We start from the raw sequence: 72,089 nt of genomic DNA on the forward strand, positions 1-72,089 counted from the left end.
AAGTTACTTGTAAAACGGTACCATTTAAATTTTCAAGGTAGGGTTGAAAAAACTGTACTATTTAAATTGCTAAAGCGAAGTGGTTCTTTTTAAGAGTTTAAAAAAAGACCATTTTGTTCGTTTCCAATCTTCTACGTCGTTAATATCAAACGTTGTTAATTTTCCTTAAATTTTAATAACAATGCTAGGTTCGTATTTCCTATTCATGTACATTCCGAAATTTGTAGCTTGATTGCATTTGATAAAAATATAAGAATCAGTAGTTGTAGTAAAATTAGAAACGATGTTATTAAAACTACTTATTTGCATTAAAGTACATCTTAAAAAAGCAATTTTTTTCTTTTTTGATTTAAAATCTTGATACATGACGCTAGTCATGTTTCGATCTACTTCCATAGTAAATAGATTTATTTCGTTGGTCAAACTGTATTGATCTCTTTGTAAAAGTAAAGTATAAGATACTGGACTGTTTCCAATTGGTTGATACATTTTTAAAATAATGTTTTTTTAATGGAAAACTGTCACTCCAACTTCTTATTACGGTCCCGTTGCTATTTTTTTGATAAATAAATTCACCGTTAAGCGAAGTGCAATAAAATATCAACTCTGTTGCATTTTTTTCTTGAAATATAGCTTTGGCACCGTTCAACCACGTTTTATTACTAGGTATAGTGACTCTTTCAAGAAAGGCCGTAGTAACAAGAGGTACTTTGATAGTAAGGAAATAAATAGGTTTGGTTTGTTCTCAATATAATAAAACTTCGATGAATGTTTCTGCGTTATATTTTGCAATTAAAGTTAAATCGTCTGTAATTATTTTATAAATGTCTTCAGGCAAGTTTTAGGGTAAAACCTGAAACGGTTTGTCAGAAAGATCTGAAGTGCTTATTGGTCCTATTGGTCCGATTTGATAATCGATATGATAAGGTGAATAGAAATTGGCTTTCATTTCGAAGTAAGTTTTTTGAATAAGCGGCAAACTAACTTATATTGGCGATAATAATCGTCTTTTAATGAGGGAAAACACCTAAAGGTATAATAATTGTTTGAATTATTGATAGGAATAGAAGATGGAATAGCATAACTTTGACTTGTAATTAACTTATTGTAAGTATAGCGATTACTTCCTTCGTAAACAAAATTGTTAAAATTTGTATTATTTGAATTTAAATTGAGTAAATTGTTTGATAATTGATAATTTATACTTTCGGTAAAAATATCCAACATTTTTAATTCTCTTTCTGGCCATATGATTTGGTCAACATTAAAAAAGGTATAGGTAAATAAGACAAGGGCATGTTTTTCAAAGTAAATCGATAATATTTTCTTTCGCTTGTCTTTGGAAATAAAGTTTGACAAAAACTTGTTAAGATTTCTGTTGGTTCTACGCCTATAAAAGTTCTGCCAATGTAAAAATATTTTGTTTGTATACTTACAATAGTAAGTCTATATAACTCCATAAAACCTCTCAACGTCAATTTTTCTTCTGTATAGTTCCCGTTGGCGTCTCTAACGTTAACGTGATTGTTCCAATGATTCCATAGAGCGTTAATTTTGATTGGAATATTGACTAGTTCAGTTTCTATATTAAATACGTCACCTTCAGCTTTTATTGTGTTTGAGTTGGTCATAATTTTTAATAAAAAAAAGTCAATTTGCCAAGGTACAGCGTGTTTCATTTTAGTCGTTTTTATGCTTTCTGTGCTAGGTAAAAGGTTATTAACATAAACATCTAAATTGACGCTTAAAATTATAGCGTCGCGAGTGTCTGAAACAAAGTTGTCTTTTGGGTGTGAGATTTGCTACATCGCTTGGAGCTACTTATGGATGTTTTACATAAATTAAATTTTTTTTGCTAGTTCGAGTCAATAATGAAAAATTGTATAAATTATCATATCTAGATTTTGGCGAAAGGTAACGCATTGTAACAATAATGTAAAATCTTCGAGCGCACATTGTGATGCGCTAGTTCGGTTTGAAAAAAAAATCGAAATAAAATAATCCTTATTCATTCAACTTAGTTCCAATATTTGATCTTATAGGATAAAGATTGGAAGGATTATTGACGCCCTTATTTGTCTTTTTCTTAAAATATCATAAGAAATTATGATTAGGTGCGTTAATGTAAGATCGACATTGTATATATGTCTGGCGTCGTTGTTATTTATACTTAATTTTGAAATAATAGTATTTTCGTTTTTAATTATCTATCGGAGGTTAGTGTTAGAGTCGAACAAATATTTTAAATTTAAATATTTTTGATTAGAAATATTGCTATCTTTATTTTGACAATTTGAAAAAAAGTTTACAAAAGTAAGTTTTCTGTTTAAAGAGGTATTAAAAAGATCTAGCCGTCTGATCATAAAATTGTCTTGATAAGGACTCGGACTAGTTATCCCAAATAGTTTAGACAAGTTATCTACCTTGCTACGATTCACGATCGTTAAGGCCCAAATTAACATTGCCTGAACATTATCCGTCAAAAGTAATAAGGGCAAAACAAAGTGAACTTTTTGATTTTTATATAAAAAAAAAATTTATTTTATGAGAAATTTTTTTACAAAAAATTTTTTTAATTACAATTTACAAATTTTTAAAATCATTTTTATACATTGTTTATTTTTTTTTTCAGTCAAACTAAAATTAATTAAGGTTCAGTCAAACTAAAATTAACAAGGTTTCATGCTTATCAAAATTATTTTGATTTCAAAGTAGACATTTGGTGTGACAATGAAAGATATAAAGAGAATACTGGCTAAAAAAAGACTAAAAAAAGAAATATCAAAATTAAGATCGAAAACTTTTTTACTCGGATTTACTCGGTTATGGCTATCCAAACGCAATTAATAATTGTTTCCAAAATATGCATTATGATATAAATCATTTACAACAAATACGAACAGATTTACATTTTTTTTTACACCCAAACTGAAATATTAAACTACATCTTTAATCTTTTTAAAACTATTTATTTTTTATAATTTCCCAATGAGAGAAGACACTAAAATTGATAAATTTTTTCTTATAATTGGACAACCGAACAATACAATTTTGTTATATACAAAAATTTATTAAATTAAAAGATGTAAATAACTATTTTTAACTTTTTCTAATGTTTATATTTTTTTTTTAGTCGAACTAAAAATTTTTAAAAATGGACAGAGATTGGTCAGAGTACAAAAATTTTTTCTTACCAAGATTATTTTTATTTCAAAATAGAGGTTTGGAACAGTCAAAATTATTATAACAGAATGCTAGAAATTAAAAATCATGAAAAAGGGCTTATCGAATTGTCATTAAAAGACTTGTGCCAGAGAACACTGGCTAAAAAAAGACTAATTGAAGAATACCAAAATTAAAAGTAAAAGTAAAAGATTTAGTTGGTTATTGCTCAAAATATACTCTCAAAATTCGAAAAAGCTTTTAATATATGCGTTATCACGTGTTTTGTGAATGTAATAGTGTAAGTTTAGAATTTAGGACAGATTTATTACATCCAAAAAAAAAATATTAGAAGATATATTTGAACTTTTTCAAATTATTTATTATTGTAGATACCCATTAATAAGCGACAATATCATTGACGAATTTTTTAATACAGTTATAAAGTTTATTGATTGGACAATTGAACAATATTATTTTGTTATATATATAATAAAATTTATAAAATTAAAAGATGCAAATAATTATCTTTAACTTTTTCTAATGTATAGTTTCTTTCAGTTAAACTAAAATGACGAAATTTATAAGAACGACGAGAAAATATATATAACGATAAGAAATTAATTTATAAAAACGATGAGAGAAAATAGCTATTACCATTATCAAGACAATTTTTTATTTCAGAACAAAAATTTGGTATGACAGTCAAATTTATCATAACAGAATGCAAGAAATTAAAAATCATCAAAAAGGACACGAATCGAATTGACATTGAAAGAGTTGTGCAAAAGATTACTCGCTAAAAAAAGCAAAAAGAAGGAATTTTGAAATTAAAAGCACAAACGTTTGGTTTGATTGGTTATTGGGATCCGATCAAAATCGAAAATTGTTTTAAGCAAATGTATCATGATATATTTTACGAATGTAATACCGCATATTTGCAACAACGAACAGATTTACATTGTTTTTACACCCAACATGAGATATTAAACAATATATTTCAACTTTTTGGACATCTTTATTTTAGTAATTTCAATTTTATTGATGACGATATAGTTGACGAATTTTATATTATAATCATAAATTATATAGATTGGGCAATTGAACAACACTATTTTGTAATATATGCAAAAATTTTAAAATTTAATGATATAAATAGTTATCTTTAGCTTTTATAATGAAATCAATTAAAAAAATATACAAAAAAAGATACGGATATGGAACAAAAAAAGCAGAAAAAAATGGTTAAAAAAAAACCGAAAAGTTTTAGAAGGTATAAAATAATTTTTTAATTAAAAATATTTTTAATTAAAAATTTTTTCTTTTTTTATTAAAAAAGTAGTTTATTTCTTACAGAAATGTTCCATTGCTTCTACGAAATAAACAAAAAGTCGATAGAAGACACCAAAAGAAACAAATACAAGAGATACTATTGTAAAGGCTGCTGTGCCTGTGAATACAGGGATCACAGGCACTGTTGTTGGGCAAGGTGTTCCTTTATTTTAGAGTTAAATAATTTTTGCAGGGGCTGTTGCTCCTGCATATAATTATATAAATGATTTTTTTGTATATATTTATTGTATTTTTTATTGTATATATTTTTTACTCTTTATAATGTAAATATTTCTAAATATATATTTTTTGTCTTAATTTCTTTCTTTTTTTTAAACATAATCCAATTTTTTATTCCATTTATAAAAAAAAAAACATTTTTTTTAACCATTTATATTATATATTTTTAATATTTTTTAGGTAACTAAAAAATGTCTTATTCAAAAATGGGGAATTATTCAAGTTCTTGTTCTTCAAATTGTTTATGTACAAACACTATTCACCTTGCTGGAGAAGAAATGTTATTTTTATTAGATCGAGCTAAAATAAACAACATGCCTATTGTCGAACAATTAAACTTATATCATCATTTTGTAACAATGCGAAGATTAATTAAAGGGTTTCGACCTTCACAATCAAACAAGAATATAGCGATTTCGTATAATATGCTCAAAATCATCCTGTGTATTTTAAATGATATTTTTTCTATTTTATATAATAAAAGTTGTATAAAAAATTTAACTTGTAACAACTTCAAGAAATATTTTCAATAAAACTTTTTATACTATATTTTTTTTACTTTATTTTTTTACTATATTTTTGTAGTTTATTATAAAAGTTTTATTAACATATTTTAGATTTTGAAAAATTGTCTTCAAATGATTACATATATAAAGGATATTCGTACTCTAGCAAAGAAACAATATTTTTATCAGATTTATCCATAAAAAATAGAACTACTATTCATCACGCGTTAAGATGGCAGCTTAAAAATGGCGACATAATTAACAACGTTGAGAAATTATTTTGTTTTTGAATCCATTCTTATCGTAGTAATAATTGCAAAGTATCGAATTGTACTTCAACAGAAAGTGTCTAATATATTTATATTGTATTATTAAAATCGCACCTTGTTAAAAAAGTCGAAAAGATTATTATGGCAGTAACAAAATCAGAACATAAAGAAAATGTTGACAGAAATTTTTTTTATTTATTTATTTAACTTTTATTTCGCTGATTAAACAATATTGCAATTTTTCATATAAAATAAATAACATCGTAAACATAAAAAAACCTTTATAAAAAACGTTTTTAATCTTTTTAATTTATAATATATATATATATATATATATATATATATATATATATATATATATATATATATATATATATATATATATATATATATATATATATATATATATATATATATATATATATATATACTGTTATAATCAGTCAGGGACTCAAAGAAGGTAAGGATGATGCGTTTATCATTACAATCTTTTGAATCTTTTCATTCTTACAATCTTTTCATAGAGCCCCTTTAGTCACTATTGAAATAAAAATAAAAAAACGCTTTAATTTTTAAAGAAAAATAAAAAATTTAATAAAATTAAAACACATAAAAAGAAAAAAAGAAAAAATAAATAAAAAGAAAAAATACAAAAAAATCTGAAAACAAATACTGTAAACTATAATATACATGTCAGGAATTAAGGAGATGCATTTTAGTTTGTTGTTTAAACGATGAAATGCTTTTTAGGTCTTTAATATTTTTATTTTGGAAACGATTCCATATTGATGGACCTCGGTTTGTAATTAGAAAACTTGACTGCTGTGATTTAATTTTTTCTAGTTGATAGTCGTTCCTGGTATTTGAACGCAGATTATATTTTTCAGAAAATGATATAAGAAAGTTATCTGAAAAAATGCTTGGTAGAAGATTGTTTTTATATTTATACATAAAAATTAATATCTGTAAAGTTTCTCAATATCTAGAACCATCATGCTTTTCATCACTGGGGCCGGGTTTATTAACCTATTTTAATAATTAATTGCTTTGCATGCATGGTTTTGAAGACTTTGCAATTTTAGCAATTTGGTTTTATGGGTGCTGGCCCATACAATATTTGCGTACAAAAGCTGACTATGTACAAGACTAAAGTAAAGCATATTACGTGATTTACTATTGAGAAAAGGTCTTGACTTATACAAAACACCTATTACAGAGGACACCTTTGTTTCAAGAAGACCAATATGGTTTCTCCATGACAAATTTTCATCAAAAAGTACTCCCAAAAATTTTGTGCATTTGTCAAGTTTAATTTGATTTTTATTAATAAACAGTTTAGGCAGCTTTAACGGAAGATTAATTGATTGTTTTTTTTTATGAAATAGAGTAAAGCTAGTTTTTTTACAATTTAGGGATAATTTATTTGATATGAACCAGAGGTTGAAATTTTCGAGTTCAATATTCATAGTTTTAAATACATAATAGTAGATATTTTTTGGGAGGCTTTATGCATATCATTAATATATATTAAAAACAATAATGGACCTAGGATTGAACCCTGAGGAACTCCATACGTAATATCAAGGGCTCCTGACTTTTCTAGTAGTACAAATTGCTTTCTGTTAGACAAGTAGCTCTGAATCCACTTAAATGTTGAGCCTGTTATGCCGTAATATTTTAGTTTGGAAAGTAAAGTAAAAAATGTTCAGCGAAAATGTTCAGTAGAGTAAAAAATGTTCAGCGAATACAAAAAAGAAACTGAAATAATGCTGAAGCAACAAGAAAAAAACTTTGTTGAGATTTTAAGCTCCAATTTAAAAATAATAAATGATCGATTAAGCCAAATTGAAAACAAATCGGCGGAAAGTATAAACAAAATAAACAAATTAGAAAAAGAATTTGATGAATTAAAAGATAAAAAGATCTTTTAAAATTACTTAAAAAGATCTTTTAAAATTAAATTAAAAGATCTAAACTTTCACGAACATTTAATCGACCAAAAAATTAAAACGGCATGTAATAACTTAGAGATCGAAAGCCCAATAAAAAATATTAGCGAGAGAAAAATAGGATTTTAGAAGATCGATCAAGGCGAAATAATCTTAGAATAGAAGGTATTACCGAAAGTATAAACAAAACCTGGGATGAGACCGAAGAGAAATTTTAAAACTATTCTCTAATACTTTAAGAGTCAACAAAGTTAAAATTGATAGAGCTCACCGCACAGGTTACAAAAAAGAAGGACGACCGAGAACTATAAAATGAAACTACTTAGATATAAAGATAAAGTTAAAATTCTAAAAGAAGCTCATCGCCTAAAAAGACTAAACGTCTACATCAATGAAGATTATTCTCGAGAGACAGCAATTATAAGGAAGAAATTGTTTATTGAGGCAAAACAAAGAAGAGAAAAGGGAGAAAATGTCGGAGGAAGGTACGATAAAATTATTAAACTAAAAAAAACGTATCTTCAAAGAAAGATATAGTTAAGTAAAAATATTAATTTTTTCCATCATAAAAGAGATATAGAAATTTAATAACAAAAATGACTGATAAAATAACTAAAACAAAATTTTTTGAAATTTTTAATAAGAAAAATACACTACATTTGAATAAAAATAATGATTCAGATATAAATCTTTTTGAGAATATTGATATTGAGTCTTGTTACTGTAATGTTGAGGAAGCTTCTTGTTATATAGGTTCAACGCAACCATCATTTACTTCATTAACTTTAAACATTAGAAGTCTGAAAAAAAAATTTGAAAATTTTAAATCGATGTTACATATCATAAACTGTGAATTTAAGGTAACATGCCTTATAGAAACTTAGTGTCAAGATGAAGATTCCAATAATTCGAATCTTCAATTGACAGGGACAAATCAATTCATCAAGCCAGAGGTAAAGGTATGGGCGGCGGTATACGTTTTTTTATCCACAATACACTCCAATTTAAAAAAGCAGAAAATCTAAGCCATTGTAGTGAAGAATGTGAGTCATTAACCTTAGAACTGATTAATAATAAGAAAAAAGTACAAAACGTTTTTTTAACTGCAATATATAGACCACCTAGTGGTAATATGAAATTGTTTGAAAAATATTTAGAACAGTATTTCGAAACGGTAAGAAATAAACAACTATACTTAATGGAACTTCAATATAAACCTTTTAGACATCAAAACTGATAATAAAGTTAAACGCTTTATAAATATTCTTTATCAACATAGTATATTACCATTAATTAACAAACCAACTCGTGTTACTCATCAAACTAAAACACTCATAGGTAATATCTTTACTAATAATTTTTCAAAATATAACACTCAAAGTGGGATCATAAAAACCGATGTAAGTGATCATTTTCCAATCTCTTTTACTTCTAATTCAATATGCAAAAAAAATCTGATGGGATACCAAACAAAATAATATATATGTAAAAAAAAGGGAAAAAAATAAAAATAGTATTAAAACTTACGTGGATTTCATAAGTCCTCATCAAATCTTCCAAGAAAAAACAGAAACCCTTACGAAAAATATTTTAAAAAACCCGACAAAAATGAAAAAAAATATAAAAGTTATAAAAACATTTTTGAAAAACTTAAGAAACAAAAAAAATTATTATTATTCAAATCTTTTACAAAATAATATTGGTAATAATAAAAAAACATCGGGTGTTATAAAAGAAGTAATAGGAAAGGAAAAGACTGATCCAGGTAATATCCTGCCAAACCATTTAAATATCGATAACAAAAACATTGTTATTAATGATCAAAAAAAGATTGCTGAAAATTTTAACAATTATTTTACAAACATCGGAAACACACAAGCTAATCAAATAACTCAAAGTAAAAAAATATTTAAATCATATTTAAAAGAAGTGGACTTTGTAATGGACGAGTTTGACTTATCTTCTGATAAGCTTCGAAACGCATTTAAAACAATGCAATCAAAAAAAAGTCCAGGTCTTGATGGCATAAGCTCTCATGTGGTTAAAGAAGCTTATGATGTTATTGAATATCCCCTATTATATATATCTTTAACCTCTCATTAAAAAGTAGAGTTTTTCCTGAACACCTAAAATTAGCACGCGTAGTTCCGATATATAAAAGCGGAGGTAACTCTACTTTATCAAACTATAGGCCTATCTCCATACTTTCATGCTTTTCGAAAGTACTGTTACGTATAATGTACAACAGACTTTTTTCATACCTCCAAAATCAGAATATCCTTTTTAATAACCAATACGGATTTTAAAATGACCATTCAACTGAACATGCTGTAATAAAGTTAGCTAACAAAATTTTGAATGGGTTTGACAAAAATCAATATACACTTGGAGTATTTATTGATTTGTCAAAGGCGTTCGATACAGTGGATCACGAGATCCTTCTATACAAACTTAGTAATTATGGTATAAAAAAAAAAATCTAAAATGGTTTAGATGCTATCTAAACAATCGTAAACAAGCTTCATATTACAATAAAACTTACACTTCCCTTGAAACCATTACTTGTGGCGTGTTCCCAGGGATCTATTCTAGGTCCTATGCTTTTTCTTGTCTATATTAACGACATATTTTTAACTTCTCGTATACTGAATTTTATTCTTTTTGCAGATGACACCCATGCTTTCTACACCCACTCAAATATTAAAACTATTTTTAACACAGTAAATCAGGAGCTTGAAGAGCTAAGCGATTGGTTGAAGGCTATTAAACTTTCCTTCCTTGAACATTGAAAAAAGCAAATACATTCTTTTCACAAAACCATCAAAGTCAGACACTTTACCATTAAAACTTCCAGAAATTTTAGTTGACAAAACAAAATTAAAAAGAGCATTTTCTGTGAAGTTTCTAGGAGTCATTCTAGATCAACATATTAGCTGGAAAGAGTATATCAAGTTGTTAGAAAATAAAATATCTAAAAGCATTGGGATTATGCATAAAACTAAGTATATTTTAATAAAGTATGTCTAAAAAGTTTATACTTTGCATTTGTTCATAGCCTGTTTGTTGCCTGGGCAAGTACTTACCAATCAAAACTAGTCTTAGTCTTTAAAAAACAAAACCAAGTATGCCGCATATTCACAAATGGATATGTTAGTGCTAAACAAATAATGAAAGAACGGAGAGTTTTTAATATTTATGAACGAAACATCTATAGCATCCTTCAGGTTATGTTCAAAGTAAAAAATAATTTGGTCCCAAAAATATTCCATAATTACTTCCAACTTATTGATCATAAATACGAAACAAAACATTTTAAGCAGAACCACTATATTCCAAAAATGTCTTTGAGTCAATCTCAATTCTCAATATCTAGAAGAGGACCACAATTGTGGAACTCATTTCTCACAAATGAGATTAAAACGATAAACACTTTTCAACATTTTAAATGCGTTGTTAAACAACAGTTACTTGACCTCAACATTACTGTAACAATATCTTATTTTAAAAAAAACTTTTTGAAATTTTTTTTTTTCCATTTACACAATAGCTGGAAATGTTTATGGTAAAGACCATCGTATTCTGCTTGCTCCAGTCAATTTGTTACGTTAACAATTTTGTAAAAATATTTTATATTGACGAAAGATTGTATTTCTATCTATCTATCTATCTATCTATTCAAGAAGAAATCGCCTTGTATCGAGATTTTATATCATATCGTAATTCGTTTCAAGAAACAATACCTTCAGAAATTTAAAAAAATCTTCTTGAAAAGAGAAAGAAATAAAAAAAGAATATCTAGATTATAGACACTTAGTTACACTTAGTTACACTTAGTTACACTTAGTTACACTTAGTTACAAACGCATAGTATTATTTTTGTTGTTGAATTTTTGTAATTTATTTGTAATTTTTTTTACAAAAAAATTAAAAGATTTTATTTTTGATTTTTATATCTTTATTTACGCTTCATTGAACATGCTGAATCAGCTAAAAAATCATTCTATGTTTAGAAAAATGACATTTTCAAAAAATTTTGTAACTTATATTTTTTTTAGAAGAATTTCATTTAAAAAAAAAAAAATTTTCGCAGGGTTTTTTTGAGCAAGCAAACGAACGCAAGTACACTCGGGTTAAATAATTTTGGTTTTATAAATAAAATAAAAAAATTTTAAAAAAGTTTCCATACTTTTGGCCACCACTGTATATATATATATATATATATATATATATATATATATATATATATATATATATATATATATATATATATATATATATATATATATATATATATATATATATATATATATATATATATATAAAATATATATCAACTTTTAAAATTTAAATGAAATAGCAAAAAAAAAAAATTTCATATATGATGAGCCCATTTGCAAAACTTACTAACACCGAGTAACCTTATTATGAAAAATTGATGAAAAACTGAACTATTAATAGTTGCGCATCAACAGAAATCGGTATTTCCTTTGCATTTTTATATAATTAAAAAACTTTCAATTATTCTAAGATTTAAATCGATAATAGATATTAGTATATAGAATATGGGAAAAACTCAATATTTTGCAGATCCTTAAATATTATCCTTAAATGATAAGGTTGAATATGATCTTTAAATGTTAAGGTTAGATTTTTTTAATTTTAAAAATCTGACTATAAAATTTATTGATTTATTGGTTTCACTGCTTAGGTAAAACTATTATATTATGCATGATAATAATTGTCTTTTTTGTTAAAATATTTATTACTTATTACATAATTAACATAATTATATAATTAACATAATTATAATAGTTCAGTTAGTATTCACATTTGTATAAATTAACTTGAGTCTTTATTATATTCTTTATTTTATATTCTATAAATCTTATTTATATGTTTTTTTTGTATTTTGCAGAGACCATGCCCAAGTATGCCGGGAATGAACCAGAAAACTGCGTTGGAGATATTTTGCCGTTTAGAAAAGGCGTCGGTGACAGTGAAAAACTAAACCACGGCAACAGTTTTTGTGATACCTTTTAGATGTAATTTAAAATATGTTTTAATCTTGTGTATACTTTTAATTTTGTGTTTTATTTGTTTCAAATATTAAAGCACACTGATCGCCGTTTTTGTTATGTTTTCTGAATGTTAAATTTTTGTCCCCAAAACCCTGCAAATTCTGTGATTGCTAAAATATGTTAATTGCATAACAAATGTCTATTGAACTTTCAAAAGAATGTCTTTTGAACGTTTAAAAGACGTATTTTCTTGACCAATTTTGTATAACTACTCTTAAACAGAAAGTCTTATTTATGTCTTTTTACGTCGTCTTTAGAACGTCCTGAAAGGATGTCTTTTAGCGTCTAATCTAGAATCAGTTCAGAGCGCGTCCAAGACGTTCCGTCTGAACGTTCATTGTACGTTTTTTGTAGTCCCCGTGTTTGCTGGGTTAGATTCCAAACCCAACATAATTAAAGTATTCAAAAGTTTTACTTACGTTGTCAAGGCTTTAGAATTATTCTTCAGCTGGATTTTGCTGAAATACTTGAAGCTTTTAAAAGGAATTACTTGATGATAATTGGTTCAAACGTATCACCCAAAATTTACTACTTTTGCTACTACATCAAGGATTTCATAAGTCACAAATACTCCTTCTGGGACCCTATAGCAAACAGTTTGTTGAAAATGCTCATCAAGATTTTTGTTAACTTGGTCAAAGCACTAAACTTGGTCAAAGCACTAAACTTGGTCAAAGCACTAAACTTGGTCAAAGCACTTAACTTGGTATAAGCAAAATTTATAATCATCCAGAGTATAAGGTTTAATAATTGAAACAAGATTATTGAGTTGCATAACCGATCTAAACAGTGAACATCTGAGTTATTAGAGATTAGGAAGCAAAAAACATAGGTTACGGTTTATAATAAATATTATAAAATGTTCTCAGAGAAATTTGATGTAAAACAAAATGTAAAAAATATGTTTAAAGTAGTCATTATTTAACTGAATTTTAAAAATAAATATATTTAAATAGATTCAAGAGTCAATAGAAAATTATTTTTTTGCTATTCAACAATTAGTACTTTGACCATATTTTTTTAATATTTTTTGTGTTTTATACAGGTTTTAAACATTTATTTTAAACATTTACGCATTTTAAAAATAGTTTATTATGAAATCCTATGGTTTTCCAGATATTTTTCCAGATATATTAAGAGAAAACTAGAACCGCAATTTAAACAGCAGTTTAATATTTTGGTCTATAGAGTAAAAATGATACAAGTAGTAATATAAAAATTTCCATAAAAAAATGTTGATATTACATAGTGGAACACTTATGTAACCTTTATTTTAAAAATAGTGACGAAATATAAAAGCAATTGGAAACGTTTTGTGGTCAAAGTAAATTGGATGTGGAAAAGAGAGCCAAAATTAATGTTTTAATTTTTACACTTTCTATAGGATAATTGTAACACGCATTGCATATTTTTTTGCTTAACACACGCTGAAAATTGTCCTGTGACATAAAGTTTTTAGGTGTGATACTGGATAAAAATTTAACCTAAAGGGACCACATAGACTTAATTAAAAATAAAATATCAAAAAAATGGGTATTTTGTACAAAGCCTAGCAATTTTAAAATCTATCTTGTTTGATAAGCTTATACTTTTCTTTAACTCCTTGCTACTTATATTATGCAAACCTTGCATACCTAAATTATGTAAATCTTGCTTGGTACAGCATTAACGCAACGAAAGTAAAAAAATTATTTAGTAAACAAAAACAGGCTAATCTCAAACGCAGCTCAAACGTAAGGATAATCTTTAACGTAGATCGCTTCTCTCGCACTCAAACATTATTTAATGTATATTTCTTCTCGCTTCTCTCGCATTCAAACATTATTCTAAATGTATATAAACTAAACCTTTATCATATTCTTATTTATTCTATACTATTCATATCATATTCTTATCTTCATGTTCAAACTTGATAATAAAATATCAGCATTTAAAAAGATATCATCTTATTTAGTTCGCTTTTTGAAAAAATAAATCACATATACCCTACCAAACTTTCAAAAAACGATTGTATTCAACCCAAAGCATATTATTCAACTACTAAATTCTCAACTGATTACCTAACTATGGAACATAACATAACTGTGGCTAATAACTAACTGACTACCTAGACTGTGAAACACTCTATAAAATAATGAATTAGTTTACTAAATAAGAACTAGTTTTCAATTTCTTCTCTAAAGTAATTTAAAATAAAAGTTAAGCTCTTACTGATGGCAAATGAAAATGAAACAAAGTTTTTCTGCATTTGCCATCAGTAAGATTTTTTTAAATTCAGAATCTTTTTCATCAGAAAATTTTTTTAAATTAGTAAGTAATAATAATGAGTAATAAACCTATTAATTACTAATTTATTTAATAATATACTTATTCTTTTATTTTAAACAATAGTCTCATTGTAAAATTCTAATAATTGATGTATTTCTTTAGTTTATATTTTCTTGCTTATTTGTAAAATTTCTAAATAAGAAAATAATTTTTCTTTTCATTTGTAAAGAAATATTGAGTTTTATTTATATAATACTAAATATTTTGAACCCTAATGTAAAATTTTCTAATTATATTTTAAGTAATATTAAAAACTTATTGTAATATTTTAAACGTTATTAGTATATGTATATATGTATGTATATATGTGTTTATGTATGTACAATTTTATTTTACTAACCAATTCTTAAATATAACTTATTGTATTATTTATTGATTTAAAAAATGTGTGCTATAATTTTTGTATATTATTATATGATTGTTTGTCTAAGGATGCTTCTTTTGGCGCTTGGTGATGTAAATATCTGTTTTTATAAATTACAATTGTAAATTATTTTCTTATTAGCAAATAAATAAATACACAATACACCTTCTTAGTTCTTTATTTTCTTTTTTGAGTTCTTACATCTAATTGAAGAATTTACTTTTAATTAAAGTGATAACTAATTTTTAATTATTAGACTAAACTTTGACTGGACTAACTTCCTCAGTTTGGCTGAATTGACTTCCTCAGTTTGGCTGGACTGACTTCCTCAGGCAATTTAAAAGAAAGAAAACAAAAAAAGATACACTGAAGGAAAATAACATCATAGTGTAAACCAATTTTATAAAGACATCGTCTAGCCAAATTTTGTTGCCAAACAAACAAATAATAATTTTTTTTCAAATTCAAACAGTTTGAAAAATTATGAGCAACACTTTACTTTTCTTTAAAAATTAATAAAAAGTCCTTAAATTAATATTCAAAAAAAAAATTATTTTTCTACTGTAATATCAATCAATCAATCGATATATTTCCACCTTAATAACTGTAAATAAAAATACACAAGTGAGGGACATTTACTAAAAGTTACAAACTGATGATGCGTAAAGACCTACGATGGCATAAAAAACAATTTTTGTAAACATTAAAAATAATAATAATATCAACTAAAAACAATAATAACAAAATAATAATAAATAATAATAATATTAAATAAAAACAATAATAATAATAATAATGAATAATAATAATAACAATAAACAATAATAATAATAGATTTAATGAGGCAAATCATAATAGTAGCAGTAAATAAAATTAATTAGTAGTAGTTAAAGTAGTAATAGTGGTTAGTAGGAAATAATAATAAAATAAAATAATATCTAAGATATGGTTAGGTTGTCATATTGGCAAATTGTATTGTTAGTAAGAAGAAGTTGTTTTTTTTTAACTTTTTTTTTTAATAATTTTTTATATATTTTTAATTTATACATTAAATTTAAATTTTTTGTATTTAAATTAAAAATAAAATGTAATATTTAATGTGATAATATATTAAAGTGAAATATATTATGATTAATATGCTAAAGTGAAATTTTAATTTTTTATTTTTTAATTATATTATTTCAATATATTTTGATCATTTTTTGTTTGTTTGTTGTTGTTATATATAAATCCATAAACACATACCTACAAATACACCCATACACACAAACATAAATAACATACCTACAACTACACCCATTAACACTACCATACAAAAACACCCATAAACCCATACCTACAAATACATCCAAACACACAAACATAAATAACACCCATACACAAACATACATACAGTTATACATACATATACACACACATATACACACACTCATACAACACATATGTACCTATACACAGATACATATACACACATATACTCATACATACGTATGTATGCATATATATATACAAACATAGTTAATGTAAACAATCACATATATTCACATATATTCTACACAGATATACCTATACATACACATATACTGATATACTTATTTTGTAGTTTCATTTGGTATTTGCCTGATAAAATCCTTTACTTGTTTAATAAACATTTTTTTATTTACTTGTTTGGTAGGTTTTTTAATTTCAATAGGTAGGGAGTTCCAGGAATGAATTGAATGATTTTTTATTGATGTGATACCATACTTAAATGTCTGCTTTGATGAGATTGCTAAGTTGTTGTAAGATACAGATTTAAGATTGTGGTTGTGGATATTAGCTGTAAACTTGAAATAATTGTTGAAGACCGATGGTATATTTTGGTGTATAACATCCCATGCGAAGGCACTGTTCAACAAGTAGATCATTTGATCTAATTTCATTATTTTTGAAAGACTATATAGTACATCAGAGTCAAAATTATTTGGCTAAAAGTGGATTATTCTCAAAAACTTATTTTGCAGATTTATAAGCTTCTTTTTATTTAAAGTATAATTCTGTCCCCATATCTGGCACCCATAGTTAAGGTGTGACCCAAAGATGGCATACCAGATATTTAATAAGGTTTCATAGTCTACAAAATGTCTTACTTTTGCTAGCATCCCATTTGCACGACTCAGTTTAATAGAGATCGACTTTAATTGATGATTAAACAAAAGGTTTTCATCTAGTATTACACCAAGATACTTGATTTTATCAATACTATATAGTTTTTGGCCACTTATTCTGAAATTTAATTTTTTTTCAATTTTTTTGCCTTTAGATTTAAAGAGGGTAATTTCGGTCTTTTTTGTATTTAGTGAAATTTTGTTTGCACGTCACCACTGAACCAAATATGATAAGTCATAGTTTAGATGTTTATTTAATTTTTTCAGGGATTTTTCAACAATTAATAGGTTGGTATCATCAGCAAAATGATAGGTTCTGGAATATTTGATACATGTGTTGAGATCATTTATATATACAAGAAAGAGAAGAGGACCAAGGAATGAGCCCTGAGGAACACCTGTTGATATTGGTTTAATAGTAGAAGATGTATTAGCAATATCCACGAATTGAGCACGATTAAACAAGTACCATTTAAACCATTGGAGAGCAATTCCTCTGACACCATAATGACATAACTTTGATAGCAGGATTTCATGATCAACTGTGTCAAATGCCTTTTGTAGATCCACGAACACTCCTCCAGCAAACTGTTTTTGATCAAGAGCCTCTCTTATTGTTTCAGTAATATCAATTAGGGCATGGTTTGTACTATGATTTTTGCGAAATCCATATTGCAGCCTATATAAGATATTTGATTGATGTAGAAATTTGAATAACCTAATATACATGGATTTTTCGATTAGTTTGCTAATGTTTGATAGCATTGATATAGGTCTATAATTACAGTGATCTTGTTTGGAGCCATTTTTAAAGATTGGTATTACTTTAGCAAGTTTAAATGAGTCTGGGTAGATTCCAGAATTAAATGATTCATTTATTATGACACTTAAAGGGTAACTGAGTTCTTGAGATGTAAGAATAAGTATTTTTGAGGGAATACTGTTCGGCCCAATACCTTTTTTTGGATTCATGATGGATATATAGTCTATAATTTCTTGAGGAGTAACTGGAGATATAAAAAATGAGGTAGGATTGCAGTTTTTAAGATAGTAGCTGAAGTCATTTCTTGGAGGTATAATATTTGCTGCAAGTTTTTCTGCTATTGTAGAAAAGTACTCATTTAAAGTACTTGCGATTATTTTTTTGTCTGTGATATTTTTGTTATTTATTGTTAAATTATCTAAAACATCGTGATTCTTTGATTTTAAATTTATTATGCTCTTTATTCCTTTCCATGTGTTTCTTAGGTTGTTTACATTTTCATTAAAATATTTTGAGTAGTATAATTTTTTAGAGTATCGAATTAAGTTGTTTATTTGATTTTTATAAGATTTAAACCGCTGAAAGTATTCTAATTTTAATTTTTCTGATTTTTACATTTTATAAATTTTTTGTGTATTTTATTTTTTATTTTGATAGACTTAATGATCCCAGATGTAATCCATGGTTTAGATAAAGTTTTTTGTTTTTCTTTCGTAGTCAGTTTGAATGGAGCATGATAATCAAGAAGCTTGTTGATAATTTCCAAAAAAGTTGTAGTTGAGTTATTGATATTTTTATTTGCTTCTAGAATAACAGGATCCCAATCTGTGACTTTAAGTTGTTCAAGATATAGTTTCTTGTTAAAATTCTTAAAACATCGGCGATGTATTTTGAGGTGTATTTTTTCAAATTTTCTGTAAGGTTGCAATAAACCGTATCAGGTGGTCAGCTAGAGAGAATGTTAGGTTGCCAGATATGAGATTCGGTTTGTAAAAGTTTAGAAATATATTGTCTATAAGTGATTTTGACAGTGGTGTAATTCTAGTTGGTTGGGTAATAAAAGGAAATAGAGAGTAAGAACACATGGAGTCAAGAAAATCAGAAACATCATTAGAATAATCATAGTTTAGGAGATTAATGTTGAAGTCCCCAAGGATAATTATGTCTTTGTATGAGGGATAATTATGTCTTCAATAGACACTTTTTCAGTGAGTGTTTGTAGGTAGAAATTATTAAACTCTGCAATACACATACAGGGGTGGCGGTAAACGCATCCCACAATTATATATTTTTTTCTGGGTGTAAAATTTCAATAAAAGTTGACTCTAGTTCTTTTTTCTTTTGGATTTGGAGGTCAGTTCTTATTTTGTATTTCAAGTCCATTTTTATGTACATAAGTGTTCCCCCTCTATTTGAGTAAGAATCAGAGTGTTCAATAGAATACCCATTTAGATCAATATTAGTTTTAGACAATTGGCCATGGAATAAGCGAGATTCAGTTATTGCTATGATGCTTGGTTTGTTATTTATAAGGGAGAGAAGACATTTTAGATCATCAATGTAGTATGCTAAAGAAGATATATTTACGTGGAGCAAGACATTACAATCTTCATTTACAACACTGTTGAACTCGAAAGTATTATAGTATCTGCATTTTATTTTATTATTACTAATACTTTTAAAATTATTTATGGGATTTTTCAAATTTGTTTGTATTTCATCTACTAAGTTATATAAAGATCCATTACTATCATTTATTGTAAGCTGAAATTCTTTATCTTTCAGAGACGAAAAGGGCAGAGTGTTTTCCAAACAATTTAAGCAATACCAACACCCACTTTCGGTCTTTAAGGAGTTGTAGGTTTTGTTATCAATTCTGTTACACTTAATGTGTATCCATGTTTCACAAGAGTCACACTCTATAGCCCTATGGTTCTTTGAAACAGATTTATGACAAATGCCACAGGGAAACTTTATAGCCATATAGGAAGATGGATCTAAACTAGATAACAGGCTTATATAATTCAATGTAAATTTTAATATTTTATTGAGTTTTTTTTTTATTTTATTTTAAGAGTTTTATATTTTTATTTCTATTTTATGGGTTTTATATTTTTATTTTATTTATTTTAGTTGATATAATATAATAAATCATATAAAATTTGAATATAAACTTCATGAAGTTAACATGCAGTCTAATAGCATTTTGTAAAATAGGATATGGTAGAGAATCTATAATACGATTTGCAAATACTAAGAGCATGCCACTAATAGCCATACTAATAGCTGACGATGAGTTGCATAATGCAAATTAAAAAGGAACTAGTTGCGGTATAAAATGTTTGAAGCTAATATACATCTCTAGCCCCATCTTATTAATGATTATGATAGAGGAATTTACGCTGATGAAGATTAACACAAAAACATAAACATGAAAATAAAAGGAAAGTAATTTTTCACTATTTTGATGTCGAAGTGTTCAAAAAATACACCAAAAATGTTCGTTCAAAAAATACACCAAAAATATTCGTCATCTTTACAAAATAAAAAATTTAATATTGTATTTCAGTCAAGTGAAGGAGCTAAAAGACTTATAAGATCACTAAGATCACTAAAAAAAGGTTATTAACATAGAGCAAAAGATTGAAGGTAGTCAATTGTATTATTTCGGCCAGTTTTGATACTTTTTAATGAAGTTATTTTTAGTTTATAATTTTAAAAAATTTTAAAAGTTATTTTTTTCAGTTTCAAATTTTTCAAACATTTTTAAGCTAGAACATCGACATCTCAGAGACTATTTACTCTTTTTGAAACTTTCACTGTTTGTTCATTGATATTAATATTATTATAAAAGCGGCTTACTTAAATCATCAATTACCAATTAAAGTTCACTTAAATCATCAATTACCAATCACAATTCACTTAAATAATCAATTACCAATAATATCACAGTTTACTTAAAAAATAGCATTTTACCAGTGTGCAGTTAGCACTTTGCTTATACTTTACAAGATTTTTCATTTTAAAAAAATTATTTGAAACATTTCGTTTCCTACCCAGGTCCTAAATAAAAACAAAGTATGAATTGAATAGCTAGAAAGTTCGTAGTAGTAAAACCAAACAAAACAAACAAAAAAGCAAGTATATCAAATCCTAATTTTCTTTAAAAACTTCATTAACATAAAAATAAGTAAAACAAAAAGATACACCATTCCAGATGAAGAAAATGTTTTATAAATAGAGGATAGACAAAAAATGAACGTATACGTGTATATAAACCAATAAATAGTTTTTTATTAGATTGATAACTGCATTTTAGCATCAACAAAAAAGAAAACGATTTAGTTATAACATATTAAATACGTTAAAATAAAAAATAAAATAAAAAATACGACCCAGCATTTTTAATCAAAGCGAAAAAAAAAAAAAAATTAAAACAGGATACATTATAAATGATTCTAAAATATTTTCTCAGCTATAAATCTATAAAGGTATAATAAAAGGCTACGTTGACTCTAAATTAAAATCAAACTCTACCACTAAATATATATGATCAGACGGAAAATGTGGATGAGGAAATCCGATAATTTTATTCTTCTTTAAATATTCACTGTCAATTTGACCGAGTTCACCGAGAAGATTAATATCACTGGTATAAAAAATGTAATCTAAAACTCCTGTAAAGTCATATGTAAAGTTAGTAAATGGCAAAGGATTTTTTTTACCAGCACGACTTAAGTTAAAAGGATGAGTTATTATTTCTAATCCTTTTTTATCCTTATCTGCATATCGTGAAAGATAACCCCCGTATTTTAGTTTCTGAAAATCAGGATGACTCACAGGTATGCGACCGTGCTCGAGAAATTCTATTGCTCCAGAATCTATCATCGAGTTCATATCAGCGCAAATAATATTTGGCACCTTTTCAATTTTATCTAAAAAAAGTTTTGATTTCAATTAATCGTAAAATATGTACTTGGACAAAAAAAATACATATATGGACAAAAAAAACTTATATAGACTATAAATAAATAAAAACTTAAATGTCAAAAAAACTTTAATAGTATTAAGCACGTGAGAGGTTAAGCAAAACAAAAAAGAATTATAAAAGTAAATACCCTTGATTACCACTATTTAAATGCCTTATTAAATTAAAAAAAAAAACATTTTACATTCAGCTGTTATTTCGTCCATAAATTTCTTTAGCTCCCTCATCAACATCAATGTCTGAATCACTTTCACATCGCGATACTCGGGATCCCAGTGGATATGAGCATTAGTAACAATTATTTTTGGTTTGATATTATCAAGCTCAGCCATTGGTTTTATCATCTCTAGCAAAGCCATTACACAAATATTATCTCTCTGCATGACTCTGTTTACCATATCATCAGCTCCTTCAGCGTGAGCTGCAGCTAACTGGTTAAATTCGACTAAGTGTTCTTTAATTAAAGTAAACCTAAATAAAATAAAAAAAAGAAACAAAATGATTTAAAAATAATCATGTTTTAACTTAAAATACTTAAAAGATACTTAAAAGTTTTAAAATACTTAAAAGATACTTAAAAGTTTTCACATTTATACAAATGTTTAGCTTATATTTGTTTAGTATGAGTTTCATACAAAATGTTAAGCTTAAACTATTTTAAAAACAGAAAAGTTTTTTTCAGTCAAATTTTGTTCCATGCTTTTTAAAAAATTTTTTAAGAGTGGGATGATATGAACATGTTTTACTGTTTTTCAGAAATATGTATCAAAATAGATAATTTTTAAATACTAGAACTTTAATTTTGCACGACTTTATTTATTTTAATAACATTTCTTTTGATTTTATTGATATCGAAATCTTTTTCGCACTTACAGCATCAAGTTTATAGTGAAGAAATGCTGAGCTATTTTTTTCACCAATTCAAAAAATAAGTTCACGCAGATACTTTACTCATTCAAAAAAGATTCACATTATTTTTAACCCCCTTTCCAACTGGTGGGAAGGGGGTTAGTATTTGCTACATTCACCCAACTTCAAGTATCTCAACCATTTTGATGTTGATTTAGCATAATACCTAAAATAATGCAAATAAAAATCTAAAATTATAATAAAAAATCAGTATTACTTTGAAAAAGTGTAATCTTTTAAAAGTATGAGGTGTTGTAGGCGTCCTTTATAAGCTTTTAATACACCCTTTATATAAATTTACTTTTCTTTTAAAAACATTTTTTTTGATATCAAGTTGCATGCATTTTGATAAAAATTGACAAAGTTATGATATTTTAAGTTAAAAAAAAATAATATAAAGTTTAGTCAAATTTTCTTCAACAAATACATATATCAACATTTTATAGAATTGTTTAATTTTTATAATTTTTTTATCTTTAAAATATTGTACTGAACCTTTTTCTAATTTTGTATAACAATTTAGTATTTAATCAAATTAAAATTTTCATGTTAAATACCTAGTGTGTTCAGTTTTATGGAGTACAAAAAAGTAGTTGTAGAAGTATTAAAACTTTACAGGAAAAAAAAAAAGATTGTGAGATTTATTTAAACTTGTAAAATTTATTGAAGAAATTGCTTCAAAAAAAATACTAAACCCATTTATGCATGGAAAAACGGGTACTAAAAAAGAAATAGAAAAATAGAAAAAGAAAGAAACTTTATTTGTAAATAAAACTTTTATTTGTAATTGATTTTAGTTGAGAAACAAAATAACGTTGACATTTTTTCTACAGTTTTTTTGTTTGTTTTTAAAAAAGAGTTTTAAAAAGCAAATCATTCTGTTGGACAAATAAGCATATTAGATGTGTTTACAAAACAAACAAAAGATTCTATTGGCTAAACTTTGAGCAGAAATTTAATAGAACAGAAAATCAGGTGTAACATCAGCAAAACTATAAACATTCAGCAGAGTTATATGAAGCCATTTGTTTTTAGCATAGATGACAAATATTATAACAAACTATAACTATGACAAATATTATAACAAACTAGTTGAGAGGTTTGTGTCCATGATACAAACCTTTTAACTTGTTTTATACTATTTAATCCTTGGTCCACTTTTTTTGTATATGTAAATGATATGCTAGAAATAGATAAGAATTTTTGCTACTGTTTATAGATGATAGCTCATTGCTTTGAACAAAAGTAATCTAATATCTTATCAGTTCATAGTGATCTCGATATCTTATCAGTTCAATCTTGACACCTTTATAAAAAAAAACTTGGTGACAACCAATAATCTAACAATAACTCAAAAATAATGAAAAATTAAGGTTTCATCATTTTCATTAATGATAAATGGAAGCTGATTTTAACTGATTAAAACAACAAAAACTGAACAAAACATTAGTGTAATTTTTAACAATAAGTTAAAACGGAAAACCTGACATATCACAAACAAATGTAATCCAAGGTACATTTTATGTACAAGGTCTATTTTGTCAGGTTGTATACAGCCTTTGTTCAACCTCATTTAGAATATCGTTGTGTTCAATCAAGTCAGGCTGTATATAACCTTTATCCAATCAAGTCAGGTTGTATTTAAACTTTATTCACCAAGTCACCTTTATTTAACCTCAGAATATTACGCATCTATTTGGAATTCTTTTTTTAAAAAAAAGGAATAAGAAGTAAAGTCTTCAGAAGCTGTAAAAAAAAAAAAAAAACAACTAAACTTGTGTCATTAATAAGAAGGAATACGAAACCATCTAAAAAAACATCTAAAAACTCATCTAAAGCTGCAAACTCTAGAACAAGAAAGGAAAAGAGGAAATTTTAAATAGTATTTTAAAGCCATCAAGAGATTCAATAAAGTTTATTGATATCATATCAATATCTTGTCATGTTTCCTATCAGCACAATGACCTGCAAGCAACATTAGAGGCTCTAAATTATGATTGTCAAAAGATTTTGAAAGAAATCAAGCAAGATATGACTTCCTTACTGGATTATATTCTTATGGAATAAGCTTAAAAATTAATTTAAAAAAATTAACAGACTCATTGTCATTAAACAAACATGTTTGCTAGACACATTTTATGTTAAAGATTTCAAATAAAAACAGAAGTAAAATTACTTGGTATTCTGCCAAAAGACAGCACAACCATCAACAAATCTTCTTTCTTCTTCTGGCATTGTTTTTGCTCTAGATTTGGGGTTGAATATTCCGTCATAGCCATTCTTTTTTAGTTCTGGTAAGAAAAAATTCCAATATTGTTCCGTCTCAACTTCCTAGAAAAATTATTTTTTAAAGTTACTCAAATATTTTCATTCAACTGCAATACTGTAATTTTTGGTTTTCAATTATTATACATAGAAAAAAAGAAAACAAAAAAAGAAAAATAGCAACAGAAAGATGGTTCACCTCCCCCTTCTCTTTGCATAAAGTTTAAAGAGAATTTTACACTACAACTATTCAAGGATAAAAATAAGAAGAAAAAAAAGTATTTTTAATTAAATTGGTCTATTCTAAAAACTGTTCAAGCTTATAACAATGTTTTCAAATAATGCTATGTTTACTAAAAACACACAGAGATAAAGTAAAAAATTAGAAAAGCTTTTTTTACTAAGGGGCTGTTCAAATAATACGTGACAGTCTTAGGGGGAGAGGGGGGAGGGAGTATTGGAAAGTGTCACCAAATATCACATGGGGGAGGGGGAGGGGTGGTGGTTTGCTACAGTGTGACATGATAAATAACTTTTTAAATTAAATTTTTTATCACTGCGTAATTTTTTATCACTGCGTAATTTTTTAAAATTGCAAACTTTAAGATAATTATATATAATACGAAAATTTTCAAGAAAAATGCTATGCAACGACTTCACAAGTAGCTAGCGTTTATTGTTTAACGGAGTCATAACAAATGAAAATAAAAAATTCAAATTAGCTTTTTTTTAAGTTACTTGTGGTAATCGCAGACATAAAAAGAAATTTCGATTCTACAAACATAAAAAAACCAGACCAAGCAATTTATGTTACCATTAAAAATCTAATTTTATTTTTTAACAAATATTTGTATAAATATACTAAAATTTTTAGTATTAATAGTTGTTTAAAATTTGATCTTTAAACATAAATATTATTCTTGATTGTCATCTGATATATAAATATTTTAGTTTTACAATACTTTAATTTTAATGTTATTGTTATTATTACTTTTAATGTTTTGTGTCACTCTATTATAATGAATTCGTCAAACTACTTTAGTTACGTTATCATTTTTATTATATATTAAGTTATTTAGTTACTATGATATAACATTTTAGTAATAGTAGTACTATTATTAATGCTATTATTAAAACTATCTTTACTATATACTTATTTATTGTAATGATTGTAAGGAAAATTAATATCTTGTTGTTGATGTTGTTATAGATTAAAAATGTCTAGTGAAAAAGAAAAACTTTACAAATCTATTTATAAAGGATATTTAAAAGCATTTGCAAACAAGCCAAAGCAAAAGTCTCAAGAAGAACAGGGTAGAGAGAAGAATGGCTCCACTAAGCCATGACCTAGCAGGAATTATACTTCCATTTGATCATTTTGGAAGCCATCTTAATTCAAGAGGAGAAACAACAGACAAAGTTATGGAGAAGGCAAACTTTGCTAAAGCAGGTGAAGTTCTTGCGCAAATTTGGTCCAGCACAGTCATTGATGGATTTGAAACTAAAGCTGAGTACATAAAACCAAACAGTGAAAAATGTGTACAGTTAAAATATTTCGGAGCAGAGTGGGATGCTAGACATGTCAGAGAAAGTCAATACTTCCTTCAAATTGTAAAATGTAATGATCAAAAATGTTGTGGTCATTGTCGCAGCTCACTTTTTTTTATCTTATTCCGACTGGTTTTCTTCCACCACCAATTTCTTTGTTCCAAAGAGAAGATGGTCTTGAATGCAATAATACAAAGAACAACGTTGCATCTCTGTTTTTAAACTTATCATTTTGCAAAACAATTTTGCCCACGACAGTTAAAGTAGTCGTATGGCAATCCCAATGGATTGCCATACGACTACTCATGTTCAAACATTCAAAATTCCTTACCAAAAAGAGTTTGTACCAATTGCAGTTTATATTTTGCAACTATCAAGTCAATGAAACAACGCAAAACAGTTTGCTCAAGTATTAGATATTCGAATGAGATTCAAAAAACTAGACCTCAACGCCTAGTTGCTCAATGTCTATCTGAACTCATGTGTGTCTTTTTAAATTTGGACAAAGAAACAATTGAATGGTATGATCAAGACGATGTTGATATCTCTGACCTCAACTGGCTTTCAAAAATTATTGAAGAACATGGAACTCCAATACTTGAAGGTCAAAGTCTGATTTGGGAACAAATTTAGTTTTTAGACAGATATACATCAATTGTATTTTTTTATAAAAATAAACTATTACAATTAAAATATACACTTATTAAAAATATTTTTTGTCTATGTCACATCACACAGGAAGAAGGGGTATGGGGTGGGGGGGATTGAGTTTTTTTTAAATGCCACAAAATGTCACATAGGGGAGGGGGTGTTAGAAAAACGACAAAATTTTTTTTATCACCTATTATTTGAACAGCCCCTGATATAAAATTACGCTTTAAACCAAAGCAAACTAAGGTTTGTTTTTCTTTAGCATTCTTTTTTATTTCTTTTTTTTCAACATTAAGCTTTTTAAAAAAAGATAAAAAAGAATGCTAAAAAAAAAAAAATATTTTTGCTTCTAACTTTGTCTTATTAGGTATATGCAATGACTTATTAGGTACATGCAAATAATCCCAATTCAATGCTTTTTTCTCAAAAAAGCATGTATAAAATGGCAAAGACTTAGTTTTAACAAATTGTTAACCTGGACATGCTGATAACCTAGATATAAATGCTTCTGACCTAGATATAAATTGGATATGGTTATAATGGATATGCTTAAAAATGTTAAAAAAAGCAACCATGTATCATAATATAAAACTACATTGTAAGAAAGCTTACAACTTAATAACTATAATTTACTAGAAAATTTTATATAAAAAGATAAAACATCAGTATTAAAAATTTATTAATTCTATAATAATATTATTTTGCATTTGTTTAAAAAAAGTCAATCAACCTGTTTCAAATTCCAATATTTTTATATTAGTCAAAAAATTCAAACAATTTTAAAAATAGAATCTCCTATACAAAAAATAAAACACAAAAAATTAATTAATAAAAAACAATATAATGAAGTCTTTTAAAAAGATATATGCAAAAATAATTAAATTACAAGTTTTAAATTTTGTTAGTTGGATATCTGCATAAAGATAATACCAATCCTCTGCTTACATGCCAATCCTCTGCTTACATATTTTTAGGTTGATACTTTTTAAAAATACTTATTAATGAAGTGTGAACTTTTTATGATTTAAAAATAAATTAATTTAAATCAATTTCTATTTTTGTCAAGGTAAAAAATAATGTACAAGGTATTACTTAAAAATAATGTACAATTTATTTAATGTGTTTTAAATGAACATTTAAAAATTTAATTTCTAAAAACAGCAAAATGAAATTCAGCTGCAAAAAATAAAAAAACTGTTAAATTTTTTTTGAGACTTAATTATTCTTTGCCAGCAAAAAAAAAATACATTGTTACAAATATTTTTTAGATGCATGATAAGTGAAGAATATTTGCAAAGTCTAAACATAAATCATCAACATTTGTCAATTTGAAGTTTCAAACAAAAAATGATGATATTTTTAATATCCTTTAAATTCAAAGACTATGTTAAAAAAAATCAGAGTTTGCCTGGTTTGCAACTCTCATATGTAGATTTAAAATAGAAGGGATAGGTGAACGAGATCTTATTTGTATAGTATTTTATTAGTATGAATTTCAAGAGAAAAATAAAAAATAAAAACAAAAACGAAAATTGATACAGAAAAAAGGTGTAAATTAAAATTAAATAATGAAACTGATTTCATCTTTAGTATATATATTAGGGCAAAGTAAGAGGTTAAACTGAAAAAAAAAATTTATTTCTTGATGTAGTATGAGTATTTAAAACTGTTGTCACAAAAAATATTTCTGAAAAAATTTATTCACTAATATGTGTTATAATATGGTTTAAAATTTGTTAAATTCTTTAAAATTTAAATAAGTTTAACAGTTGAAATTGTGTATACACTTAATTGTGTGTACACTTGTCATTTATTCAATGTTAATGAAAAATAGTTTTAAAGTTTGCTATAATCAGGGGCTATTCTATACCATTTTTGACAGTGTCGACCATATTTGGCCGCCGCCCAAATTTAAAATTGAGAACCTTTTTTTTACAAATGCTGTTTTTTTTCTTGAAAAAAACACCTATATTTGGCTAAATTTCTCCTGGACGGTGGGTACCGCCGCACAAATTTTCAGTGAGTTAATATTGTAGCAAAATTTGTGGTATGCTTGTGTTTGAACATAAAAAATCAAAGCAATAATTGATGAAATCTATTTATTTAATATAGGACAATGATTTTCCCAACACAAAGCCACGAAAGTAACAAAAAATGATCAATTAAAACCCAAACTTCTAATTTTTCCACATATGCAACTGCAAGAAAAATGGCATTTTACAAGAGCATGTAACAGACATGCCATTTCAGATTGATCAGCAGCAGCACTAACCTCAGATGTATTGCCAAATTTTGGCCTCAAAAATTATATCAGATTCTTCCAAAGTTATAGAACAAAGCAAAGTGAGCAGAGAAAAAAAGAAGAAATAAATGAAGTAAATTGTAATAAAATATCATAGGTTTAAATATACCATAACATAACAGTCTGTGATAGATGTTACTATAAAATTTAAATGAAAGAAAATCCTAAGGAGTAGGTAAAGGTATGTAAAAACCAAGTACAATAGTCTGAGCTACGTTATATAGGCCATGTGACGCCTTAATCAAGTATCAAGCAGAGAATTGTTGCTTTTTTTGAAGATATTCACATGGATACAAAACCAAGTGTAGATGTTGGATGTGATGGCGAAATACTAAGACTGGTAGAAATAGCGGCATCATCAGATTGTTAGATCAATAGCATGTCAACACCATTGACATGCTGTTGTAGTGGTTTGCAAAAAATATCAATTACATGCTATTAAATTGCAACTGAAGGATCTATTGGATCAATTAGAATGATGTAAACTAAACTTCAAGGACATTGGAAAATCCATGGTAACAGTAAACAACTTACCAGGTATTTAAAAAAAAAAAATTAAAGTAGATTTCCCTGAATTCGCAACAATAATCTTAGCACTGTTCAACAGTATTTGTTTGATATTTGTGAAGCGGTGATATCTGTGCTTTAATTCTCGAAGCTCTCCTAAAATAGATCATGAAATAAATATGTTTATGGAGAACATCATAAAGTCAAGGGAGATATTGTCCCACATCAGTTTTAAGTTTTACCAAAAAAACTTTATTTTTCATACAATGATAACTTTTGACAAATTAAAATTATCAAAAGCACAACTAATGATAAATATTCCTCCAATCCACAGCTAGAAAGTAACTTAAGTTAAGTCAGATTTAGTTATATTTTTATAGATTTGTATAAGTTTCCCAACCAGTTCAGTTTAGATCTTCACTAGGTTGGGAAACTTATACAAATATCTTGTAAAAAGTTGAGTTTGCTTTAATAAGTGGCTTTCCAAACATAGATACAGTAGCCTTTACTTTAATAAGTGGCTTGGTAACTAACTTTCCAAACTAGGTGGTAGCAGATTAGTGATAGAACACTCAGCTCACAATTAACAATTTCAAAGTTCAAATCCATCTTACGCTTCTGGAAGTAGCGTGTTCAACCTCATACCTTGTGTTTGTCCTCACAGCTGCCATGTTTAAAAAGTCTCACAGCAACCATGTTTAACAAGCTTTGTGTTTCAGAGTTGCAAATAAAATGAAATTTAATTTAAAAATCTAGAAACTCCTATACTTATTACTAAACTTTCCTGCTGCTGAAAAAAAAAGATTTTAAACAAACACTCTTAATATCTAACTGAAAAGGTGTCTGTTATGAATTTCAAATAAAATTTGTCTAACTAATAAAATTTGAAAAAAAAAAGTTTGATTTTGAAAAGCAGGGACAAACCCAGACCTAAAAAAAGTATCCAAACAATATTTGTTTGTTATTTTTCTTTTGCATTTTCAAGTGTTTTAGTTTCAAATGCATTATCAAAAATCTGTTTTCTGTTTATTTTACCAAGTTCATTTTTTCTTCAGGACAATAAAATAAATTAAAAAGTAAGTGCGTGTTATAACTCGTTTAGTGTTTAATTACTAGTAGAATGTTAGATCTAAAAAAATGAATTAAAACTTTTTATGAAAAATAATTTAAAGACAATAAAATGAATGAAATTTGATTCTTCCAAAGATTTTAAAATCATCATTTAGAGTTAACTTTAGCTTGTTAGCAATTAAAAGTTTTTAATAAACAAAAATTTCTTATTAACATTATAGTAATCGCGTAAATTTAATTTTTTAATGAATGAATTTTTGATCTTTACACAGGTCAGAAATTGACCATTTAGGTTTGATTTTGGAACACCCCCAAATATTTTTATAGAGTCAATTTAAGAAACCTTTAGGTTACACAAAACCGCATAAATTTAAATCTTGCGGGTGGCACATATTTAGAAAAGACACTTAAGGGGGGTGGACCTATGGACCTTATGTTCAAGTGAAGAAAATTCCATAAAACACTGCAAACCTTAAATTTTTACATACTAATACTAATATCTAATAATGATGCTCTGCCAAAAAAAAAAAAAATTTTGGGAACATAGAAAATACAACGCTTCCAGGGCACGGAACCCAAATAGGGCAAATAAAAAAATTTGAAAAATATTTTTGTACAATCTTATAGTAAATGAAACTTATTCTCATTTTATTTTATATTAACTTTATTTGTTTTATTCCCCCTCCCCCTTCCAAAGAAATGAGGATGTTTTAAATTTTACATGACCATAACTTCTAAAGTACATGAGATTTTTTTAAGAAACTTGAAACTTTATAATGAATTTTGATTTGGTTTAAGAAATTGCAAAAATGTTTTTCAAATGCACATACTCAATCAGAGCAGGTGGCCTCAAATTTTGGTTTTTTTTTTTGTTTGCAGACTTTAATCACAGTTATTTTTTGGACACATCTGTCTTTTTATAACCATATGATACCATGTGATTACATGACTTTGTATACAAAAGATTTTAGCCTTCAAAATGCCTGAATATCATAAGCCCCCTTATTGTTTATAAACATTTTTTGTTTAGCTTCATTTTTTTGGACACATCTGTGATTTTGACACTAGTATTTTTATACAAAAGAGTTTATGGTATAAAATTAGCTTAATTTCATTGATTACCATTTATTAGTTGTTTATAATTATTTAAAGGTAATGATGATTAATAAGAATTAAACAAGATTTGTAATTGATACTTAAATTTATTCAATTAAAGTTTATTTATAAATTTACTCTTGATACTTTAGTAACTATTAAAATTACAGATAGAGATAGAGTTCATAATGCCTTATTAAATATTAAAGAAAGAAAGGAGATTTCAGTTCAAAAGATCTCATAAATTGAACAGACAGTCTGTGCTTGTTGCTTTACTAAAAGCACTAAGTGTATTCCAGCTACAGAAAATTTGGAAAAGCTTGTTGTAAAGTATTGTCAGGATGACTATAGTATTAAGGTTATGAATTATCCAGCTGGACTATGCCTTACATGTAAAAGAAATCTGTATCTGGTTGAAGCTGGATAACTCTTTCAACATTAGGTAAACAGAAGTGGAACAAAGAATCTTTAAGTGATTTCTGCTGCAGTAGGAGTTGCAAAAAATGCAAAATTTGCAAACTACTAAAATCTTTGGTTCTATATGCTTACTTTTTTTAAATTAGTTTGAATTAAATTCATCAAATAATTCTTTAAATAAAAATAGACAAATAAAACAGAAAGAAAATAATTCCAGGAAAAGTTGATGTTTGCAAGAGTTTAAATGCTGCTTGCTTTATTGGCAAAGGTATACGTCATAAATGGAAAGGAATCAAAAAATCTGGCAACTTATCTCTTAAACTAAGATATTAAAGTAAAACATTTATAAAATATATTTCTTTAAAAATTATTAATAATACTATTATTTAAAATCTGAATGTTTCTTTCACTGTTCTATTGTTTAGGTTCAAGTCCAAGTAATGAACAATATTCTAAAAGATATATACTCAAACAATGATTGGAAAAAGATGAAGAAATGCTGTTTTCCACTGATATGTTATAAACGTTGCTTTCTTTGCATATATTTGTAAAATGTTGTGCTTTTCTAAACATTTATGTCAACTATATAGGTGGTTCCAAAGTCCCCATAACTCTAGGTCAAACTAGTATGAAACAGACAGAAATACTGTTTTCAGAGTTTAACTAGTTAGTTGTTTGTTTGTAATTGACTCAGTTCAAATCAAATCTTCTCTTGAAGACCTTCAGGCAAAATGGAGTTAAGTTTGAAAGTAATATGGAAAAGAAATTGGATGATAAAACAAAGATACTTGAAAACTTCTATGTTTTAGAAAACGCTTCTTTGGAGGATAAGAAGAAAGGGACACTAAATTATGTAAAAAGAGATTTAGTTTATGTAAAAGATATTACAAAATATCTTGAGTTTGTAATTGAGTACAGAAAGCAGGATCTCCTCAATACCTTTGTAAGAGTTGGCATAGATTCAGGTTTGAGCATTTTAATACAATAGATGAATAATGAAAATTATAAATTTTAAGAATAATGAGTAAAAAAAAAAAATTTAAAGGTGGATGTTCAATGAAAGTTATTGCAAACTTGTTCAACCCAAACCAACACAGAGACACTAATGGGAATAATAGGGGAACTTACTCTGGAATAAATTCTGTTCTTGCATTAGGATACTGTGAAGATATGTAAGAAACGTAGCAACCTCACAGTATTAATTGAAAAACTTCAACTTCATACTTGTAAATATTCTCTAGCATCAGACCTCAAACTCATCAACATTTTGTTGGGAATTTCGGTATTTAAATTACTTTAACAATTTATTCTTTACTTTTTTTTTTAAATCTATAAACATTTTTAAAACTAAAAAATATTCATAGACTCACGGTGAAAAATACAGTTGTTCTTGACGTGACAAGGAAGCTGTTCTGAAATCTGGTAGTCTCAGAAGTTTTGGAGACCTAGATAACTGATTCTGTCAGTATGCTCATGGGTTTGGTAAATCACATTTGTAATTATATTATACCCCTCTGGACAGGTTTAAAAAAATGGGTTAATAGCCTAGGTGTTATACGGAAAGGTTATCACGGAGGTACATATGATGGTAATGTTTCAAGAACAATATTAAAAATGTAGACAGCCTTTCATTAGTAATTACGATAGAGCTGTTCCCTTTAATTTTTTTGTTTTTTTGTTATTCATCTCCTCAAGGCCGAGAAGGCCACTACAGATGAGGAGGCTACTTAATAGTGGTTATAACCCTCTCTCAACTCTATAACTCCGAAACACGAACCTTGACAAACAAGGCTGGTGCGCGGAGAAACAAGTTGAGCGCAGTACTACCAGGGACGTGGTGGGGATCGAACTCAGAACCTCTCGCTTATGAAGCAAGCGCTTTACCACAACACCACTACCGCATATTATTTAATAACTTAAGAAAGTTTGACAGAGTTGTTACTCATACATTTAGTTAACCACTAGATCCACAGTGTCACAAGCTTATCCAAGACTTTACAGATAGTTTTGAACATTCTCAAACATACTGTTCAGAAGTAAGTATGATATAAACTTATAATGTTTAATAACTTCTTTTGCTTGAAATATTTTCTTTATATACACTTATATATTTTAGTTCTTGAATAAAAGCCTCAGTGTGACATGGAAAGTACATGCGATAAGTTCTCATCTAGGAGCCTTCATAGATATGCACAGCTGCTCTCTGTCAAGATATAATGAAATATCAAAAAAAGCCTCGCACCAAAAAAAGAAGCCTGTTGTAAATAGATTTGATGTATCTGTCCTTAGTTCAAAGCACAGTGAAAGAAGTGAACGAATCCCTGAAACTTTTTCCAGCATGAACATGTAGTTATTGAGCTATATTTTATTAAATTATTTTTAGTGAAGCTAAACAAAAAATGTTTATTAACAATAAAGGGGACTGATTGAGAGGGGGACATGTGCATTTGAAAAATATTTTTGCAATTTCTTAAACCAAATCAAAATTCATTATAAAATTTCAATCTTATGTACTTTAGAAGTTATGATCATGTAAAATTTAAAACCTCCTCATATTTTTGGAAGGGGTAGGGGGAATAAAGCGAATAAAATTAATATAAAAAATAAAATAAAACTTCATTTACTATAAGATTGTACAAAAATATTTTTCAAATTTTTTTATTTGCCCTACTTGGGTTCCGTGCCCCAAAAGCGTTGTATTTTCTATGTTCCCAAACTTTTTTTTGGCAGAGCATCATTATTTGATATTAGTATTAGTATGTAAAAATTTAAGGTTCTGGAAGTTTCTTCACTTGAATATGAGAATTTCATAGGTCCACCCCCTTTAAGTGTCTTTTCTAAAAATGTGCCACCCGCAGGATTTTAACCTTTACAAATTTGTATAACCAAAAGGTTTCTTAAATTGAATCTATAAAAATATATGGGGCGTTCCGAAATCAAACCTAAAAGGCAGGGGTGCACCGATATATTGGCCACGGCATTGGTAACTATCTGCCAATGCCGATTGTTTAAAAAATCAGTTTTTTTAATTTTGTGTTTCTATGTAGTATAAAAAAATATAACTATTACATTTTTTTATACAATATAGAAACACAAAATTAAAACACTAACTTTTTAAAACAATTGGTATCAGCCAATGGTTACCAAGACCAATGGATCGGTGCACCCCTACTAAAAGGTCAATTTCTCACCTGTGGGTGGCAGGGATGCAGAGTCTCAAAAAGGACTCCGGATTTGAAAGTCACAAAAAGATTACTTTATCCTAGTTTTTGGTATCCAGGAGCTCTGAAAATATTATTAAGTTAAATATTAATAAAATAAAAATATTAATAAGACTTTAAGGTTAGAGGAACAACCATTTTTTGAACCCGGATTCCGTAGGTATAATGGCGACAAGGACTCCGGGACTCCAGGACTCCGGGCTTAAAAACAATATGTTTCAAGTCATTAAATCTCAATATTTTTCTTATAGCAGATCATAAGTCAACAAACTTGTTTAGAGCTTTTGGACACTACAGACTTGGAAAAAGTAGAGATATAAAGCCGGAGTCTTTTTGGGACTCCGCATCCCTGGTGGGTGGGGCACCATAGTTGTGGTTTTTATTATATTATTTTAACTTTCAATAATAACTTTTTTACTTTTTTTTGATGCACAAAAACCTTATTTTTTTGTTATTTCAATGAAAAATTTTTTTGATAAACAAAAAATATTAGTCCAATTCAAACAAATAATGATTAATAGTAATAAAATATAATAAAAATAGCAAAAATTTTTATAAACATAAATATTTAAGATAATAGAAATCATACTTGCAAGCTGAGAATATCAGCATTAAACTGTAAAATTTCTTTTAAGATGGCGCTTTTTCTGTAATCCCAGTTCAAAGCCCACTGTGGACAATATCCATAGAGTTGACGGTTGGTGTGTTTATCACTCAGAACATTATATGACATAACTATAAAACTACCTGTCAAAAAGTCACATCAATCCTAGTGAGTCTATAAAACCGTTACTTTCAACAGTAAATTTTAATTTTTTTACTTTGCAGACAAAAATAATAAATATAAAAATTACCCAAAATAATAAATTTAAAAATTAAAAATATAGAGAATAAAATACCATTCTCAGTAGAAGCTGGTTCAATGGAAATCCATTGTCTTGCTGGTGGTCTTGGACAAACTAAATTGTTGCAAAATGTAAAAATTAAGTCTTAAAACACTTCATATATCAAATATCAATTTGATAATAACAAAATTAACTTTCCTGATAAAAAACCATTGAAAATGCATTAAACCATTAACATAAATTAGTTTCTGACAAATAAAAATCCAAATTTAATATGAAACAATTTATTATAAAAATAATTTTATATTTTATTGATACATAATTTTAAGGCATTTTTATTTTATAAAAATTCACTTTAATTTACAAAACAATTAAAATATATGTAGTTAAAATGATATGCATTTAGTTAAAATAAAATCAGTTAAAATTAAATATCACATTTAAATAAATTAATTATGAAATGCTAAAATAACAAGCATAAAATAAACTGAGACAAAAATTATTTCTGACATTTTCTTTTGCTTGTCATTTTAAATTTAAATAATTTCAAAAAAAAAAAAAAAAGGAGGGAAAATAAAAACAATTATTCTAAAGAATATAAAAGGTAAAGTTTAAAAATAAAGTTTTTCTTATATGTCAATGGGATGATGATGTCGATTATGAATGATTGATGGGGTGATAGATGTTGATGGGGTGACACCTAAATAAAAATAATATTTCATAAGTTGTCACTAGTGATTATCCAGGTCATATTTTAAAAATCCAGAAAAATTTTTCTATAACAACCAAAAAAATTGAAACAATATTTTTATGGAACAAATAATGTCTAATAACTAAATAATAACAAATAATAAATATATCATTAAGTAATTGATGAACAAATAAATTTTTAACTACTTGATGACAAATTTACAAAAAAAAACTTGTATTTCCAAAAAACTATTTGGATATCTGAAAAAATTCAAATTAAAAAAAAATATTTTCAATTCCGGATATATCCGGAAAAAGATATCCCTGGTTGTTACTCCATAGAATAGTTTTTAACTATTTAACAATAAACATATAAGAAAGTAAGAACAAAATGACATGAAAGTGATATTATTCTTTTTATATTAATGCTGAACTTGATAGTAGTGTGTACTTTCGAGCATGTCTGACACAGAACTCTTGGCACCCAATACATTCAAGGTAATAGCAAGAAAGAGTTGCAGCACTTATTTTATTAGAAAATGTGAATAAAAATGCAAATATCTTATTCATGTAAACTTCAAACTAGGTAATGTTAAAACATATATCAAGTTTTACAGTGTAATTTTAACTTGAAAAATATGTTGCAAAATATCTCCTTAATTTTGATTTATAGCATTTATTTGCTGTTTTATAAAGTATTTTGTTTATTAAATAGAGATAAAACTTTTATCGCACAATAAGCTTATTGTACGATAAAAGTTTTATTTGAGCCTTACTATCCCGGTTGCAAAATGGAAATAGGATTTTACTTACTTATATGAAAAAAATTTTCAATTTTAATACTTTAAATTTTTTTTAACCAAAACAAGTTAGCATTAATTAATAAAAAAATTTGTTTCAAATTTTTTTAAATTTGTATTTTTAAGTGCTGGATTTTCAGGGGTAAAAAAACCCAAGTTTTCACTAAATCTTTATATTACATACAATAATTTCCAAATTTCTTTACTTTTTTTGCATACTATCAAATAAATGATACGTTTTGTAAATTAAAAACCGAGAAAAAAAAAATGTTTAAATCATTCTTTTTATGTGTTTGTTTGATTGATTGATGATTGATTAGACAATGTTACTGGTTACACAGTGAGTTTTAACATTTTTGAAAGTCTGGCTTTTTATTTATTATAATTTGTGGAAAAAGAAATAAGTTGTTTCTAACTAAATAAAAAACTTTTTTGGTTAAAAATCAACAAAGTAAATATCTTTGTAAGTACAATATGTTTTATATATTAAGTTGTATGTATATATAATATATATATATATATATATATATATATATATATATAGTTCTATAGTTTGTTGCGTTTGGGAAGCACGGAAGGATATATATATATATATATATATATATATATATATATATATATATATATATATATATATATAGTTCTATAGTTTGTTGCGTTTGGGAAGCACGGAAGGATATATATATATATATATATATATATATATATATATAGTTTGTTGCGTTTGGGAAGCACGGAAGGAAAAAAGTGATTCTTACGCCAACACATAAACGGAAAAAACTTTCGGAAAACATATAAGAGTTCTATATATATATATATATATATATATATATATATATATATATATATATATATATATATATATATATATATATATATATATATATATATATATATATATATATATATATATATATAACTATTATATGTTGTCAGAAAGTTTTTTCCGTATTTTGTTGACAAAAAGTAAAAATTAAAATGCAAGACCGGAACTTTTTTTTTTATTAATTGATAGACTGCCTGCCCCAACCAATCCCTCAGTCAATGTAGCAGCACTCCCTTGCGAGTCAGGCTAAAAGATAGATGTAGCAGCACTCTGTTGCGAGTCAGACTATTTGTCAGTCGATATAGCAGCACTCCGTTGCGAGTCAGGCTATTTGTCAGTCGATGTAGCAGCACTTTGTTGTGAGTCAGGCTATAAGATAGTCGATGTAGCAACACTCCGCGCATGATTTACAGTAAAAAAAATAAAAATAAAAACATTTTATTAAAAAAAAAAATTTAAAAACATTTTATTAAAAAAAATAAAAATAAAAACATTGTTAAAAACATTCAGAATGTTTTTAAAAACATTCTGGTCAATTAAATTTGCGTTTTTGCGGTTTTTTAAAAAACGATTAATTTGTAATTAAATTAATGGTTTTCACTTTCATCCAACACGCAAATGTTAGACGAAAGTCAAAAGTAATTAAAAGTGACGTATTTGTTGGCGTAAGAATCATTTTTTATTCCTCCGTGCTTCCCAAATGCAACAATCTCTCTCTCTTTCTCTCTCTCTCTCTCTATATATATATAAATTACATAATTCAAAACTCTTTTAATAATAACAACTAATATATAAAAGATTAGAAAAAGATATTACTATGATTAAACTGGGTAATCAACTTATCAAGCAAAGTGAGCATAAACTAAAAAAAGGAGATTTACTACTTCACACTTATGAATCCAATATATACAGGTATGCATAGATTTATATATCTCCCTTATTTATATATATATATATATATATATATATATATATATATATATATATATATATATATATATATATATATATATATATATATATATATATATATATATATATATATATATATATATATATATATATATATTACTATGTTTCACAAAAACACTTCTAATTTTGACATTTTTGTTGGTATTGTATATGCTTTAATTCATTTTATTATTTTTTATAGTGTACCACGAAAAGCACCTAAATCAGAATAAATAAGTTGTTTCAAGACTTACTCATTGATATGAATAGCATGACTACAAGACTGGATATATAGATTTTCAATCAGAAATCTGAATATCTATTTGCAATCATTACTAATAACACATTTAAAAAAAACCATACCTATGTCACAATCTGTACATAAAATAATAATTCACAGTGCTTCTTTTATTAGGTATTTTAAATATCCTCCAATCAGATTCTTTGTCTGAGAGTGCTATTGATGCTAGAAATAAGGAAAGCAAAACTGCACAAGTTAGTTATGCATGTCAAACTTTCTTGGAAGAAAACACTAGGGATACAGCTAATTATTTGTTTGTGACATTTGATATGTACCTCTATTAAGTGTTTTTTTGAATGTTATGCTATTGTTAATAGCTTTGACTACTTTTTTAACTTTGGTAAAGAAATCTCAATGTAGTTTATAATAACAATCCAAAGTTTTATTGTTTTTTATTTAAAAAAAAATTAAAGGAATAATTTAATAAATTGTAACTAGTAATTAACTAATCTAGAAAGATCTATATCATGAACTAAAATGTTATACTGATAAGCTGTTCTGTGTTGTATTAAAAACATCTATTAGAACTTTAAGAAACTTTGTAAGAAACTAAACAATCAGATAATAGCAGATTTGTTTGTAATTTTAATAAATTTATATTCAATGATATTGTTTATTATTAAATCATGTTATTGAAATAGTTTGTAAAATTCTATAAAATATCAGCGCCTACTGTTTTTTGAATAAAAATATCCGGACTTATGTAATTTTCAAGATTAATCAGGAATTAGTCCAGATGAACCAAACAAAAATACAGTAAACTGTTTTTTTATAAAAACCGGATACTTTTTTTTTAAATATAGAAATATAAACAAACATTTGATGTCTTGTGAAAAAATCAGCCCACTATGTTGAATACTTTTTTATATATAAGCCTATTTCCTCATTTCGTATTAGAGTGATGCATAGTGCACCTTAGTGGCCAATGTGGTTAGCTTGCAGAGTTTCTAAAGTGCATCGTCATGGTTCAAATCATACTACTTGCCTAATATTTTTTTCGAATTTTTTAAAATACAAAATAAAACATTTTTGAATTTCTATAGATATTATATACATAATATATATAAAGATATGTGCTATAACAAACTACAGGGAGAGAATTTTTAAAAAAGTTTAAAATTTTTGAAAACGTCAAACACCGGGACAAATTTGTTGCGCATGTCATGATAGAAATTACTTATGTTATTAAATGTGCTCAGGTAATAAGTCCTAATAAGTTGTCAAGTTGACCTGACAACTAAACTCCCAGCGAAATTTTGTTTAAACAAGGAATTTTTATATCAAATCAAATTAATTAAACTGTTTTCTATTTCAACATAACTTCTTCATTTTTTATAATTTAACACACAAGTAATTATTGACTATTTTATACATAAGATTTTTTCTTTCATTATTTTTTGTTTTTTTTTCTCTTTTTTTCTGAAAAATTAAAGCACACATTTATAGAATAAGAATGCAAAAACTATTAGGTATGAATTGTTCGTGATCTAACATCATTGCACTTTTTCAGTATGATGTTTTAAAAAAATGTATATAATAAAATTTTGTATATACTTCATCATCTTGTACATGGTAACATGTTAGATATGTTTTTATAATTTTTGTATTATAAACCTACACCATAACTAAACGAGTCTTTTAATTGGTCTATTTGAATGACAAGCATTTCAATAAAATCATCCACTGGAAGAGTTACTGGAACTATATCATTTTTTGTTGTTGTTGCTGATTAAATGCGATTTCTTTAATTCTATGTTTATCAAACAAAGTAGTAAGAAATGCATCCTGAGAAATGCATCCTGAAGCATCTCCAACAGGAACACACTGCTTTTGGTTTTCCGAATTCTGAGGGCTACTTGCTGTAACTAGTTAAACATTTAAAATTGTCGCTTAATTAGTTACCAAACATTAGATTTAAACAAATAAATTAAATGTTTTTACAAAACTCAATTTAAAGACAAAGAAATTTATGAAAAATTTGTCTTTCTAAAGATAGAACAATTTAAACATATTCATCCAGAGAATTTTTTTTGTAGGTAATTAAGAGCTAACTGTTTTTAATAGCAATTGAACAAAAGTAAAAATTTCAGTTTTAATAACAGTAAAGTTATTGAGCAAATTTAATTTCTGACATAATGAACTTTAATTGGCTACTTTATTTTACTTAAGAAAAACATAAAAACAAAACGAAAAAAAATTAAGCATTAAGTTTACCATAAATTATCTCTTTTATTTTAATGATGCCTTAAAGTAGTGTTTAAATTATTAACCTTTAGTAAAAGTTAAATGAGCAGAATTATTTAAATCAAAATCAAAATAATAGTTAATACACTTATTAAATGCTTTCACATTTGAACAGTTATTCTCTATATTCATATATTTGTTGCGCATTAACAGTATAATTTAAAAAAATAATTGATTTTTACTTTTTGATTGAACTTTGTAGTATATCTCCTACACATGTGTAATGGACAACAAAAGTCAAATTGCAAATTTAAAACAACAAAAATGTAAATTTCACATTTCTATATCATTATTTGACTTCAGAAGCTCATATGAAAAACCTTAAAATGCTCTCCTGTAAAAGGTTCAAACTTGACATACTGTTAATGCCATGCACATCAGATATAGACAATAACTATTCAAACACAAGACGTAAGTGTTTAACAACCATAATTGCTGTTATATTAGTTTTGTAAATACAATGCTATGGAGATGATCATATGGAAAAAAAACATCCCGCCTAACTAAGGCACTTAGTTAAGTGGGATAAATTTAACACAGGTGGGGATGTTTTAAGGTCACATGATACTTGTTTAAATATGATCATTTGCACTAATTTTAAAATTAAAACTTAGTGAAGCTTAAAAAAATTATTTAAATTTGCTACAAATAATCAGATAAAATTTTAATCTAATTTTATGCATAATAAAAGTTTGATAATATTGGATGTTTTACAAAATAAATATCATACTCAATTTAATTTTCAATCGACAAAAAAAATAGTTTTTACTTTAAAAACTTAACGAAAGGTGTTTAGATTTTTCTACAAATATGGTTGAATAACTTAAACTTAAAAATGAACCAAATGCATTTTAAATTTTGTAACAATGCTAGCCAGTCTAGCCAAGCTGATTTTACCCCGTAGTTCATAGGCAAGGTCTTATTTTGGCAGGGTAAATAATTTTACATATGAACACAATGTTGAAATTGTATGAGTTTTATAGGAGAGACAAGACCCCAGTAGTTTTTTTACCCCGGTTAGGCGGGATAATTTTTATATGTATGAACCACTGCTAAAGCCATGTATTCAGAGAAATGCCATTTTCAATGAGATGCTATTTTAAATCAACTCCTTATCTTCAGGTAAACTAAACAAGATGAACACAAACAAAGTAATATTTAAAAAGCATTGTCGCAATACCCGTTTCACATGGGGGAGCGAAGGAGGAAGAGGTTACCACAAGAACACCTTTCCTCACATCTATAGAAAAGAACAAAATCTTGTAAAAAGAAATTTTAATGAAAGTAATGTTTATTTATATTAGTCTTTTTTGATAATCTTTTACAATCAAGTTGGATAGAAACATGCTGTTTCTTGTCTGTACATAATTGGGAGTATTCATCTGATTGGTAGAATTCAGTCAATTTGTGTCAGGTCAGGTGTATGTTCATCATGATCACCCTACTACTGGAAACATGTAATCCAGTGCAACCCATTCTATGTCCTGCTACCTTGTAGGATTTGCTTTCTAAGCAAAGGCTAGGAGAAATAAACTCCGACTTAAAAGTCCCCTGTCTTGGAACTCGTGGTTGAGTTACAGCAACAGCCATTGTTAAAAATGTTTTTCTGACAATCGATTTCAGTGTTGCACAGCAATTAAGGCTCCTTTTTAAAAACAAACATTTAACTGGTATAGACAATCAAAAAGCTGTTGAACAACCAGCTCTGAATAGTTTTTTAACAATTGGATATAATTTCAAAAAAGCTAACAAAGAAATGTAAAAGCCATCTTGATTATATCCTAAACACTCTAGCGGCAGCTGACTAACTTGTTTGTATGCAGTGTGTTTTTAGTAATTCAAATAAAGTAAAAAATCATCAGTTCCAGGCGTAAAAGTTTTGTCAACACTTGACAAGCATTAAGCTAAATATTTAGAATTTCTTCAAGCCTCCTTTGGAGTCTTTAATAAAACTTTTGTAATATTCACCACAACATAGGAGGCTTGTGTGCACATTTAGAAATGTAGAGTGAGACTGGCACATCTCATGCATTTTGGTAAATATTTGTTGTTACTTTGTACTAGTTCATTTGTCAAAAACAGTGTCAAAAATGATTGTCTCCACTTCATATGTATCTTCTCATTGTTCAATGAACTTTATATTTCTGCTGATTTTAGCAATTTTCACAATATTTAGCATAGTGATGAAAACCAATAAAATCAATCATTACAATCGGTATCATTTTGGAATTAAATTTGAATGCTTTGACAAAACTGTTATCAGCCACAGTGAAAACTATGCTGTGATGATCAAGCCTAGAGTCAGAATGTATGTTTACCAACTGTTCTACTTTTGCTTCAAATGTAAGAAGTCCTTTATAAAAATTGAAGACAGGCACAACAAACATTCAAGTTCTACTGCAATCCATACCTATGTAGCTTCTTTCTAGACAACTTCATGTCTACTGTGGTACATATGGAAATCAATCTCTAAATGTAGAATACCATATGGAACCATATATATATATGGAAACCAACCTCCAATACTCAAAAGTTTATCATCAAGGTTATTTCTAAGTTGGCTAAGACATAACTGCAGATGAGTGAGAAAGACTGGTAGCAAAATCTTTAAACAATCATTTTTTAACTTTGATCAGTGGTTGAAACTAATTTATAAAGTAGTTGATAAATAAATTGTATACCTTTGCTTGCAAAAGAACTTTAAACCTTATTTTAAATTGATGTATTGTATGTATGATGTACTTTAAACCTTATTTTAAATTGATGTATACTTAATGTTAATTGACTACCAAATCGATAACAAAAATTTTTGGCAGGGATGCCTTTACTCTGATGACCATTATCATTCAGACCTCTTTTTCTAACAATTCTGTACATTATTTTCTTGCATAAATTGATAGCTGCTAACTGATTTATGATGAACAGCCTAAAATAAGATAAAAAACAGTTATTCAATGAAATAATAAATTTTTTTAGTTAGGTAGTGTTATTGTATTAACAGACATCAGACTAGGACCAGATCCCAAAAGCTATTTTCGATTAAAATCTAATTTTATTGTAACTAATGACCATTATTTAAACAATTTCTGTTAGCTAAATAACTTGTTTTTATTATTTTTATAGAAAAATTAAATAGTTAATTTGTAAAATAATTATGTAAAGTAAGATGGTAAGATTGATTTAAATATTTAAAGATTCAATCCAGTATAGCAATAAAAACAAAACTAGTCACATAAATAACTAAATGCATAAAAGTACCTTAAGATGTTTAACAGCTTTGAAGATGAGTCTATGTTTGTAGGCAATAGTTCATTTAGAAAACCTTTGCACCTGGCCAACATCTTTTTCAGCAATATTTTTGATTATTTCAAAATAATACCCATCCAAGATTGAAGAAAAGCCTGGTGTTCTATTTAATGTTAGATTACCATTTTCTGATTCAAACCACATACTATCATTTTCCTGAATCTTGTTAGAATCTGAAACTGTATTATCTTCTGATGACAATGTTCTTTATATACATTATTTTTTGTAAGAAACAAAAAAAAAAATTATTATGTCAAAACCAGCGCAACAACTGCACTAATCATGCATTATCAAGCTTCAAATGTTTAGTTACAAAGCATCTTTATCCAACTAAAGATTTATAGTTAGGAATTGAAATCTAAGCTATATACATATATATATATATATATATATATATATATATATATATATATATATATATATATATATATATATATATATATATATATATATATATATATATATATATATATATATATATATATATATGTATATATATATATATATATATATATATATATATATATATATATATATATATATATATATATATATATATATATATATATATATATATATATATATATGTATATATATATATATATATATATAATCTTGCATGGTTGTCTTTAATTTTTACTATTGAATGTAAGCTTTTTTTTAAAATTAATTTAGATGAGAAATAAGTTGAAAAAACTTATAAAATTATTTAATTGATTGCCTGTCTAAACCAAAATCCTCAGTCGATATAGCAGCACTCTTTGCATATTTTACCAATTTGTTAGTCAATATAGCAGCACTCATTGTATGTTCAACCTATTTGTCAGTCGATGTAGCAGCACTCCTGGCATATTCTACCTATTTGTCAGTCAATGAAGTAGCACTCCTTGCATGTTCTGTCTATTTGTCAGTCAATGAAGTAGCACTCCTTGCATGTTCTGTCTATTTGTCAGTCAATGTATCAACACTCCTTGCATGTTCTATTTATTTGTAAGTCAATGTTTGTAAAAAGTTTTTTACATAAAGTGTACTTGATTTTGTAAAAGCCTTAACTATAGGAGTGTATATATATATATATATATATATATATATATATATATATATATATATATATATATATATATATATATATATATATATATATATATATATATATATATATACATATGTAATGCTCACACATAAAAACATCTACCTGTAAGATTATCCAGCATCAATGTCAATAGCTTATCAAGAGGTAAACTCATTATTTCAGCTGGCAAAGGATTTCCTTGCAGTGCAAGAGCTTTCAGTCTATATAAACGACCAATTTCATTAGGCAAAACACGAAGACCGTTGTAGGATAAATTTAAATCTGTAAGTTCAATCATGTCTCCTATTTCATTTGGCAGACTTCTTAACTTGTTTTTCGAAAGATCTAATTTCGTCAAGTTTTTAAGCTTTGATATTTCACCAGGTATACGAGTAATACCATTATCTCTTAAGTAAAGTCCAGTGAGATGAGAAAGAGTCCAAAGCATAGGACTTAAATTTCTAGTGTTACCTACAATTTCTATTTCAGTCCAATACGTTTGTGAAGGCGGTTTTTCATCGGAAGCATCTTCAGATTTATGTCCATTTAGCATAAAATTAACATTGTCAGAATCTTTGCTCATAGTGGTCTTTAGTTACTTTTTTTAAATAGTATTTTTTTACAAAGCGTAGATTTGTAACCATCTCGGTTAATTTATTTCGAAGTTCCGTATATGTCGGGGGAAAAAAATTTCATTGAACGCTTTAGATTGGTCACACACTTAAAAGTTTAACTACACTAAGAATTAAATTTTCTTTATTTTAATTCTAGTTTAGTGTGTTTAGACACATTTTAAACTTGACTCTTGCAAAATGTATTTTTATTTATTTGTTTATTTATTTGTTTAAAGACTAATAATAAGAATATTAGCTAGTAGCTCGATTACCATTAAAGTAATAATTTTTTAAATCGAATTTTATAACAATTGAAATCCGGTACCGGCTTTACATTGAGCTTAAGAAAATTCGGCCAAGATTGATATAAAAGACATAAAAGTGTCGTATATAATATAGCTATTGCTATATTAGGTAATATGAACCTGTTTTTTGCTATAATATTAGTTTTTTATGATTTAACTAAAGCATATATTTGATGGTTATAGTAACCTTCCTTTTTCAAATATTGCTTGCATATGACATAAATCATATTGAAACTAATTGGGTAAGTAGCTAACTTTTTAACAAATCGTAAATTTTCGTTGAAAACAATAAGACTATATGTTAATGGCTTTTGCTATTCTTTACTGGAGTCCAGCCAAACAATAGGATTTTTTGATGTTTTAGAAATTCTGACATTTCATTAATGGCCATTTTTGGCAATTGCACATTGACCACTGTATGTACCACTCTTTTTTAAGGGATGATATTGGTGTGATTCATGCATGACTACATTACTTACAGCATTAAAACCACACTAAATAAGAACAAACGCCATACTATACTCGTACGTGTTAGTCTCAGGTGGGCTATATGTTTACCGCTCTCCTGTATGGGATTTTTTTCCTTTTAACTTTTGTTTTTAGGTGTCCCAAGAAGACCTAACGGTCTTGGTACAAAGTGCCGTGGAAGAGCATTTAAATTGAAAGTTTACGCCTGCTTCCTTTCCCATGGCGTAAAATATGCCCAGAGATCGCTTCGAACTTTTGTTCTCTTGCTTCTGAAACATGCGCTCCAACCACTGCACCATGGCTATAATGCTTATATCACTGAAAACCACACTAAATATGATCAACCATTGCACTTTATTTGAGCGTGAGAAGTTCACGTGTGTGAAGCAGATGTCAATAATATATTTACTACTCCTCTCTAAGGAATTTGCGGCTATAATGCTTATACCGCTCAAAACTATTTTTAAAAAGTACAACCGCTATACTATATTCTTACAGAAAAAATTTCACGTGGGCCACGTGTGAAAAGTATATATTTATATGAAAGTCTAATGACTTATTCATATATGTATACTTATTCTTTTACGAATGCATATGCATAGCCACATATCAATTAAAAACATATAAAGCAAAATATTGTATATTTTGCATTTGTTTATAATTTCATTCACAAATACAGAGGTGTGAAAATTATGAGACTCAACTAGGTTTTTTTCAATAAAAATAGTTTTTATATTCTAAAAAGAATTTATTGAACAATTTAAAGTTACATTAATACTTTGTGTGCATGTCTTTAGCCTTAAGTAACATTTCTATACGCTTTGGCATGCTTTCTACAAGACCTGGACATTTATTTTTTATTTCCTCATCATGGTGCCATATTTTGATAAGTTGTTCAATCAATTGAACTTTTGTGGTAGTGCTGGTTTTCTTTAGCCTTTTCTTAACAACCGCCCATAAATTCTCTATGGAGTTCATATTTGGGCTGTTTCCTGGCCATGGCAATGTTTGTACATGTTTTTCTGTCAAAAACTTTGTCACTGACTTGGCTTTATGGCATGGTGCACCATCTTGCATGAAAATACAGTCTCCATCAGGAAACCAGTCTCTCAATTGGGTCAGCAGTCTTGTTTCCAAAACTTTCTTGGTGCTGATTCATTGTGCCTTCAACAATATATAAACGCCCTGTGCCTTTGGCTGAGATGATACTCCACACCATAACTGTGGTAGGATGCTTCACAGTCTGATCAACACAAGTCTCAGAAAACTCTTCGTTTGACGATCTCTTCACATATTGACTGCTTTCATCACATATTGAAAACATGGATTCATCAGAGAAGCAGACCTGTAATCAGATAATATAACAGACTGCAATAACACAGCTGAGTATTGACCGGAATTGGCAGATGAGTAATGAAAGGATCTTGAAAATTGACGGTTAACTGTGAAAGAAAATGGAACATGGGTTGGTTGGTGTTAGGGTAGAAATTTTTGTTTAAAGAAGCATGTGTAAGAAAACCCATTGAAATGTTTAAGTTACTCACCTTACTCCAATCACTTCCAATGCGAGATTTAACCTCATGGGCCCAGTTAACCCTTATTTTAGTCATTGCCCTTATTATTTTGGCTTTCTTTCTTGGCCGACGTGCTGGAAGACCTGCATTAATAAGTCTTCTCCTAATCGTAGAACTGCAAATATCAACACCATACTTCTCCAAGGACTTTTTTAAGTCTTCACTAGTGGTTCTTTTATTCACTTTAGCCATATGGATAAGTTTACGTTGGGTTCTCGGGCTCACTTTGGACTTGCGTCCACAATTTCTTTGTCGTGCAGAAATGTAATCTTGCCCATTATTAATAGCCTGGCTGGTACGGCTTACAGATTTCTGTGAAATTTGTAGTCTTGAAGCTATTTCTCGTTGTGAATACGTTTTTTCTTCAAGCAATGTTTTAGTAACAGCAACTTTTCTAGGTGAAAGATCTTTGGTTCTCCCCATAACCTCAAAATCTGTAGAAGAAAACTAAACAATTTGTAATCAGACTTTTTATACATTTTAAAATGGAAGTTATAGCAAATAAACATTAATATGTTAATGGTTAACCATAATGATTTAATTAAACTCACCTTCAGCTTTTATTTTGATGAATGTACATTGATGAATGTATTTACAGTAAAAATTCTCCTTACAACAGCTGATTACCTTTATGTTTATAGCAGTGTTGACAACCCACCAAGCTTATGCGTGGTTACCAAGTTACTAAAGGCTAAAGGCATGCATAAAAGTATTAATGTAACTTTAAATTGTTCAATAAATTCTTTTTAGAATATAAAAACTATTTTTATTGAAAAAAACCTAGTTGAGTCTAATAATTTTCACACCTCTGTACATATAACATAGTAGTAATATACATTTGTTACAACAAATGTAAAATTGAATCAATGCAAAATGTAGATTGTCAAACTAAAGATTGTAAAGCTCCTAATGCAACTTTCATTACGGAGAGTTGCAAGCTATTGGAACTTTTGAGCCAACCAAAACTTGCTTTGAAGCTGTTGACAGGTGAGGAATAGGCTACATTATTTGGTGAACCATTCCATGTGTTGACATTGCTTTGTTAAAAAAGTTAAAACTAGCAAAGTTGTTGCTGTAATTTATTTACTGTGAAGTCTCTCTCTGTGATTAGCCCTTAGTGTAAATATAATACGAAGAAAACGGCGGTTAATTATGTAGTTGCTCATTTTTTAACTTTTAAATGAGGTCAACCTGTTTACGCCAGTCGATTAGAGATGTGATTCTAAGTCGTATACATCTGAACTTGCAATTTTTTTGGTTCTTGCAGTATCTTTGTCGATCTGTAATGTATTCTCTCAATAATTTAATTGTCTTTTATCACATGAGGGTTCTATAGTGCAATTAATAATTCAATAAGAGGTCAGACATAGGTGGTGTAGAGCTGCCTCCATTGAGAAGCATCATGACATCGGAAGGTATGTATTAAAACACCAAGCATTTGATTTACTTTACATGATGTAATGACGGATTGATTTTCTAAGTTGAAATCATTTGTAGTTTTGCTCAGAAGTGGTTATTTGTTATGTAGTTTTGGTCATTAGAATTACGGTCCGGTTAATCCATTGAGTAGTTAAAAGGAGTTGGATTTTTGGAGCTAAAGTGCATGAGTTTGCATTTGTTTATGTTAAACTCCATGCTCCAAGACTTGGTGCAAAGAAAAAATCAGTTTTTTTATCATTCATTTGTTTTTTGAAGGGGGCTTGTTTGGCTTACATGGGATGAATTAAAAACAATGTTCATTGTTTTTGTTGAGCTAGAACTGGTAACATTGTTCTATGGGTTAGTCTTTAAAGTCAGATGACTAGTTTCTTCATTGATTTTTTTGTAGATGCTAAGCTTGTAAATAAGTCTAGAACTGTTAAAATGTAAGGATTTGTTACTAAAAGCCAGTTTGTATTGCCTGGTGATGGAGTAACGTTTTTCTGTTTAGACAACCTAGTGGAAGATCGGGTTGATTTTATTAGCTCAAATAGGAGATTCGCAAGTGATGTGATCAAGAGTGTTAGTCATTAGGCAATGAGCAGGTTTGAAAGTTATGACTGTGACGACTTGGTGTAGGTGAAGGTTTAGAACGAGAGAAAAAAATGATGAACTAAGATTAATTTGTGTAGAGAAGGCAACAGAACTGAAAGCCTAAGTAACCCTAGGAAATTAAAATTGCCAGTAATAATGAAGTCATTGTAATTTTTTGTTGTTATTGCTGTTTTGACGTAAAAGATAGCACAGAAAATTTCAATGAAGATTTTGGTACCAGAAAAAAGAGGCCGTTAAATACAGCCTAAAAGCAGAGTTTGGTTCAGAAGTTTTAATTTCATCCATAGATCTGAATAGTAGCAAATGAAATCTTTGTATTATTGAGATTCTTCGAGTTGGTTTGAGTTGAGTTTGTTGTTTATGTAGAATGTTCTAAATTGTGGTCGAGACGGTTGATAGAGGTAGTTTGTAGCTTGGAAGAGTCGGAATTGATTTGTATTTAAACCATGTTTCTATGATAAAAACGAATTCTTTATAAAGTTTATAACTTATTCGCTATATATTTTTTCTATACACTACCACATTCTGGAGAATTGTGTAATAAAGCGGTGGTGGCCTTATTAACCTATTTACCTGGCATTTTTACAAAGCCTTTATACAGTAGTTGAAAAATTTTCATATGAAATATAAGTTTAAATAGATACTTAGGTCGAAATGTTCGTTAAATTCCCTCAAAAAATAAAAATAAAAGAGTTTTTTTAACTTTAATTTAATTTTATACAAAGTTGCATCTTTTCAAGCCATTTTAAAAATATTTTTCTTTGGGAATACTTTGAAGTAGCTTGGTTATGAGGTTCTTTCGACTTTCGACATCAGTATAGTCACCAAGATAGTAAGTCGAATAGTCAATAATCTGTTAAAGATAAGTATAGCGAGTACAAGTAGTGGCGAATTGCTATGATTCCGGTTTGGTTAAAATAGTTTGTGACGGTTTAAGTATGATGGAGTATAGCGTTATCATGGAGAAATTTAAAATTTTGAGTGCCTATTAGAGGTATTTAGCCTAATTTATTTTGCGTATGAAAGGTTTCAAACATTTTTGAAAAAGAAAACTTTTTCTGAATGTAATAATGTCTTATTGCGTATCCAACGTAATGCTAGTTTTCTTTATTTTAAGAGTGTTGCAAATGATATTATTGATTGTAAAAAGGTTAATTGATATCAGGGCTTTAATTATATCACGTGTTTCATTAGGGTTTTCTTTAATAATAGCACGTGCACGAGATTTTAAGGAGCTCTGAGCGGGGATCATCATCAAAACTCTCTACCATCTTGAAATAGAGAATCCCACTTGACAACTCTACTGTTGTTCGGTTACCATAAACTAATACTAGTTTAGCGGTTATGGCTTGTACTTAGGTAGGTAGGGCTGTTTGCCAAAATACAAGACTTTCGCATTTTATCTACCGTATTTCAAAATGCTATTACGGAATTTACATATGCGAAAATTTACCTTCAGTAAAACGTTATACGAAAAATAAAAAAAACTTAAATTCCGTAATAGCGGCTTGCGAAAAAAGACTTGCAAAACGAGTTATTTTGAAAGAAAACTTTTGCAACAGTCCCTTACGAAAGAGGTACTTTGAAACGTGCACTTACGCAAAAGACTCGAAAACATTTATTAAACTGTTATACAAAACAAAAATAAACGTTATTGTTTAAATAAAAATAATGTTGTTAAATGATTTTTCAATCATCACATTACATATTATAATTATATTATAATAATATATTTTATGGTGTGACAGCTGCCCTCAAACATTAAAATTTTATTGTAGAAGGCTGTTCATAATATTAGTATTACATATCGGTCTAAATTAAATATTAAAATTATTGCTTTCAACAGATTGGAAACTAACTTGATTAAAGAGGTTGTACTCTAGTTGAGATTACTGGCCGTAATAGTCCTGTAATGACAATAAATATTAATACATATGAACCGAAGAAAAAGTTTTAAAAGTAATAATTAGGTTTATTTAAATTTTTTATAATTGTTTTCTTTAATGTGGTATAATTCAAATCTAAATTGTTTTGTTTGTAGAAATTGTAACGAGGAATGCACATCAAAGTCAAATGTGAGAGGCTTGGCTTACTGTGTCACAAGACTGAGATGGCAATTCAGCTAAACGTGTTAAAGCCTTTAAAATTCAAGGCTTCACCGAGAAATATTTTTGGACATATAATTATAAATAATATGAAATATATAATATATTATAATACATGTATTGCATTTTTTTCGGATACTGTTCATTGAACAGCGCACGGAATATAAAAATATTATCTTAACTTAATATGGTATCTGAAATCTGAAAATATACAAACTGAACAGTCCATTCAGATCGTCGAGCGAATTATTTATTAATAAATAATATAAAAAATTGTCAATAAAAAATAAGTTAGCTAACAAACTTATTTTAACTATAGGTAAAACACATTAACCACTTTTTTTTAGCTAAGTACTGGTACCGTATGTGCGAAGCCCATACGGTACCAGTCCTTAGCTAAAAAAAAGTATCATCAAATAACCTATACTGGGCCCACCTAGGACCCAGATGAAGATTTTGGCTGGGAAATTTTGTTTGACAAAATGGTTCATTTAAAAAGACATTATTTCAAGTAATAAATATACTTGTTTGTAATGGGAAAAAATCTTTGAAAATAAGTAAACTATTCTGATATTGAAACATAAAGTATAGAACGTTATAAGCGTTTAGTTCTTATCGATAAGAACTTTCATGTCTTTAAATAACATTTTTTTTTTGTGTGTGAACATTATACTTTACCGTTGAAGAAATGTTACAACCTACATAAACTTACAAATAAAATTAATGGTCGGAGCAAGATGAAGACTTTATTTTTGTCTTATTGCCGAGAACCGCGTTGCAATATATATTTTTTCCAAAACTTTTTTCCAAAGTATAAATTATAAATTAAGAAATAAGATAAATGTTTACAAAAATATTAACATTAAAATAAGATCATCTTAATTAATAGGTAATACCATAAATAAATTAGATAAAACAAAAAACAAACAAAACAAAACAAAAATAATAAAATAAAAGAAAGAAAAAGAAAGAACTAAAAAGTTCAAAAAAAATGCGATTAATGATAATGATTAATGTCAGTAATTATTTAATTTAGTTTTTGAACCTAAAGGGTCACTGAATTTAAATTAATTACATTATTTTTTAGTTGTTGTAGTGTTTTAGATGATTTTATTTTATTGATCTATTTTAAAAGAAAAACCTAAAATAAGATAAATCATAATCTGTGTGTAATAAACACCGCTTTGATTAAATTTTAAACTGATTAAGTGAATATTCTTCTCGGAAACAATGTTTGGAAAACTTTTTTACCAAAATGGCCCGCGATTCTGAATTAAATAAGTACTCAGTTTTGAATAAGATTTTGGTACAACAAAGTTTTTTATGGAAAATCTTGTAGAATACTTATGATTTATTTCTTCAAAATAAGTTTTAAAACTTTTTGGTCAACATTTTGGTTTAAACATGAACTGTATAGTTTGATGGATGTTAAGTTTAAGAATATTTAAGGCACCGAGTCTACGTAAAAGAGGTTTACAAGGAGCAGCTTTACCAGCTCCAAATACAATTCTAACTGCATGTTTGTGCTTGTTGAACAGTTTTCTTAACCTAGTGAGTTAACTTGCCCATACTATATTGCCGTAAGCTATATAACTATGTATAAAAGAAAAATATAAAATTTTTTAAGGATCTAAAAATTAAAAATTGTTTTGGTTTATAGATTATGCCAATATTTTTTGAATTTTTTAGAAGTTTATATGATGGATTTTCATCAAAATTCACTCCTAAAAAATTAACGGAAGTTTGCCTTTTAATGTCAGTTTTATTAAGTTGGAGAGTAAGATAAAAGGTATTTCCTTTGGTTTGTGGAAAAGGGAAAATTTTATTTTTTGAACATTCAAAGACAATTTGTTGCATATAAACCATTCATTTACTTTATTTAGTTCTTGATTGACTTGTTGTGTAAGTTCTTCATTCACATGTTTGTGTAAGTTGAGCTTGTGTAGTTTATGCAGGTTGAGTTTGTGGTGGTTCAAATGTTTCAGGAGCTTGTAATTTAAATTTATAAATTTTGTTAATATCAAGCGGAAATAAACCAGTATTTTGAAATCCTCCAATTACTTCTAATCGTGAAAATACTTCACTACTGTTAAAAGTTTGGCTTGAAGCTGAAAAAAACTTTCTTTTGATAAAATGCTTCATAACGTGTTTGCATAATGCTGTTGTAATAATTTTCGCCAAACCTTTTTGATATGACAATTTACTCCCACATCTAATGGTTGAAATATGTTAAAGGAGTAAGCAGGTAAACATGATAGCTTGACATTATTCTATTACATTTAATACAAACTCATGTGTACTTTGAGTTTTTTTAATTGTTGGTATATATAACTTATTCAGCCATTGCATAAATTGTTTATCTTCCGCCCATCCTGACGGAAAATTTGTATATTTAGCGTTTGACGGACCACCTATACACCAACTGCTGTTTAGACTTAAATATAATAAATAGTGGGATTGCGGTTCCAGCTGTATTAATGCTATTATCAGTTGTATAATTTATTTTTTCATTATTACCGACTAATTTTAATGGTCATCTAACATCACGCCTGCAAATTATTGATTGCTTGCCTTGGTCAATTTGGCACGAACTATTTTCATTAACATTTGCTTCAAGATATTGCTTTTCACATATTTGGAAATATTTTACTGCAATTTCTTTAGTGCAAGATGCTGCTCTCAGTGTTGATATGTTGCTTGAAGCTCTAATACTTAATTTGTATCTCCATCTGTTAATAAAATGAAAATACCTAGGGATGGCACTTTTACTTATTTTTAAGTAAAAACACGAATTACTTTTACGCCTAAATTACTTTACGTAACTCATATAAAAATATATAATTTACTTACATTTAAAAGTAATTCGTTTTTTTTTACATAAATTATATAACGTGTAAAACTTAATTACTTAAGTTAAGTTTTTTAAATGAGTAGGGTAGGGTGGGGCAAGATGCCCCCCTTAACAAACTTTAGCGTATATAACAAATACTTTTACATTTTCTTGTAATTTTTCTTTTTAATATCAAAGTTAACTTATAAGAGAAGACATTGGTAAGATAAAATAACTACTTTTTTACTGGTGATAAACTTTAAAATTAAAAAAACTAATAATTGTACAAGGAGACATCTTGCCCCAGCCGTGGGGCAAGATGCTCCAAAGAGTGCATCTTGCCCCAAACCTTTAAAACTGTTGTTAAAAATAACTATCAGTTAAAATAAAAGCTATTAATAGTTCTTTATAAAAACTCTTTACATTTTATTAAAATAACTGAAATATAAACATTGGATTTATTCTATGCAATTGTTTTGAAGATAAATAATTTTTTTAAATTTATATCACTAACATAAATGTTCAAATAACATATACATGATTATGATTCACAGTAGTAGCATAAGTCTGAATCATCTGGACCACATGAAAAGTGGTACCAAGATGTACATTTACTACATTGTGTCCAATCATCAAATGGTGGCACATTGTATGGACAAGAGCATATGGTGCATAGAGTTGTATCAGTGATAAAACTTTCAGAGGCAGAAACCATATCTTTTTTCCTTTTCATTTTTTTCTTTATGCCATTAGGTCTTTCTGCTTTCTGCTTTTCAAGCTTTTTCACCTTTTTTGTCTTTAAATTTATTGATTTCATTTTTTGCTTGATCACCTTATTAAGTGCAGCTTTTTCTTTACGCAATATGACTGTTTGTTGCTTTTTTTTTACATTGTTTTCATGCTCTTCTAGTCGCTTCTTGAAAGGTGAAGAAGTAAGGTTTTTAGCTGACTCTGTCTTTCTCTTTCATTGTCTTAAAACAGGAATTTTGGGACGCGTAGAAATTTTTTTCAAAATATTTAAGGAAGAACTAAGGCCAAGATACTCATCAACAATTGGCAAAACTGCATCATCAATAGCCTTCAATTTTGCAGCAGTAGTTGTTGTGATCATGGCATTTGCCAACTGTATAGGTGCAACAAGAGGCAAATTAGGCAATTCACTAGATTGCTGACAGATTTTCAATGGCTCAGCTTCATTAGTTAGCAAAGCTGCTTCAAAGGGTTTATCATTAAAAATAAGGTCATTTATTGGGTATAAACCAGAGCATCTAAAACCATTGATTGCTTTGTCAATGTTTGCAGTAAAGTTGTAGGCAGTTGCAAAATTACCTGCCATGTCAAAAAATGAAATTCTACGCCCCTGATGTGATAACATCCAGTTGCTTGCTGCTGTATTGTAGCCAACTTTCAATGGTTGAAAAAATGTACGATATAAAGGTTGCATCTTGTGTGTACAATGAGGTGGAAGAGTTATGAGATGGATCTCATTGTCACGATAAAAGTTAATGGCCTCAAGTGTTTTGTGACTGTGATGACCATCAAGTACAATTATTTGCTCATTAGTTTTAGATGCATGAGTCACAGCAACAAAATGTGTTAACCATTTAATGAATAAAGATGAATCAGTCCATCCACTGGAGCTAACTCTAATAATTGAGCCTGAAGGTGCATCAACAGCCAGCCTATCAGTCATTCGCTTACGGGGAAATATAAATAAGGGTGGGACATAAGTGCCACTTTCACTGATTGCACACACAACTGTCACAATAGCACCTCTTTCTCCACTAGTTATTTTCGAAACTTGTCGTTTGCCTTTTTTGCAATTATTTTTCCTGGCTTATGGACATTTGTGATTCCAGTTTCATCCATATTCCAGAGCTGTTTGGCTGAAAACTTATGTTCCTCAAATAATGACTTGTATACTGAAAAAAACTGATTTACATTTGGTTTATTGAAGCCAATGGCTCTGCTTATACTGGTGGCTTGTGGAGTTCGAATAGAAAGTTGTGGATTGCGAGACATGAATCCTCGCAGCCAATCTACTCCTGCCATTTTTAACTCTTTATTAAAAGGATTATCGATTCCCATTTGTTTAGCAAAATCATATGCTAGACGACGCACATCGATTATTGTCAAGCCAAATAATGTTGCATGCTAAACACAGCTCCTTTTAGTAAAAATTGTATTACGCACATGTAATAATATATGAAGTTGTATTAATACAACTTCATTCAGCTGAATGCTATGCATATTTGTAAAAGTTTTACAAATATGTATTGAATTGTAGCAATAGCATGTGATACAGCTTCATTTTACTTAGCATATACATTATAACATTTACTTAATATATAAAATTATTTTAAAAAGCTATTTATAAATATGTATAATAGTTATCAACATATAAACCAACATATAAACATTGTCAATAACTAAATTAGTAAACGTTTTTATGTTCTTAACACACTTTAAAAATGGTAGAAATTCCGTAAAACCACGACGCAAGAAGCCCTTTGAGAGTATCTTACCCCACGTAACCGAGGACATCTTGCCTCATTTGTAGTGAGTGCAAGTTTAATACAAATAAAATTAATTTTATTGCTAAGTTATAAAATTTCTTGACTATATATTATTGTGGGATAAATTCTTTATAAAGCAACACATTTTTTACCTTAATCGCATAAGTATTGCCGATCCAATAAACATTCAAAATTAGAAGCAACTTCCCAGTAGGCACGCAACGTTTTATTCACGTTTCAATCACGTGTATTTTAGGTGACTTCGTCCAAGTTAATATTTTACATGAAAGTTACGTAAAAGTTACGTGCCAAAATATCGCGTTTAACGAAAATTTTTTTATTCTTAATAAAAACCAGTGATAAGAAATATAAAATTATATTTTTTATTATATTATTTATTTTTTTATAGTATAGCTTTGTATTCATTATATTAGTTATAATTATTTTACTTCTATGATGATATAATTAATTTTTATTGTAGTTTAATTATAATTAAAAAAAAAAATTGGTCTATAAAATATCTTATAACGCAATGTGCATTTAAAACAAAACTAAATAGTCCAATATATTTTAAGTTGTAATATCTAATATCCAAATTACATCAAATTAAGTTAAATAAACTAGTACCAAGCGTCCCTATTTGCCAAACAAATGAGATTAAACTCAAATACAAGGTATGGTTTTTTCTACTTTATGATATAATATTTTAAACTAGCGAATTTGTCCATTTTGCTTACTTAATTTAGTACAAAATAAGTTATGTTATAACGAATTTAATATCAAATTAAGTAAGCTACATGGACAAATTATAAGTTCTAGCAGAACTTATTCTTAATTCTTGAGCAATAATAATGTCTGTAGAACTTCTGCATACATTATTGCTCAAGAGTCGATTAGATAAAAACCAAAAATAGGTTTTCTTCTATTATTTGGTTTATATCAACAAGGTTAAAGAAGTTATCCAAGATAATATCAGTAAACAAATGTGTTATGTTATTTATTATTGATATGTATATATTATTATTATATACTGTATCTTTTTGTAATATATGACATCTTGATCTTGTGCTTTACTTGTTAAAAAAGGTTAATACTTATTTATTTCATTTTTTTATATTATTTAAATATTATATGATTAATATATATATTTGAATTGTATTTATGAAATTATTATTGTATGTATTATATAACTTTTATTGCTATTGTTATTATGTACAATATAAAACAGGTTATTAACGCGGATTTGTTCAATGTTTTCCCCACAAAAAGATGATTATGATGCTATTGTATTTGAAACTGCATTATACTTATCTTTCAATGTTGACAACCTTCCAATATGTAAAGCAATTTTCTCTCTAATATAGCATTGCTTTTTTAAAAAATTGTTTCATGATTTAGATCAAAGAAATAGCAACACTATAAAATCTTGTTGCCAAAAAAGTTAGCGACTCACCATGTAAGACTTGTGTTAAAAGTATGTGATTTAAGATAATTATTTAATAATCAATATTATTATTTAAGTTTTTATTTGTTTCTTTTTAGCTAAATTTGGTCTCGCTAGCTATTATTGGAGAAAATATCGACTTATGCATTAGATAAAGTTAGATGCATGCTCTTACCCGGTTTCCTTCCTCACGTTTCAATCATGTATATTTTAGGTGACCTCGTCCAGGTTACAATTTTACTTAATTGAAGCATGGAAGTTACATTGCCAAAATATTCTGTATTTTGGATCTTTTTTTATTCTCTACATAAACCTATGATTAGAAACTCGGAAAGATATTCTTTATTTTATTTACTATTTTTTTATAATTGAGTTTCAGGGATTATTTTTTTTGGGATATTCCCGGAATACCAGATATTTTTCTGAAATTTATCTTTTTCCAAATATCCGAGTTTTCCATACATGCAAGTTAAAGTATATATTATTGTCATCAACTGGGCTGAATGCAAAATTAAGGGAAAAATTAGGGGGGAAATATTCTGAATTTTTTCAGGATATTTTCCGCAAACAATTTTCAAAATTTTTTAAATATAATGATTATATGAAATATGTAGTTTATATATTCATTATTGTAATTACTTTTTATTATACTTTTATAATAATATAAATATTTTGCATTGTACTTTTATAATAATAAAAAAAGTATCAGGGTATAAGATATCTTATAACATCGCAATGCATTTTTGACAAAAATAAAATGTCACATATATAATATTTTATCTAAACATATTATATTATTTTATATCTAAGTTTTATCAATTTAGGTTTAATAAATATATTACAAAGCTTAGTTCAAAATCGTGTAACTTTATGGCAGATAATTCTCATATTGCAACATGCAAAAGATCAAACCCTAATACAAGGTATACTTTTTTTTTCTACCCTATTATATAATATTTTAGACTGTCAAATTTGTTGATGTAATTAATTTAATAATAAATAAGTTATTATAACTTATTTAATATTAAATTTATTAAACTACATGACAAATGATAAGTTCTGTATAAAATATTAATTTTTTTAAAAATTATATAAAATATAATTTTTCTGTGTGCATTCTAAAATTACATTTAATGTTCAAAACTTTGTAGATTACTCATTTAAAGCAACTTCGTAGGCTGTCACCTTTGCATTTAGTGAGTTAATGTATGAACAAGTTAATGCAGAAACAAGTGCAAATATAAGAAGATGGAAAACAAAGAAAACAAATTATTTAATCAGATGTTATCACATAAGGTGAGTACAGGTCTTTTTCTAATCACGCGCATCAGTTATTAACTTTATATATAGATATATATTTATCTATAGACAGATATTAGATATAGATATATATAGATAAACAATATTTTTTTAGACTTGTATTTATTATTTTGTACTTCTTTTTTTTATTTATCTGTCGACTTTTTTGTTATGTCTTTTTTTATTAAATCCTTATTTATTTTTTAGCAATAAGAGTATAAAATTAGAAGGCAAATGACTTTTTTTATTTTTCTACATTGTATGTAGTATTGTTTTCTTAAAATTATTTAATGATTTAGATAAAAAAAAACAACTAGAAAATCTTATTGCCAAAATGGTTGGCAACTTACCAAGTAAGATTTGTTTTAAAAGTTTGTGATTTAAGATAATTATTAAATAATCATATTATTATTTAAGATTTTATTCGTTTCTTTTCAGCTAAATCTGATTCATTAGATAAAGTTTGATGCGTACTCTTATAGGAGAAAATATCGACTGATTCGTTAGATTATGTTTGAAGCGTGCTTTTATGGAAGAATATATCGGCTGGTTCGTTAGATTAAGTTTGAAGTGCGCTCTTTGTGGATCGAAGCGTGCTCTTCGTAAGTTGCAGATCTATGACTTGGTACTTATTACTTATTGGATATAAGGAGGATATTTTACCAGAAGTGCAGCTTTTATTACAAATTCAAAATGTTTATGTCAAGAACTAATATATTGTCTAATAAAACCATGTAAATATAATATTTAAAAGACATAACACTTACTTTACAAAGTAAAATAAAACTACATCATAACAACAAATTACTTTTACGTGTAAAAGTAACTAATTAGCGAAAACAGCTTACATAAAAGTAATTTGAAAAAAGTTATTTACAATAACAAATAAAAGTAATTTTTTTCTTTGAAGTTTTATACTTTACTTAGTAAGTAAAATGTAAGTTATATTATTTACTTTCTCAAAAAACAACCATTTCATGTTGATTTAACATAAATTTTGAGATTGGTAGCGTATTCAAAAAACATCAGTAATACTCTGATTTATGTGGGCAATATTTGTGGTGGGGCATCGGGAAACGATTTTCTTCACGTATATCGTCAAGGGTAATTCTATTATAAATAGGGGCAAATATAGCCAACACGCGCGTATACCAGTAGTGTAGAGTCGGGCTCCCTGTCGCATGAGTGTTAATAGGGGCTGCTAAATAATCATTAATATTTTGTTTTGTTTTTGCTTAACAGAAATAGGTTAGTGGTCATAATGAAACTTTGTCGGGTGAGGACTAAAGAAAGGGGGCATAATTTCTAAGCTATGGGTAATTCATGCATGTATAAACCTTGACTAAGTCACTGTTCGTATGAGCGCCCTTTTTCTCCAGTTTATTTTCTTTGTATTTGCCATTTCAATCAACTATTTTGTTATGATGATATGACGCAGTATAACATTTTTCGTATTCGCAAGGACATCGACTGCAAAAACAGTTTTCAAAAAATCATAAGTCATATAAACTATCTGATATGATTTATATGATTAAAGGATTGTTTATCAGATATTCTCTTTTATTGCGTTTTTACATATATAAACTATTTGAAAAAAGATGGTAAGGAAAGCTATTCAATCTTCTACCATAGGTTGAGAGCACCTTAATAACCTACTTTTTGTTGCGTTGGTGTCCAACCCTTAAATTGTTATACAAAAAAGTGTTATTACTTATTATTTAAATAAAATAATGTTGTTAAATAATTCTTCAATAGTTTATACATACATACATAAATAAACTATTTAACTATATATATAATATATATATATATATATATATTTATATATATATTTGTAAAAATTTTAATAAAAATCACAATATTTTTTATTCTTGACATGTTTCGTAGTCTTACGACATTTTCAAAAGATTTAATTTATTTATTTACCAGAGTTTTATTTTTAAATTAAATCTTTTGAAAACGTAGTAAGACTGCGAAACATGTCAAGAATAAAAAATATTGTAATTTTTATTAAAATTTTTACAAATTTATTGCTAATGCGATGTTCGAAATATATATATATATATATATATATATATATATATATATATATATATATATATATATATATATATATATATATATATATATATATATATATATATATATATATATATATATATATATATATATATATATATATATATATATATATATATATATATATATATATATATATATATATATATATATATATATATATATATATATATATATATATATATATATATATATATATATATATATATATATATATATATATATATATATATATATATATATATATACAGTTACCTAGAAAGGTTAAAAAAGTTAGGATACACGGAGGAGGGGGGGGGGGCTGAAACAGAAATTAAGGGGGCCTAACGCAGCTAAAATTTAAATAGAAAAAACTGAAACTTTGAGTTAGTTTTGAGAAAATATATACATATGTCTAGAATTTTTTATAATATATATATATATATATATATATATATATATATATATATATATATATATATATATATATATATATATATATATATATATATATGTCTAGAATTTTTTTTTTTACTTTATATATATATATATATATATATATATATATATATATATGTATATTTATGAAGTACCGTCTTTGATTTACTTCCGATTTTCGGTTGTTTATTGCTTTTGGCTTAGCAGAAATGGAGGTTTACTATTTATATTCTCATATATAAAAACTTAAAAAATATAGTAAAATATTTGGTTCCATTGCAAAGTTTACTTAACTTAAAGTATTGTTTGGTCATTGTCAGTTCTTACTGAATCTTGCAATTAACCTATCACTACCATTCAGACTAGCTATAGCTCTGAATCTCCACATATTACAATCTTTACTTTCAAATTCCACATATTACAATTCCAATTGAAACTCCACATATCACAATCTCTACTTTCAAAGGTATTTTTTAACAAACCTAGTATTTTTGAAGCTTTGTTAACACATACTTGTGTTTTTTTTTTTTTTTTTTTTTTTTTTTTTTTTTTTTTTTTTTTTTTTTTTGCTATATAAATTTATTAAAGTCGTAAAGCATAATATAAATACAAATAGCAGGGGCAAGAAGAAGACATAATTGGTCTTATCACCAAGCCCCTTTGATTTGATGTTTTCATTTCATAACCTGTTTTACAAAAACACCTAGATCTCTCTTTATTACACTGTCTGAGAGGTCATAATTCATTTCATTTACGTTTAATGTGTATGGTTTAACAATACCTCGAAGAACATTTTCATTGCCAAATCTCATCACCTTACATTTTTTGTAATTAAGTTCCTCACGCCTATCGTTGCACCATTTCACAATGTTGTCAAGGACAGTTTGTATTTCTGAGTGTTTATCAAGGGAATCTTCTATGGCTATTAGTTTGCTATCGTCAGCATACATTTAAAATGTGTTTTGCATAACTTCTGGCTAGTCGTTTATGAATAGCAGAAATAAAATGGGTCTCAGAACTGAACCCTGAGGAACGCCACTGGTAACAGATACCCATTCTGAAAATATATTACCAATAGTAACTCTTTGTTTCCTATTTGTAAGGAAACTTTTAATCCAGTTATATATTTTTACTGATATACTATATGCTTCCATCTTTTTCAATAACCTTTTGTGTTCTAATTTATCAAAAGCTTTTGAGAAGTCAAGATATATTACGCATAACGGTTTACCTTTTGCAGCTTCGTATGTAATGGTGTCAATTGTCTCAATCAAATTTGTTGTGCATGATTTTTTTGGAACAAAACCATTTTGCCTTTCAGAAATAAGATTATTTAAAACTAAATGTTCCAGAATTATGTGCCGAATAAGCTTTTCAAACATTTTACAAATCACAGACGTCAAGGATATTGGTCTATAGTTTTCTGGTTCAGGTTTTGATCCCCCTTTATAAATAGGTGATATATTTGCAACAGACCAATGGTAAGGGACACAACCAGGGTCAAAACTCAATTTGAAAATATAGATAATCGGATCAACAAAACCTTCTGCAGCATGTTTTAAAACAAACGGAATAATTTCATCAAAACCTATCGATTTTGACTCATCAATATTTTCTAACATTTTTAGTATTTTTTCATTGGTAATCTTATCAGATAATATACTGTCACTACACTAATTTTCACATTTTTGCAAGAACTTGGGTATTGCTTGGTCATCATCTTTTACAAAGACTGACTTAAATTGCTTATTTAATATATTTGAAATGTCTGATATTTCAGTTGTAATTTGTTCTTTTTTATTTTTCATGGCTCTAATTTGGGATTTAACATTTTGTTTTTTATTTACGTAAGTGAATAAAAGTTTAGGTGTTAGCTTTGCTCTTTTTACTAAACCCATTTCGTACTCTCGAGTTGGTCTTTTAATTTTTTTTTTAACATTAGCGCAAATTTTGTTGAATTCCTTTCGAGATTCTTGACTTTGCTGGTACACATTCGAATAAAATAGAGATTTTTTTCATCTTTATTGCATTTTTAACTTTTGTATCCAGCCATGGTTGGCTATTCTTTTTTTTTAATTAAAAATAGGAACAAACAATCAACAAGATTCATTATAAATTAAATTTGCATTTTTCTTTTCTAAGCTTTTCACTTTCTCGTTAAGTTCAGCTATTTCTTCATCTTTTTCTGTCAATTTCACTTTAAATAATTTAGTTTGTTGATTTAGTTTTAGCATAAAGTCATCCTTTAGCTTTTCAATTGCTTTGTTAATCTTCAAAACCATAAAATTCTTTTGTTGGTCAGTGAGCTTAGTCCTATCTCAATCCTCAATTTCTACCAATGAAATGAAAAAGAGACATCCACTGCAAACAACTGTGGATTACTTCTTGTTGATATGTTGGCCTTTATAGGAGGGCTACCACTCTGAATACCAGTGGATTACCTCCCGGTCAGAATTATATTGTGAATATTCTGTCAAGCGTAATGATATAGTATTTAGCTGAGCATGACTGAGTCTAACATTTCGTGCCAGTGTTTTAAGAAATATTAGATATCTTCTGTAAACCCCGAGAAACAGTAAATACATTGGTTCTAATGGAAAACATTTAATAACATCAAAATGATCAATATTTAGAGCAGGAATTTTACCTAAGCAATGCTTAGGATATTGTCCTAACTGGAATAAAGAATCTGTTCTATTTTTGCCTGCATTTGAAAAAATTATTCTTCTTTCTACAGATAGGCGTTCACAAGTGCATCTTTGACGTCTTTGCTTTGAAGTGTGGCCTGATACACATTTAACAAAAGCTCTGGCAGGAGCATCACAAATAAACGCATTGAGTTTTATTTCATATATCTTGCCGTCAAATATCATAGAATTTTTCTGCAAACAGTTGATTTCACCAATAAACCGCTCTAAATACTCGTGAATGCTCAATGGTTTTCTATAACCACTAAATATAGCTATTACAAATGAAGTTTTATTAGTACCATGGAGAGCACATAAAATAGGCCAAAATTAGAGATTACTTGAACAATGAATAGGAACCCCATCAATATTATTATTTTATTTTAGAACTGCTTGATCCTTGAAAACAGAAACAAGAATCTTTTCAATTAAATTTTTTTTTAAACCCAAGTAAGAAAAATAACAACCAAACATTTGCACGATATCTCACTCTCTCTCTCTCTCTTTCTCTCTCTCTCTCTCTCTCTCTCTCTCTCTCTCTCTCTCTCTCTCTCTCTCTATCTCTCTCTCTCTCTCTCTCTCTCTCTCTCTCTCTCTCTCTCTATATATATATATTTATATATATATATATATATATATATATATATATATATATATATATATATATATATAGATAGATATTAGTTTTGGGCGCAAGTAGATACGAAAGTGCCGAGCCGTTACTCAAGGAAATAAATGCTCTAAATGTATACAAACTAAATATATACCATATAACTTGTTATTTATGTTTAAACTTCAAAATAAAATGATTCCAAAATATTTTTTTAAAAGTTTCACTCGAATTAATCATAAATATGAAACAAGACATTCAATGAGTAATTACTACATCCCACTAACATCACTCAAAAAATCTGACTTCTCGACTATATGCCAGGGACCACATGAAGCGTAAATGAAGCGTGACAGTGAACACAAACTTTTTAACAGGGTTTATTGCTAAGTGATATTGCAAACAGATTATTCCTTTATTTCACAGAATATCTGAAGTGATTATTTATAAGTGATTTTTTTTGTACATCATTGAACAGTGTTGACCGAACAATGATTAAACTTCACCATTATATGTGTGGAGATATGATTACTCCTGTTATTTTTAAAACAATAAATTTGTATGCCACATATAGATACATATACTTTGTAGCAGACCCACCACACCTGATGAAAACTGCTCGAAATTGCTTATTAAACTCTGGCGCAGAAAAATGTACACGCTACTTGTGGAACAATGGAAAATACTTACTGTGGCAGCACATTACTCAATTGTATTATGAAGATTTAGACAATGGTTTAAAACTTATGCCTAAGTTAATTAATGAGCACATACACATAAACTCTTACTCTGCTATGACTGTAAAACTAGCTACCCAAATTTCAAGTCAAACCGTAGCATCTGTTTTGAAAACCTTTCTAACTGAGGAACATAAAGAGACAGCTAGTTTTTGTGAAAAAATGGACATGTTTTTTGATTGTGTTAACAGTAGATCTCTTGAAGAACATAAAATTAATATAAAACCTTTCCTTCAAAAATACACAGACCAAAATGATTTACGATTTAATTTCCTTTTAAATGATTTTTTGGATTATTTTAAAGATTGGAAAAGATCTATAGATGAAAGAGTGGACAATACTTCTAGTTGTCAATACTCTTATGAGGCTAAGGCTAAAATGTTCATTTCACATCAGACTCATGAAGGCTTAATAATGACATGTAATTCAATTGTGGAAGTTACAAGGTTTCTGTTAGCAGAGGGTATGTCTTATGTACTTACTAATAGATTTTGTCAAGATCCATTAGAGAAATATTTCAGTGCTCAAAGACAAATAGGGCGACATTCAGATAACCCTGATGCTAAACAGTTTGGATACAATTCTAATGCAATACGCATCCAAAGAAGTGTTTCACTTAACACTGGAAATACTAGAGGCTCTTATATAAAAAAAAAGTCTTGGATAAATGTGTCTGAAGATCTTATACCAAAAAGAAAGAGAAAAAAAACATGATTTAAAAACTACTTATATTATAACAACTATTTGTATTCAAAACTTTTATAAAACTACATATATATATATATTATTTGTCTTTCAGTTTATGTGATTGTTTCATATTAGCACGTAATCCTTTTTTAGATAGTTCTCCTGTTTGTTTTTTTGCTTTGTGTTTATTAACAATGTCTTTGACAAATGAATGATTTCGAACGCTAAAATATAATCTCAGTATTGAACACAAAGTAGATTTTTATATATCTTTTTCAATTTTTAAATCACAGCTTTCAAGAATAACCCTGTAATATTCATCTATATCTTGATCATACAATGTTTTTTCTGTCAAGAAATCTATGTCTATGTTTTTAGTTAATTCTGACTGTTCTGTATATAAACAAAATGCTTTTTCTGCTATAACTAATATTTGCTCAAACTCAATTGTTATACCAGTGAGTCCTCCACGGCTAAGAGCATTGATAAGTTTTTGGTCTGGAATATTTTTTGTTTCAGATTGGCAGCTTTTTAATATTGATATTGCTTGTTGTATAGCAGTGTTATTATTTGTTCGAAAACTTTATATATTTTTTTTTAATTTGTGGATGCAGTAACCTCCTAGATATTGCAAGTCATACTTTTCCCTTTCACATATTGTTTGTCTACTTGATATCTTTTTATCACTGACACTAGATATATTAGCCCTATAATAAGATGCTATGCTGTCAGCAAGTTTGCTTAATAGTAATGTAGCAGTATCTTCATATCTTCATATATCTGAAATTTTTTAACAACTTCAATTATTTTGTCACCATAAATTGAGCTTTCTATAACCTTGCAAGACACTTCTTTTAGTAGTGAGAACAAAATCTCAGTGTTAAAAACTGGATTATTAGCAGGTTCATTAACGATAATATTGTTGGGGTGCTTTTAAGAGATATGCAATTTTAGCCCTCCTTTACTTCTAAAAACTTTAACGCATACATTACATGGGAAGGATCCAGGGCTAAGCTAAAAATAGTTTTAAGTAAGATATATGTTTAAAAAACAAAGTATAATCAGTCACTCAATCGCTTATCTTTCGCTTAATTTGATCACTAATAAAAAAACCTAAAAACAAATGTTTGTTTATGCTACGTAAATAATTTACATAAAGAAACATTTTTCACTTTTTTATCTTACTAGGAAAAAGTACTAACATCTTCGACAATAGCTTCAGTATAATTTTGAAGTTCAATATCTTTTTCAAAACTTTCCAATAGCATTATAAGGTCACTATTACAAAAATAGTCATCGTCTTCTCTCTCTGAAGCCGTAGTAAACTTTTGTGCTGTGCACCGTCAATGTCACGTGATCACAGCGTTCACCTTAATGAGTTTTTTTTACGCAAAACACCGAGTTTCCAAACCAGTTAAGTCTGTAAACTATGATGCATATGAAGCGAATTAAATTTAGTTTTTTGTCTTTAATATGTATACGAATATGTACAGATTTGTAATTTTTTATTTGTTATTATATATCTTAACTTTATCTTAATTTTCTTCTTTTTTTAACTTTAAGTTCTTTTTTTAACTTTAAGTTCTTTTTTAACCTTCTAAAATTTCTAACCAATTTTTTTTTTTTTTTTTTAAACTTATTAATTTCACTCTTTTATGTAAATTGGAAGATGTAAAATTTAATTGTATTTTTTTTTGTATTTCACAAAGGGGCTTGATGATAAGTCATTTTGACTTCTACTTGCCCCAGTCAGCTTGTAATTATATATATTTGTTTAAATTTATAGATAACATTGTAAAATGTGTAAAATGACAAAATAAATAGAAATTCTAAATATATATACCTGTTCAAATATTCTTATATATATATATATATATATATATATATATATATATATATATATATATATATATATATATATATATATATATATATATATATTTACACGTAGTAGAATCCCGTTAACTCGGACCCTGGATAAATCGAGCTTTTACTAAGTCGGACAAATTTTCAATTTCCCTAGAATTCTTTATATATACCCAAAGCTTCGCTTAACTCGAACATACGCTAAGTCGGACAAAATATATAATATATGTGACGTCGAGCTAGAAACAGTGGATAGTATATAACCAACCAAGGGCTATTTACGGCTTCAGTTACGGTCGATAATAAAGTAACTCTTACAGTAGAATCCCGTTAACTCGGACTCTGAACGGGTATATATTATATTACAGTAGAATCCCATTAACTCGGACTCTGAACGGGTATATATTATATTACAGTAGAATCCCGTTAACTCGGACTCTGAACGGGTGTATATTATATTACAGTAGAATCCCGTTAACTCGGACTCTGAACGGGTATATATTATAGTACAGTAGAATCCCGTTAACTCGGACTCTGAACGGGTATATATTATATTACAGTAGAATCCCGCTAACTCGGACTCTGAACGGGTATATATTATAGTACAGTAGAATCCCGTTAACTCGGACTCTGAACGGGGATATATTATATACCCGTTCAGAGTCCAAGT

At 27.4% G+C, this 72,089-nt stretch overlaps 1 protein-coding gene and 1 long non-coding RNA gene across 3 annotated transcripts; one reads left to right on the forward strand and one right to left on the reverse strand.

The window, feature by feature from the left end:
* Positions 1–21,282: 21,282 nt before the first annotated feature.
* LOC100199873 (CCR4-NOT transcription complex subunit 6) lies at positions 21,283–47,830 on the reverse strand. The gene is made up of 6 exons (XM_065814570.1): positions 47,271–47,830; positions 37,012–37,071; positions 36,702–36,859; positions 25,212–25,366; positions 22,311–22,597; positions 21,283–22,073 (listed from the first exon to the last, which is right to left on the reverse strand). The coding sequence occupies exons 1-6, from the start codon at positions 47,728–47,730 to the stop codon at positions 21,643–21,645; spliced, it is 1,551 nt and encodes a 516-aa protein (XP_065670642.1). The 5' UTR covers positions 47,731–47,830; the 3' UTR covers positions 21,283–21,642.
* Positions 47,831–60,127: 12,297 nt separating this feature from the next.
* LOC136088527 (uncharacterized) lies at positions 60,128–63,168 on the forward strand. 2 transcript variants are annotated; one of them, XR_010642235.1, is made up of 7 exons: positions 60,128–60,267; positions 60,992–61,049; positions 61,136–61,265; positions 61,862–61,960; positions 62,189–62,333; positions 62,636–62,689; positions 62,775–63,168. It is a non-coding gene; the product is annotated as an uncharacterized LOC136088527 (long non-coding RNA). The 2 variants fall into 2 exon arrangements; XR_010642234.1 differs by having other exon boundaries at positions 61,136–61,960.
* Positions 63,169–72,089: the final 8,921 nt, after the last annotated feature.

Source organism: Hydra vulgaris, chromosome 12, assembly GCF_038396675.1.
Source record: "Hydra vulgaris chromosome 12, alternate assembly HydraT2T_AEP".
Taxonomy (NCBI): Eukaryota; Metazoa; Cnidaria; class Hydrozoa; order Anthoathecata; family Hydridae; genus Hydra; species Hydra vulgaris.

Excerpts from the sequence above, each read along its gene's own strand:
- LOC100199873 (XM_065814570.1), bottom strand. The coding sequence starts at position 47,730 with ATGAGCAAAGATTCTGACAATGTTAATTTTATGCTAAATGGACATAAA. Across the intron at positions 36,860-37,011 it reads ACCAGCTTCTACTGAGAATG|GTAGTTTTATAGTTATGTCA; the intron begins GTATTTTATTCT and ends ACTTTTTGACAG. Across the intron at positions 25,367-36,701 it reads CTGATATTCTCAGCTTGCAA|GAAGTTGAGACGGAACAATA; the intron begins GTATGATTTCTA and ends TAATTTTTCTAG.